The following is a 72,089-nucleotide window of genomic DNA, read 5'->3' as shown; positions in this document are numbered from 1 at the left end:
CCAGGCCCTGAGGACATCCCAGGGCTTGTGTGGAAAGAACACACAGAGTCCAGGGGCTGGAAGGCAGTGGGCGAGTCTGCGGAGGACAGCTGCTGTCCTGTGGGCCAGCTCTCCCAGGTGACGGTCCCTCTCCTTCCTTCTTTTGGGTCCTGCTGATTCTCACTCTGAGACATGGTGTTTGTATCAAGACTGGCAGACAAGCGGAAGGCCCTATCCCCACGGGCCAAGAATGAACCCATGACCCAGGCTGGGGTGGTCGCAGTCACTTGGATCCATGGCTATGGTCACTGGACACACTTTGGGGCTTGACACCAACGCTGGACCAATCTTCATCCTTGCCTGGGACTTAAATACATATCACACTGCTCTCCTTCCTCTGGGTTTTCTGTCTGTCTGGGGCGGACGTGACAAGGATGTGGTCTCTTTCTTCCCTGTGTAGAGGGAAGCCATCTGTCCTGGACGAGGAGGAGGGAAAAGCATCGCAGGACCCACGCACTGCACAGCAGCCCGGCTGTCCTGACAGAGGCTCTCCCTCCTGTCCTCTGTGTCAATGGGCCGATATGTGTCCTTTGTTGTCCTTTTGTATTCACTTGAGCTAACTGGAGTTGGGATTTTCTTACTAGCCAGAGCCTTCTCTACCTTAGTTTTACAGAAGCCATGCTAGGGGCAGGAGTAGACATGAAAGCATTGGGAACATAGACACTAAAATCCAAAAGTCTGCAGGCATGGAAGACAAACAGGGAGCAATGCAGGCAGGTGTGTTGGGGACCGCACCGTCCCTAAACCTGAGGCCCCCCAGACCCGAGACTTCTCAGCCCCAGACTAACGTGGATGGTTCGTCTACCCGGCAAAAGAGTGAACACAAGGCTGTCAGGCTGATAAAGGCTCTTCCCCACAGACTGAATTCTTTAAGGCGTCCCTAGAATTGCCTTCCTGGGGTGTGGTCCTCAGAGACTCAGAGGACACAGAGCACTGTGGGTTTTTCATCTTGCTTGTGTAAAACATTCGTTACAGAAGGCAGTAGAATGTTCAGCGTTCTACTTGCATTTCTGTGGCTCACCCACCAAATGTAAAGTGGGTGCAGGCCGGGCTGTCCGGAACCCCTTGGGCTCGTGCCCACAGTGCCCGGGGCACGGAGGGCCCTCCCACATCGGGGGCTGTGGTTTCTGCAGTGACAGCCCAGGGAGCACGGCAGGTATGTCAGGGTCTGGGGACCTGGCAGCCCTCACATGCTGCGCACATGTGCGTCCCTGGGCGGTTGGCAGCTTCCCTGGGCTCTTTCCCCAGCTGTGTGTTTGGGGAGCCAGAGGAAGGGGGCCAAATTCCCTGGAGTTTTGATGATATTGAGGTTGTCATTTGAGTAGGTTTTTAAAAAAATATATCTAACATAATAACTGCATTAATGCCAGTCCAATGAAAGATAAACTAATAACCAAATATATCCGTTAATTTTTCAAGTGTCTGTAGCACAAACATAATTGTAATTGAAAACAACCTGACTGAAGGGGAAAAAATTATTTTTATGCCCTGAGCAAAACACACGCGTACACACACACAAATAAAAGGCTGCAGCTTTTTTTTCCCCCCAAGAACATCTGGTTTACAGTTGCCTGAAAGCAAATGTGGATTAACCTAGAAATTAAGTGTGCATCATACACAAACCATTGATTAAAACATGAAAATCTATAGACCTCATGGAAACGTATAATCGTCTCCTCTGGATACACATTTTTATAAGGATACGAGGAAAGTTGGGGGGGGGAATGTTTCTGGGAATTATTTGTCATCAGACTTTAAAATATGCCTGATGACTTAAATGTAATTGATCTGACAGCCCCCGACCCCCGTCAACCTTCGGTTGTATTCATCCCATGAAGAGCAAGAGCTGGAGGTCGACCAGCAAACCTTTAGACCAAAGAAGATGATTTCTTCCAGTTCTGTTCTCCGATTTTAATCCTTTGTCCAAGATTCCAACTATATTCAGCCTGAGAATATTCATTCTGCGCAGGAATCTGGATCCTGAATATGAGTCTAAACCACAAAGCCTAAGATGAGAGCTTGGCCCCAGACCTCGAGTCGTGTCCTTCTGCTTGAGTAGGGAACCACCCCCCCCAAGCCCCACCTGCACAGTCTACCTGGGGAGGCCGAGGAGAGCATCTGCCTTGCCTCGTGCATCACCCACACCTGTAAAGAAGGACCTGAAGGATGCAGGACACAGTGTGGAACCTCTGAGCAGGGAGGAGTTGCTCTGGAAAACGTTTCTCTTCCTGTTGACCTTGTCATCCATAACCAGCCAGGACTAAGAGACACCAAGGCCCCTTGAGATCAGCCAGGAGGGCAGGAGAAATGAGATTGCCCACCTTCAGGACGCCAGGTAGGAGAAAGTTCTAGCTCGATCACATTCACACAAAACCCAGCTCAAGACACACAGCCTGGCTCTCCCACACTGCACGTCCCTTCCCACTTAGAATAAAGACCAAAACCAATATTCGGTGATGTTGTCTCCCCACCTGCTCCCTACAGCGTCACAAGAGAAGGTGTTAACTACAAACCTTGTTTCTTATAATACCTTTGGTATGTGTGTCTTTGACAGTGGAATTTCAGAGACTGAAAAGTTCCAAATAAGCAAATTATTTAATAGGAAATAAGCATTGGAACCCACTGCACCAGGACCTAACTATGAAAAGGGTATTACGTCTAGAACACAGCCAGTGTTTTGTCACTCAGGTTATATAGCGTTCTGTATTTTGCTGACAAGGGCAGTGTGCCATAGAATGGATGGGATATAATTTTTTTTTTTAATTCCAGAAAATTTGCTTGATGTTCATAAATAATCTATTCAATCACTTTAGCAAAAGGGAAATGTTAAAATGATGGAAAATACCATTCTCCCAGACTTGTCTGTAGTCTTTAAATCATTCTCTAGTCCATTCCTCTTGCTGACATTCAGAGATGATTTTAATTAAGGACCCTTGACAAGGTACCATAGTCATTTAAAATTACTGGCTCAGGAAAATCTTTATAAAGATGGCTTTTAAAGAGTTCAGAAATCCCAATAGTTCTCTGTATCAAGAGGGTGCACCATAAAATTGTAAATGAGGGCATGCTCTAGCTGAGGTTATAAAGTGCTGTTGTTTTTCTGGTTTGACATTTCATAGATTCCAACTGGGCCTAGCTTAGTGGCCTAACATAAATCACGGCACAGATCTGAATATTGTAAAACTTGAATGTAGGAGCCTTTTTAGAGGCTACAAAGTTAAGAGTAATCAGTAAGTATTCTGATAGAATGAGTTATTGCTAACATCATAATTACAGTGGAAAATAGTAATTTTTATAGCAGAGGAGCCCCAAAACCTAATTGCCAGAATGATTATAATAGCTATGAATTAATAGATCAATTGAAATTGGGATGACAGTTTTAACAGTGAGACAGAAGCGTCTTTGAATAGTCTAAAAGCATAATCAACACTCTTTTATCAGGATAAAAAAAAAAAAACTCCTTTTAACTTTAAACTAACCAAAATGATTCCAGATTTGGGTTCTCATTATTCTTTCTTCTGATCAGAAATCAAGTCCTTGTCTCCTGTGCTCCTTATCATACTTAGGACCTCTACCTATAGTATGGATTTTGGGATAAATGTTTCTCCCATACCAGAATATAAACACCTCCAAAGTGAAAGCTTTGTTGTATTAAGCTATAAGTATCCTAAATTTCACCAATATACTAGAAGTGAGCAACTGTGACTTAACTCGAATTCAATTCAATGAATTGAATGATTTAACCCGTGTGTGACCATTGCTGGATACAGAAAAGGACTAAAATTGGCATGATGTGGCCACAGCCCGTACCGATTTTCATCTGGGACTCCATACAAGGGATAAGACAGAAACTAAGAAATTGGAGTTTATGGAATGGAAAGGCGTGTGTCGTTGACTCCTTGCGGTTGGCTCAAATTCATCTTAAAAACTTATTAAATTCAATTTTATATAATTCACAGGTTTAGAAATTAATCGTATATCAATTGATTAAAATGTTATCCTTGCAGAATTTTCTCTGAAAAGCAGTTGACTATTCCAGAGGACTGTGCAGTAGCCTTCTCCTTACGGGGTCATTCTCAAACACATTAACCAGTTCATGTGTTCATTCACTTCAACATTCAAAGACCACTGACTGAGTGGGTGTGACCACCCACAATCTTACACACAGGGGCGCTTTCAGAAAACACAACTTATCTGCACTCTTCCAAAATCACCATCTATTAGTCATTTTTATTGCAGTTCTTTTGAATTTATCATTTAGGAACTTACGGATTTACTATTTTTTTGAGGAAAAGCGCTCCATAATTGTTCCTCCAAGGATACATTTGAAAACTCACTTTCAGGAAAAAGGCAATGATGTAACTTTAGTACGCAAGTCCCTTCAGCGTGGAAACAGACCTTGCAAGATGTTTTGGGATGCTGCTCCGGGACTCAGCCCGGGAGAAAGGTCTTTCAGCAGGTGCGGTGCGGCTGGAGCTCATTTGAAACCTGAACCTCACATCCACCTCTGTGTGAACATGTGGACCAGGGGAGCCCGGCAGCCAGAGAGGGACGTGGGGTGTGCAGGAGAGAGAGCAGTACCCCCAGCCCCTCTCTGCTCGCGTTGCTTTCCACGGACCAAAAACAATTAGGTCACAGTGGAGAGGAGCACTTTGCCAAGTTTCATCTTCAGATCAAAACTGTTTACATCGTGCAAGTGTAAACACACAGGCAAACCTCAGTCCCTCTGAGGTGATATGTGAGGGTTTATTATTACTCCTATTATTAACATGAGCGCCCTTGGAAACTCAAACCACAAAAGGAGTGTGCAGTAAACGGTATATTTAGGAAGAGAGACGAATGAAAAAATGAGATGCATCCCTTGGACCTACCTCACAGCCATTACCTTCATAACTGTTATGATGACTGCAAAATTGCCTTCCTGTTCTAAATTATTCCTTCACTGGTTTCTTTTTTTTTAAACTTGGATTTTTAATGGCTTTATTAATTTATATTTTCATAAAAATATACTGCACTTATTTAAAGTAAACTTGTAATCCTTCACAGCTTTCTATCAATTAGACAGACTTCTTAAAAATTATCCACTCTGCACTGGTTTTCCCTTGGTTAATGTCATTCTCTCCTGTCTTTTTTCATCATGATCCTGAAACAGCAGACAACATATCCTGAAAGGCATTGAAATATGTATCTGATACCAAAAATTATGGCTTCCATTCTGTTTCGGAGTGTGCTGCTTTGTTCCACTGGGGGTCTGGGAGCCATTCCATTGCTCAAAGAATCATAAAGTTTTAGCACTCACAGGAAACCGGTGACATGCCATCCAAATCCCTCATTTCGAAGAAACCTCGAGCTATGCGACTTGCCCAGAGCCACCTAGCTGGTTAGGAGACCGTGAGTACCCGGCCAAGGGGCGCTTGCCCTTCCTGGGCTGCTGTCCCCGCAGGCTGCAGAAACCACCCTGTATCCAGGAAGGCATAGACCAAACTCACCACCAGGAAACACGAGCGAGCACCAGAGGCTTCCTGTCTTCACCTTATTAAAAGGTAGTAGACAATAACAGTCTCCAGGACTCAGAAGCACCATTAACGACACACAAATAGAAGCAAATGCAAAACTATTAGATTCATCCCGAAAGCCCTGCCTGTCTCTGATGTGATTCCCTGGCTTGCCTTTGGGCAAACAAGCTGCTAATACCCTCCTAATCTCTAACAGGCGTCCTCCATGGTTCTATAGGGAGCAATACCCTGATTTTCCGCTCGGCAGTGAATTTCTCCAAATATGGTTTACTGTCAAAGAATATTCTTTCTTTTTTTTTTTGAGAGAGAGAGAGAGAGATGGATATGGTATGAACTTCTCAGAGACAAAAGAATCTGTGCTCACTGACTTATGTTTGTCTGTACTGCAGCATCTCTGGCACATAATTTTTTCCTAGCTTTTCACTGGTATTAGAAATAAACATGAAACGTGATTTAGGAATCCCTAACGAACAAGAGAAAGGTATATTATGCTTTCACACACCGTGTTCAATATTCCCAGGATCCCTGCATTGTTCTGATCTTGAATTAATATATCACGTTGGAAAGAGGCATCAGTTAGCAATATAAGCATGATTCTGCCACAAGATCTCACGGTAGGTGCACTTTCAAAATATACACTTTTATTAAAATGTATTTTTAATATATATATATTCTTTTGTTATGGTTTTGATATATTTGGGGTAAAAGTATGAAGTCTTGTTTGGACAACCCAAAGTGGAAATAATCAGTTCACACAGTGGAAAAAAACCCTGTGAGCCCAAGGTGATTGTAAAATCCCCTTAGGGGTGGTTAGCTGAAGGGAAATGCTAATATAAAGATTCAAAACCATTTAGTGACTGTATGGTTGCAGAGTGCCTTTCAGGACCTTTTAATCCCCAAAATATTGCTTTAAATATGAAACCTCATATTTTTGCCCTTGCATGACATTTTTTCGTATTTAACTGAAGCATCATCTAGAAACAAATTACACGTTGTGAATGACATAAACCTTATAAAATCATTTCAGGTTAGCATGGAACATAGGGTTAGCCTAGTAAATTTTCCTCATTCTCTTATTTAAAAAGGATGAAGAGACTACTTGAACAGTTGAAATAATTTGTCTGCGGTAGCTAGTGAAGTTAAAATGTGTATGTAACAATGCCTATTGTAACTTATATTAAATAAGATGAATGTGTCTGAAAAACTAAGGTGTGACACAGATAGGAAGTGATCGGAGGCCGATCGGCTGAGTGAGGTGTTAGTTTAGCTATAAACGTGGAGAACTTTAAAATAAATTCAGAAGGTCTTATTTTCCTCCTCGTCAGAGTGGGCCCAAGTCAGGGTCCAATTGCACAAATTCCTTTCCTTTCATTGATAAAAGTAAGAAGCGGGGTGCTTTGGGTACCACAAAAGCATCCTAAGCCCCCATGACATTGCCTCTTTGAAGTGTTCCTCTATTTATCTAGTCCCGACGCACAGGAAGTGCCTCCTCAAAGGCCTCCTTTCATGGCCAAGAAACATAAATGTGGGAGTGAAATCTGACCACGGTGAGACTGCTTAGTGGCAAGATCGGATACATCCAAGGGGGTCTGATTTTTAGGTTGTGTCTGTTCCAAGCTGACCCAATTTTATCCCAGGAAGGGAAAAGGGAAAGTTTCTCTTCCAGTGATTTTTTTTTTTTTTTTTAGAAAAATCAAAGAGTTATAGATCATCAAGCAAGATGGGATGGAATGAACTTTTGAAAAATGTGCAGCAGGATCAAAGGACTGTTTGAACAGAATGCCAACTTTATCTATCAAATGGTTTGTTGGGCAACAATTGGTCCAAATATTTCAGGTGCTGTAAATACCATCATAAAATTAGTTAATTCAACTATTCCGGACACCAACTTCTCAGCACCATTTACGAGGTGGCTTTTCTGATGGGGCTTCTGCAGACTATGATGATTTGCTGCTACACTGTGATGTTTATGGGCCCAATAAAGAGAAGGGTCTAAAAAGATTATAGGCACTGAAAAAGGAAATATAACCTTTTCTTGGGGAGAATGGAGCAAAACAGACTAAACATTTTTGGAATTTCTTGCCTGCCATGAAGAGGTGATGATTCCCCATAGACATTCTTAGTTGTTTTATGTCCTCTACAAAAATCTTCAAGGGATGGAATAAAAATTCCAGATATAAAGCAAACATCTTCTCTATTCACCAGGACCCGCATGCATCTTGTCAGGACCAGCTGTGTGAAGAAGAGCCCTTCTCCAGCCAGACACGGTGTCGAACTGGCACACCTTGATTTGGTATCGCTGCAAAACCCCCAATATCTTCCTTATTTTTAAAATATTTTCTGGAATCGTGAACGTTTTCATTGGAATGAAACAAAAGTGTTATTTACACTTGGATTTTGTCCTAACTATCCAGACTATAGAATCTGACTAGGGATTTGAGGATATTTCTACTCGGATGGGAACACAATAACGTACAGCATAAGCCAGGCTAATGCAAAGTGAACGGCCTTTGCTTTGGAAGAGTATTTTGGAAAGGCCCTTCTTGGACTTCATTAGGAAAAAATAAATAAAATTTAAGAAGTTAATTATGTCAATATTTGGCATTGGATAAGTTGGTTTTGGTTTGTTTTACAAGAGTTCTGTGGTTGAACTATGTCCTGATTTCCCGTGTTAGAGGATCTCCCAATAAGTGGATGGAAGAAAAGATCCCCGGGGATGGATTTTGCCCACACCCTGCAAAAAGAGCCTCTAAATTTACGTAACTCTTTCCCAAATAACATCTATCTGCTCTGCTCCAGGACCGACATTCCATTAATTCCATTTTTGTGTATTCCAATTCTCCTGATTTAAGCAAAGCTTAGTACCTAGTAGATGCTGAGTACGCGTGTGGTTAGGCGTTGTTTACCATCTGCTGTCCGAGCCCACCTACTTTACTGTTTCACTGTCGCTTAACTTCCCTTTTTACGTAGGTGTGCTAAGGCAATAAGAAAATATCTGTGTTTAAATAAGAATAAAACAGCTCTTTCAATAAGTCAAGATAAAATAGTAACTTCAAGTAATAAGTTATTGTGACACAGATTAATTATAATGGTTATTTTTATTAATGGTGCATAAAATAATGTTAGATCTTACACGTCATAGTGAAGTATATCTGGAGAAATACAATTTGTCTTCTGGATTAAAATATTTAATAACAAATATAGATGTGATATTAGCCTATAAATAATTCCACCATCTAGTCAGAATTTTTCTTTTTAACATTTTAACTTTGTTCCCTTTATGTGTCACGGAAGGACATGCCAAAAATTGTTTCGGTTCGTATTTGCTCTCATAAAGGTATTCATAAACATTCCTCCTATGAGATTAGACAGGAAAGGCAGAGAGGGAATAAGCCACGATGAATAACACCGATGTGGAGAAATATTAAGGTTACAGGCAATTGAACACATGAGGGGAAATGCCTGTGTCATTTTTGTGTTGATGGCCTGTCCGTCCCCTTCAATCCATGCTCCTTGCTACTCTTTGACGGGTTAAGGGGTTGGCCCTCTACTGTGTCAGGCTGTCGCTTACCTGGAGGGATTCCCTGGAGGTCAGCTGGGACCCTCTGGGGCAACAAGAGCTGCAGGAGTATCTTCAGGAAGAGGAGACAGGTGCCTCTGAGCTTGGAAGGCACAGCCCCAGACAGCGCGGGAGCAGAGGGGACCGAGACGTTTAATGAGGAGATGAGTCCTGCTCAGAAGAAGGAAGATGGCTGGAGAGGCGCCGTAGTTCAGGAAAATCTCTGCTTTTAACAGTCAATTAGTAAGATGCCAAGTCCCAACCCCCTCCCCCTTCCTCTCTCCCCTCCCCCTCCCTCTGTCCCTTTTCTTCCTTTTTTCTTTTCACTGATTCATTAACAGTTTAAATGGAAATGGAATATAATAATGGCCCTAAACACTACATTTTTGTACAAGGGGTAAGTACGAAAAGTCCATGCTCTTTTTGTATCCTTCCTGGGGAGACTTCCCCAAATCCTTGTCTGCTTGCATCTTCCCAGTGTAGGGCGTGATGACGTCTGCCCTGTTTTTCCTTTTCAGAACGGTTGAGGCCTTGACTGGTGACTTTTGGAGAATGAGCCCCGGTCTCTCTCTCCCCCTAGTCTTCCTGGGCCTGCGCAGTGAGACGGGGCAGCCCTGGCCCCATACTCTGCAGGGCCCCTCCCAGCCCGGCCACCCAATCCAGGGGTCTAGGAAGCATTTGGACCCTAGGCCTGCACCGAGCTTGGGAAAAACTGTGTCTCTCCTGTAACTCACGTGCACCTTGCCTGGGATGCCGTGCCTCCCCCTCAAGGTTGTTCAAACCCCTCTGAGGATGGGATGCTGCCGAGAGAGCACAGCCCAGAGACCTGGGCCAGCGGTCCTCTGCTGGCCCCTCCACGCCCACCCCCAGGCCACCACTCAGAGAGCACAGTCCTGCCCACTGCTGTCAATCAAACGACTCACTCCCCTGGACCCCTGGAGGGCCCCTCCTCGGCCCGTCCGCCGGGCCTCCTCTTTGCTCTTTCTTCTTCCTGCTTTAATTCTAAGCCTTTTCAGTCTCGCCATCCCGAACTAAGGCTGCCCTCCATCTCCCAGCCTCTGACGCTCCCACCTGGGTTCCCCAGCCACCTGGTGATGCAGGGTCTGAAGGATGAGAGCGAGGTGTGTCTGGGGGGTGGGGACCATTCGTCGCCCTGATGGACACGGATGTTATCCTGGAACCCGGGCCGATGGAGGTGTACGATGCCCTTTACCCCTCTGGAGCGGGTACCTCATTAGGGGGGACTTTGCATCAACCCCATCCTCTGATTCCTGCTCACTCTGGAGGAGCCACGTTGCCTTTCTGGGTCACAGTTCACGCCTCCAGGAAAGGACCACCTTTCCACCGGGAGCCACAGAGGTAGGCGCGGGTGCAGGGGAATAATTCATGGCGGGGAGGAGGGCTGCAGAGAAGATTCCCTTCAGGGAGGATGGAGGGCAGGGCTGCAGGGGTCCCCAGTGCTGCCCCAGCGTCCGCAGGCCTCTGAGAGGAGACCCCCTTGCTCGGCTCTGCCCACCCTGAGCCCCCTGAACAAGGCCGCCTGCTTGGAAGCCCTGTCTGCCCCTCGTGCCACTCCTGTGACCCTGCCCTGCCCTTCACATGTGAGTGTGTGAGGGTCTCGAGCCCCGAGGATGCAGGCAAAGCTCAGGAAGTTTGGTGGGAAGGTTTGTTTGCAAGGAGCAGAGGCCAAGGAAGCAATTCCACGTTATTTGATGTTCATTTCATTAAACTTAAGATAAACTAGCACTGAAGAAGTTTTCCTGTTTCCAGGCAAGTCGGACCATGAATCCGCCAGCATATGTGTGTGAAGCTGTGTTCCAGGCTGGCTCTAGGCCAGCTGCAGCATCAAACCCATCCTGGCAGCCCTTTGACTTGGTATTTGGCTAATGGTCTAGCTCTATCTCCCTACCTAAGACCCACATGTCCCAATCCCAGGCATTAACTCATTTCGTCTTTCTTCCCTCAGACCATGTTTGCTGCTAAAACAAAGCCCCCATCCTGTTCCCGCTAGAAGGAGGCAGAGTTTCTTTCCCTAAAACTGTCATATAAAGAGTTTCCTAAACAAGTGGGATTACGTTGCACTGGTGGTCCCTCGTGGAAATCTCTATTTACAGCCTTTCCCCGAAGCAGGCTGTGAGCCTGGGAGCTGCCCCAGCCTCATCCCCTGCCCGTCCTGGTCTCAGGGCTGGTCCCACCCCGTGTCGGTGTCTGGGCCACGTGTGATGATGCGCCTCTCCTGCATCTTCCCCCCCAACCCCAGTCATATTTCCACAAGGAACCACCTGTAGACCCTTCTCTATTCAGAGCCCTTATCTGTTGTTACAGTTTATAATCTCTAAGAATGCCCTAATTTCTATCATTCTCTAAGCCTGTCATCACGGCTGAGACAGGCTTATCCCTCTGAACAGATGAGATTAGTCAATCATGGCAAAGTCAAAAGGGGGATTATAATGCTTGTAATACACTGAGTCAAATTAAATGTGTTTTGTTTGTACATCAGAGATGTGTTGCTGAGGCCAGGGCATCTTCCACTGGGTATAATAAATTGCCAATAAAACACAAGTGTGTAGGGAAAAGCCCTCCAACAGAGAGGAAGAACAAAGTAGAGGTGGTCTTTTTTTTTCTTATCTGTTCAAAGTAGTAAATGGGATCTGAATTCCATGGATGCCTCTCATTTTTAATATCCAGTGGGGACTGAAGCACAGGAAAGCTCTGTTCTGAATGGTTAGTTCCAACGATCTGTCTGACGGTACTTCTGACTCAGCACCCCGTGTATATGCAGCCCTCACCTGGAAAGCCTGGTCCTTAGGAGACCTCCAATGAGTGTCAGGAGACCCCTGGACCCACAAAAACAGAATCTCTTCCCCAGACATTTCTCAGTCCCCCTCTGCTCCCTCAGCCTCTCTACTTCGCAACGCTGCCTCCCAAATGATTTGGATAAAAGAAAATAAGTGCCTGTCTTTGAAAATCCTATTAAGAATTCCCCAGGAAATCAGACAGCCTGGGAGGTGTCAACAGACAGACGGGGTGGCACTGGGAGAGTCTTCAGGGCCCAGCGCTGGACTGTTATTCTAGGCACTTAGTAGCACTGGCCAAAGTAGACAGAACCTTTGAAAGGGCACTCATTAGTGAATCCCACGGCTGTGCTCTTTCCCTTGGGAGTTGGTGGGGAGTCTGCCGGTGAGCACGGCCCCCTGGACGCCGTCCCCTTGTCCCACCACGGCAGGCTCATGGGGGGTGGGGGGGAGGGGCGTGGGGAGGGGGAGGGGCGTGGGGCGGGGGGCGGGGCGCTTCTCCAGCACGGCTGCTGCCCCGGCCCCGACGGGCTGCTGTGTCTGCTGCTAATTGTTCCCTGTGTCCCTTCCATCCTGGCAAGCCAAGACCCTGCTAAAAGCAACGTGGCATTTACAGGACAGTACAGTGAAGCTAAAATGTTAGCTCCTCTTGAGACAGAGAAGGCGGCCTTTCCCCTGAGGAGAAGGTGTTCTCTGTGCAATGGTGCCAGAATTTTCCTTTTTACTTGGAAACTCTGCTGTGGTCTGAAACGGGTGGTGCTCTCAGGGGGAGCTCTAGGAAATGCAAAGCGCGTCCCCCTCACCCACACGAGAGCACAGCTGGAAGATGGGCAGACTTACAGCTGTTACTCTGAATCCGGAAGAGCGAATGCCATAGCGCAGTCAACCGACTCGAGATCCAGGCAAGGAAAGACGGACACACTCGCCCACGGGCCTGGGCAGATGGAACCAGACGCGGGCTGGAAGAATCCAGGAACATTTTTGATGGAGCAGCTGAGGCTGAGCGTCGGTGGCACCCACATCTGTCCGCAGATTCCCCTCCACGCACACCCTGGGGGCTCCAGAGAAGACGGGGCAGCCTCCTCGGGACACACGTCTGGGAGAGGGAACCCTTGTCCCCTTTGGGAAGGGGACACAGGGCCACCTGGACACTGTTGGCCCATCTGTCCTTCAGATCAGAGCTTTAAACCGCTGGGGAAGGGCAGGAGACACAGTCACTCTTGGGAGACTGGTAACACCCATGCAGATGGGACCGGGGAAACGTGAAAACACCTACCCCTGTTTAAGGCAAAAACAGTAGCAATAAAAAGTATGTCTCTGTACCACAGGCAGAAGTAAAATAAATTTTAAAAAGCACAAATGATTGATGGCCGGAGAGTCAAGTGTATGGTGTGGTAACGTCCACACGCTACATCCCAGGCACTAGTATGTTACTGGGGGTAGATTCTGATTAATTAAAGATGTTTAGTGTAAACACTAGAGCAAATAATAAAAACATTATAAGATGAGGTACACCTAATATCAATGCTGAAACCACAGTGAAGATAAAATGGAATGATAAAAATATTTCATTAATCCAAATGAAAACAGAATAAAGGGAAAAAAGGAAACAAAAATCAGATGAACCAAATAGAAATAGCTAGCAAGAAGGTAGATTTTATCCCACTATATCAATAATTATGTTAAATTAAAACAGTCTAAATATATCAATTAATAGAGTATATCACATTGGATATAAAGCAAGACCCAATTATATGCTATCTACAAGAAATCTACTTTAAAGACACAGATAGGTTAAAAGTAAAAGGATAGGAAATTGTACACCATACACCACTAATAAAAAAAAGCTGAAATAGCTAAATTAATGTCAGACAAATTAGGTGTCAGGACAAGAGTATTACCGGTGATAAAGAAGGATATTACATAACGGTGAAGGGGTTAATTCTCCAAGAAGACATACATAAAAATCCTAATGGATTATGGAAATAAAAATAGAGCTTCAAAATACTTGAAGCAAAGCTGATAGAACTCCAACAAGAAATAGGTAAATTCACAGTTGTGATGGAGGGCTTCCACACTCCTCTCTTAACTAAATAGAAACCGATCCATCAACAAAATGAACATTATCAGCCAATGAGATTTAATGGATATTCATGGAACATGCCACCCAAAACAGCAGAATACGTATTCTTCTCATGAGCATACATTTACCCCGATAGACCATTTTCTGGCCTATCAAACAAATCTTAATAATTTTAGAATTTAGAATTTTAGAATTTAAATCATACAAAGTATGTTCTTTGACCACAATGTAGTTAAATTATAAATCAGTAATATAATGATCTCTGGAAAATGCTGAAATGTTTGGAAATTAAATAACACACTTCTAAATAACCCACAGGTCAAAGAATAAATCAAAAGAAAAATTACAAAATATTTTGATCTGAATGAAAATTAAAACACAACACATCAAATTTCTAAGGGATGTTGCTAAGGCATATCTTTGGGAAAAATTGATAACAACATACACTTATATTAGAAAAGAATAAATGTCTCAAACCAATAACCTGAGCTTCTACTTTAAGAAATTAGAAAAAGAGGAGAAAACAAAATATGAAGTCAACAGAATAATAGAATTAATAAAGAGCAATGTGAAAAGAAAAATAAAGTAGAACAGAAAAACAAAAAGAAAATCAAAGGAACCAAAAACTGTTTCTTTGAGAAGATCATTAAAATTGCTAAACCTCCACACAGATTAACTGGGAAACAAAGGGAAAGGCACAAATGACCAGAATCATAAATAATAACAGTGACATCACTGCAGTTTCTAGTCATCAAATAAAGAAGGGAGCAATATGAATAACTCAAGACCAATCAATTTGACAGCTGAGATGAAATGGACACACTTCATGCAAGAAAAAAATGGAATGGATAATCTGAATAGTTCTATATGTATTAAAACTTAAATTATAGTTTATAGCCTTCTCCCCAGAAAAATTCCAGGCTCAGATGAATTCACTAATGAATGCTGCCAAACATTTAAGGAATAAATAATACCAAGTTTAGCAAACTCTTCCAGAAAATTGAAGAGGAGGGAATATTTTTGTACCCATTCTATGAAACCAGGATTACCAGATACCAAAACCAGACACGTGTATGACAGGAAAACTATAGACCAATATTCGTCATGAATACAATTGTAAAAATTCTAAATAAAATCTCAGAAAATTGAGTCCAGCAGTATCAAAAAATGGATAATAATACAGCATGACCAATTAGCGTTTATCCCAAGAATGCAAGTTTGGTTTAACAGTCAAAGAGCAATCAATGTAATTTACCATATTAACAAATTAAAAAGAAAAACGAGATGGTCATCTCTAGAGAAGCAGAGATACTATTTGACAGAATCCAATATTAGTTCAGTTGGAAGGGAGCTTCCCCAACCTGACCAAGGACGTCTATGAAAACCCAACAGCTGCCCTCACCCCTGGTGAGGCAAAGATGTTTCCTTCGTGTGTGCCGCCCAGGAAGACTCACAAAGGAACCCTTCCAGCAAGAGGCCTCCCAGTGCCTGTGGATTTGTGGTATTTCCTGCTACATCTGCATTTATGTCGAGCAGGATGTAACAACCAAGCAGGCTCTGCTGGTAAATGATTAGCACATTAGTATACTAGGCCTAGCATACGAGGTCTTACTAGTTTATTTTTTTAAACTATATCCATCAGGACCATTTGCACATCAAAACTATGTTTAAAGAAAATGTAATTTACCTTCAGAACAGGAGAGTAAACATAAGCATTATATATCACTGCCAAGTTGAATAAAAAACATCTTGATATGCTAAGAATTCCTAATAAGCAGAGAGGCTATCGGCTAAATAAACAACTTAAAAGACACTTTACAATACTGGGAAGAGCGTGGGCTTTTGTGTGAGACAGACAGTCGTACTCTCTCTGAGACAGGGCTCTCATTTTTAAAGTGAGATTTAAAAAAAAAAAAAAAAAAGCCCATCAGTGTTCACAGGGATGTATGTGGAATTCTCAGCAAATAAGGCCCAATAGATATCCTGATATTGTTGATAAACGTTATCTGGTTTGTCCCATGCCTGGCTGTGTCATCCAGTTAAGCCCCACTTCAGGACACACAAATATGTAAGTTTAAATTTTAAAAATAGATAAATTGGAAATAATTGTTTACCTTACAAAATTGATGTTTATGAGCAGTTTTGATTATTGAGCATTAAGTCACAGTTTAATTCCAAAGAGTTCATGTACTTAACACTGCTTTGAAAACGATATGCTTCATCATCAATTAGCAAATCTGTTTTATAGGCCGAGTTATGTTAAAATTTGCATAAACTGAGTTCATGGCGGGAGTGACAGAGTGTTGTTCTCGATATAAAACCAGCAGAAATCAGCAGAATCAGGTGGCGAGCATCCTTCCCAGAGAGTCTGCCCAGATGAAGGTCCCGCCCTCCTTTGACGTCCTTGGACATCGGGCCTCAAGCAGACGATGTGGAGGGACTGAGGACCATTGCTGTTCATCCCTCTGGGACGTGCTTGGTATTTTGGCAATTCCAGATGGCGTGGAAGGTAATGATTTAGATACAACTTTCCATTCAGGCTCCATTTAATCCATTCAAAATGCGGTTTAAGCATGTGTGTTCTCCGTCGAAATTAACCATTTCTAGTGTACCTTTTGTTAAATTGTAAGAGCTTTCTAATTTAAAAGTTTAAAATCTAATCTTTTTTATATAATATAATCCGCCTGCTTGATTACAACAGATTTATCTGAGAAAGGAAGGGATTATAATTTCCATCAAGTGTCTGTGAGATACAAACAGCCCTTCAAGACACCCAGGCCTAGTAAGGCAGCATCCTTTCTCCATCAGCAGAGCCTGGCGGGGTTGTTCAGCAGCGTTGGGCCCTGCCCGGGATGGAGTCTCTCCTGTGCTCACATGCTCACATGCTAAGTAATTGTCCAGTGAGTTGCAGAGGAATAACGGCAAAGTCTCAGTAAACCCCATCCCTGGAGTTTTCGTCGGTAGCTTAGTGAACTGAGCCAGAACACTCCCCTACAGGAGTTTCCGGATTAAGAATTGATGATGGGTGAAAGCGTTAAGATAAAATAATGTGACACTGGAATGCATTTTCTAAACGCTGCTTCTTTAAGCTTCAAAATGAAAGCCAAAATAGAAAGTATTTCTTCAAAATACTGTTTACTTGTAAAATTTTTTTTTTTTGGGTTTGGATTTATTTCTGATTTGCAACCAAGGAATTAAATTGTCCTTCAGAAAATGGGATTCCCATCACCAATGAGCACAGCCCCATTCCTTGGGTAGCTGTACAGAGAGAAAAAGCCGAAAGTAATTCTGGCGTTTCTACTCAAGATGTTAGCTCAGAAGTCACTAAATCAGTGCAGCTGAGATACAATCGAGGAACAGTCTACCCAAGATCTAAATACGCATGTCCTGTTGAAGGATCACGTGCATTCAAAACAAAAGGGTGTCTCGTGCTGCTACTGATGTCAGAGGGACACAGGCAGCTGTGACAACCTGGCTTTGAATTTATTAATCGGTGCATTTTCGGATCCCTTTTTTCTCCCACTCATGAGATCGTCTGAGCATCTCCTACACACCAGATTAGAACAGGCATCGGGTATACAGATGGCCCCAAACTCACCACCAGAACCTCTGCTTCTACATCTTGAACAAACAAACCAGACAGCAAGGCTCAGAACTCACGAGTTCTGGGCTGCGGGGCTGGGATGGCCGTCTGTCCTGGAGCTCAGAACCAAGCTGTCCGTTTCCAGCACAAGAAGACACCGCAGCTCAGAAAGACCTTCCTCCCGGCCCCTCCTCCGTCCTGTTGTGTCATTTTGAAAAACGCTTTACATCATTTTGATGCCCTTCTCTTCAAGTTCCGACTATCAGAAAAAGTACTGTATACCAGGAACCAGGGTAAGTTCACCAGGGAGGTTAAGTGCTGATGAGGAATAAGAAATTATCTTCAAGGAACAAGAAAACCAGTGCTAAACACAGTGAAGGGAACGGTCATTGTCCAAACATTCTTTTAAAAATAGTTTCCCTTCTAACAGACATGTCTTAGTATATGTACTTATTCTGCGTAAGAAAAAGCATTAAAAAAATTAGTGCAGTTGTATGGCTATGTTAAAGTTAATTTTTAATATTTCTCCTATATATTCCATGGGGAATATATTCTTTTATATATTCCGGATCTGGATATGTCGAATACATTTTGTAATGAAAGAAATGCAAAAAACTACAGATCACCACGAATAAAACCAAGTTCATTTCACAGGAAGCAGATTCTTTATTGCTGCATCTCCAGCACGGGATCTGTCTTTCTACAGAGCTTTTCTCTCTGCCGGGAGAACAGGGCCAGAACCAGGCCCGTCTGGACTCGCCAGGCCGCTGGAGGGACACTGCCTGTCTGGACGGCTCTCCTGAGCCCATAAACCGCCTCGGAACCTTCTTCCTTTTCTTTTTTCTCTTTTGCAGACTGCAGGGACCTCTAATAAAGGCAGAAGAAGCCAAACGCGCTTTTGTTGTTTGCTAAGTAAACCGCACAAGGGTGAGCAAACAGGAGAGGGAGCCAGGGACCCACGGCCCTCCGTCAGCATCCAGAGGGGGTCCCAGGCTGTCCCAGCCCCGCAGTCGAGCTCAGGTGCGCTGAGGCCTTTCTCCTCCACGGTGGATGCTCGGAATGTGCGCCGTCGGCCACAAGGAGGCTGGAGCTGAGTGTGGCCCTTGGAGGCAACTCCACCGCTGTTCCTGCTCTGCCTTTAGAAAGGACCCTGCGTGCTGCGGAATTATATTACCAATCAACGGCCTGAGATGCTTCTCCGAGACGGCTAAGGGCATGCGTTTAAAACATTCCCTACTTTCAACGGTGCTATCTGCGATTTGGGGGCTACACAATGGTCTATTTATTTGCTGTTGGCCCACTGATCTTCTGAAAATGTGCACCTGCTTTAAGATACACTAGCAACAGCGGACTCCCTGGTACTTTTAAGCACCAAGGTTTCAGAACGCCAGCGGCTGGGAAGGTTTCAACTGATTATTGTATTGACAAATGATCTTTAGAAATTTTTCAGCAAATGATCCTCCCCAAACTGCTTAATTCACATGGAACATCACTAAAGGAATTTGGTTTGGGGATTTATTTCAGATTAAATATCGAAAATTTGTTCTTCAATGCATCTTCTCCAGACCCACAAAACTGACGAAATCACAGAATGATTTCTGAGAATAAGGTATTTTCCAAATCTGATCATTTAAACACAAATTTCTTTTGGGGGCAATCCAGGGTTGTAATAAGATGCTTTCTTTAATAATCCTTTTCTCCTCTCTAGTTAATATGTTTTCTAATGCTTAATTTGGCTGATCTTAGCTTTAATATTTTTTTACTCTTACTCTAAGGACCGTCTGTGCTTTCTCTCTAAAGGGAAAAAAAAACCTGCATGCTGTCTTTCTAGATGCTGTTAGTCTGGAGAATTCGAGGGTGCAGGCCCTGCAAAGCGGACTCTTGTGTTTCTGCTTGATTCCAAGACTGCCTCCTTTTCAGATACATTTGTCAAGGTGATTAATTTCAGGAATTCATGCTGCTCAAAGTAACTGAAACAGTGAATGTTTTGAGCGTTTTGATGCAGAAATCTAGGAAAACAGTCATCAGAATCAGGGACAGAGATCTGAAATCCCCGGCAGGCTTTGCAAGGGGTAATAAAGATGCAGAAAGCTATGAAAGCAGGTGATTTAGAGGAAGACAAGTGTTTGAGCACTGCTGGTATTTTAAAATCTGACATTATTTTCAGTATTTATTTTAAATCTCAATGCTTGAATTGATTTAAGAAGGTCAGAGAATGTGCTCTTTTTTTCCCCCTCATGCAGGGAGAATTGGGATGACCCTAAAATATAAAGGAAGGAAGAATTGTCTTTGGTTGACTTTAAAAGGAGAAGGCGGCCACCTGCACCGTCCACAGAGCAACTACTGATGCCGATTCTGAACATCAAGAACAAGCAAAAAAAAAAAAAAAAAGAAAAAGAAAACAGAAATGAAAATATGTTCTGTGTGCATGTGTCTTCTTCCCTTGCTGTGTTGTATCCCCAGCTTCCAGAACTGTCCCCCCAAGTCCCGCTGGCTGTGCAGGCCCTGTCACTAGGGCTGCAGAGACCCTCAGATTCATAGCCATCCTGTGTGTAAACCGAGAGGTGCGCTCTTACCGCTTGTCAAAACAATCCTGAAATCCCATTTTCCTTTAATAAAGTATAGTTTTATCCTCCAGATGCATGCGTGAATAAGATGTCATCCCCTGTTTTGTTTCCGGATTGCACCCCGCTGATGTTCTCAGGCAGCAGGAAAATTACCTTATTGAAACATATTGCTGGCAGCGACTACAGGCCAAATTTTGCATCGGTATTACACACATGACATATTCAGAGAACTTTGAGTAAGACCATGAATATCAAGTGATTGAAAAGATTATACAGGCTCGGGGATTTTTCTTGGGGTAGAAAAGGTTGTGGTTCTGGATGAGTGTCTTTCAGATCAATATCGTTATTTCATAAAAACATGTCACAAAATAGTTTACTTCACGGCATGTCCACGCGCCTGCTTTTCCATGGCTCCACGGTCCGGGTGGAATTGCCCGCCGTGCCTGGCTGTAGCTGTGTGGCCAGTTGTGCCTCTGTATTTCCCGATTTCCCACAAATACGTGCATGTTCTTGCTCAGTACAGCCAGGCGTCCGAGGAAACCCCACATAGGTGTGTCGGGAGAATGGGTGAGTTACACTCGCCAGCATCCTGCACCAGCTGAGACGTACACATGCCCGAGCACACATGCACACACACACCCACGCACACAGGAACACGCAGAAGTGTGCTGACTCCCTGTGAATTATCCAGGTGCTGAAACTGTAGGCGGAGGCTGAAGCTGGCAGTCAGAGGTGCTGAGCATCCCCCGGTGAGCTTAGCTCCCCGAGGCTCAGGTGTAGCTGCAGGTAACCCCCTGCACCCCACCACACAGACCTCAGAGGCCTGGCCCGTGTCCCCACTGAGAGAGCAGAGCTATGCTGTCACCCCTGCTGGTCCTGGAGCCCAGGCAGCCAGGGATGGAGCGAGCATCCTCCAAGGAAGCGGGAATGTTGGGAAACAGCTCCTAAGAGGCCTTGGCCGAGACTCACGGCCGCTGCCCGTGGTCAGCACCGCGGCTGCACTTCAGCTACAGTCTCGTGTCAGGATGAGATCATTTTGTGTCCAAAGTCAATCTTTAGTCCACCTCTCAGTGGATGTAGCCACATCAGTGTACAAATACCAGTTCTGGGTAAATATCTATTCTTTTACCAGAAAGAAGCAAGCAGTGGTTATCTTCATCTCAACACACAACTTTTTTTTTTTAATTAAAAAAACACAAATACTATCCTACAAAAGTCCACCATTATTCCGTCTGTCTGAGTAGCATTGTTCATACCAATTATTCAAAGGAGAAAATGAAAGGGTTCAAAACAGAAATTGTTCAATGGAAACAGGGATCCTGTTCTAAGCCCTGCTGCCCCGCATCTGGCAGGCAGTCCATATCCAGAACTCACGCCATCCTTTCCCCAGCGACCCCCTGCTGGCGGTGGAGGGGACCCGACAGGAAACCTTCCAGAATGGGGGCTCTTGTCTCCTTGGATGATAGTCTCAGATTTTGCCTCTTTTTGAAGGCGATTGCCACTTTCTATTTTTCATAGATAGATTTCACTTTCTACAGATTTCTATAGATTTCTCATAGATTTTTCACTTCCTATCTCTTTTTCCATTTTGTCTCTCTTTCATTCATCTATCTCCAGCTCATTTCTTTCTTTTTTCATTACTTTTGGCCACCAGGACAAGAGCTGTCCTCTGCTCCCTCCATGGCCACTGCAAAGAGCCTTGGGCAGTAGGCCTGGCCATCGCGCTGTGAAAGAGGCCAGCGGAGACCCGGATTCAAAATAACTGAAATGGACGGCCCATCCTCAGCTCACCACAGGGCGTGCCGTTACAACGATGAGCAGAGAATTTTCCTTTTAGGAAAATAACCAGATTGCAAATTTCACTGAAACATTACATACTTGCTTTTGTGCTGTGCTCCTTTAGTCCATTATACTAACTGGCTCTGAAAGAAAGCTACTGCTACCAGGAGTGTTTCACAAAACCCTGTCACCACCAAGCATCTCTGTCCTAGGGAACCTTCCAGACCACGCTCTTAGCACTTCCTGTACATCCTCGACACCATCTGCTGCTCAGACACGTCTTTATCCCATGTGGGAATGATCCTTCTGGAACTCTTGCATAAAGATCCGTGCAAGTAGCTGGGAACTGCATGAGAACAAACAGCCTAGACCTGGTGACACGTGACTCCCTAGAAATGGGAACATCTTATGTACAGGAAGTCCAGCCGCCCTGAAGACTGAGTCCTTTTCTCGGGTGAAATTCTAGGGCGAAGAAAGCTGACCAGGGACCACATGGCTCATTCACTGCAGGATCAGTCGAGGTGCCTACAACCACAGACGTGGAAACCCCTCCCCTTATAAAAGTGGGTTCTTCTCTGTGTTTGCTCTCTTTTAAGTGTGTACATCACTGGGCATTGTCTGCTTGCTGTGTGTTTGTTATTCTGTTCTGTTCACTTTATATAAGGGAAAGTGCCCTCCCCTACTTCCCCTGATTCTGAGAGATCAATGCGTTTCATGGCAATTTTATTACATCAGTGTTTATAAAGGCAAATCATTCAAGCCTGTCCCTTCCCCCAGAGGATGTGTCTGTGGATCCTTGGATTGTATTAAGTCCCAGCATAAATAGAGATGGTATCATCTTGCTTGTTCTTCCTGTAGTAAACGTTGGAGCTGGTCCAGGGCCCACATCAACATGGCAGGCTTGGCCCCAGCGAGAGCGCAGGGCTCCTGGGCTCTCCTCCACACCTCTGTGGACCCGGCACTCTCGTCCTCTTCTCTACTTTGTTCTGACTATTTTTGGTCCAAATCCTGTGTTTAAGGGAGGGGTGGTGATTCAACACTCAAGCGCAGTATTATCCTTCCCCTCCCCAGTATCCCTGTTCGTGTGAACTGGTCACCAGGCATGGTCACGGCAACAACGCCCGCTGTGTCTCTGCTTTTCCACGTGGTCCCTCCCTCCCGCCCCGACACTGCACACAATTGGGCCGTGAAGCGCTGTCTGACACCACACTCTGTCCTGCTTCGACCTCCTTCATGGCGCCATCCTGAGGACACTCAAAGCCGGTGCTGCCCCGAGGAACGCAGCTTGGAGGCCAACGCACACGCCTCTGGTCCATGAACACTGTACAAACTTTGAGAGATGTTTGTGAAGCTCCCCTCGCCAGTGGGCATTACAGCCCGGGCACCCAGAGCTACTGTTGGGCCCTAAAGGCACAGAGAGCCTGTGCTGTTCTGGACGAGGTGGGATCTGATGTGTGTCACTGGGGGTGAGGGCGAGGAAGGACCCCCCACGGGGGACATGGAGGCGCACAGGGGGCTGATGATAGGGCGATAGCGCCTTACAAGTCCAAGGTTGGCTACACAGAAATCCTCCGACCTCAGGGGGGCAAGTGCAATGTACGGAGGAGAGGGGAGGTGGCTCACAGGATGGAGGGGGCAGAGCTCGCCCTGCAGACGCCCCTCCCCAAGGCCACCAGCAGCCCTTCTTTAGGGAACCGAAGGATGGTTCAAGCACCGGGACCCTCGCAGTAGGAGCCGGTCACATGGGCGACGTCAGGAAATTTTACGGCAAAATATCCTTTTTTTTTCTTATTTGAAAAGACAAATTATTAGCATTTTTAAACAATTTCAATATGTTTAATGGCTGAGAGTTAAACTCAAACTGTTCCACTCCCTGAATAAAACGCGAGGTCTGTAAACAGGAATCTTAAGTTACCCCAAGAGTACACTCATTTTAAATTTTACTTGAAAGCGGGATGTACGTTTATTACAATTTCAAACAAAATGCTAATGCCATTAAACAAATGAGGTTTAGGCAAATTAACTGCATTTTAATATTCTGAAAGCCTATGATATAGGACATTGTGTTACGAAACATTGGCCAGAAGTATCAGTTGCAAGTGGGGTTTTCATTGCTGTGAATCTCAGGAGAATATTTGTAATTAGTATCATTTGCCTAATACTTCAGGTTAATTAGAATATTTAATTGAATAGCTGTAATCTTCAGAGATGACTATATTATGATCAAATTAGCACCATCCCGACGCATGCTGATGGCAGGACGGCAGCCTGTCTCACTTCTGCTAGCTATTCGGCCCTCTGGAGCGTTCAACAACATAAGAAAAAATCTGTTTCTTACACTTTTGAATTTTAATGATCCATTTGAACTCTGCCATCAACATTTAATTATTCCAGAAAAAAAAAAGTCCCAACCCTGACTCCCATATGGCATGTTGGCAAATACACTTGCCCAACAGAGGCGCCTGCACCTCTTCTGGCAGCTCTGTGGAGAGATTTAACACAGACTTTTCCCCTGAATACGAGCCCTTTTTTTAAATCGTGTTTGCAAATACAGACCAGATGAAGCTTCACAGAAGAGGTTACTAGGATACCATTGAGACACTGTTAGGAACAGCTGAATCGAGTTTGAGGATGTGACAATGGATTTGATCCCGCAGTGTCTCTGCCGGACTTTCTGTATTGTGCGCAGAGGGTCTGGGGAATCAGGTGCCTGGTTGGCTAAACCTTGTTCGCCAAAAACGCCTTTTCGGGGGAAGACTTGGGGGCAGGATGGGGGAGGTGTTTATACAAAAGTCTTCATCCTGGCTTGAGAGAGAGGGTCTCTGACTGACAAAGTTGTTGGATGTAATATACGTATACCTGTACGTGTCTACACAAATAGTACGTACGGTGCATATGCTTCAAACATCTTGAGGATTCAGTCATCATTATGGAGGGATTCAGGAGGTGCAGAAACACATTTAGGGAGACAACTAGAGTTTGTCAAAATAGCATTCCAACCCCAGTGACACCTTCTGCAGGCTGGAGATATCCTATGAGCACATTATGAAATGACGTGGAGGGAAAGCTACCAGCCAGGACATGGCTGATCCACAGACACATCAGAATCCGAGCGTGGGTTTCCCCAAGGGCCAGAGCTCACAAGGTTAGTTCCACGCAATAATCCAAAAAAAAGTTCAGAAAGGAAAGTGATTTAAATGTTGGAACAGCTTCTCATGACATAAATCATCATTAGGTTTCCGCTCCTTGCAAATTGCTTATGTCATAAACACTAACCCTCTTCATTGGGGAGACGGTCTGGAGGAAGTGGTTGGAATAAACTGCTATGGAACAAAACAATTACTTAGGTTGCACGACCACCATCAGGTTTTTTTTTTTCCTAGATAATATCTGTTATCCTTTTCACAAAGACTGCACATCTTTAGAGAATTCCAGAGAAACACCCCCAAAACACATGAAGGTGAGCTTTTAAAATAGATGTTGTCTTTTGTTTTGAAACGAAGAGAGGAGCTGAAAATAGGGAACTGATTTTAGCAGTGCCGGTAAATAAAGTAAAGACAAGAGTTAATGAGGAGCACATGTCATAATACAAATTTTTGTTTTGATTTGCTGACAAGAGTTAAAATTGCATGCCCGTAATTCACAGTACTGGCAAAAGCAGAGCGCATTGGCACGTGAACAGTCAGCAATATGATGGATCTGAGTGGTGTTCACATACAAATACTGAGTGACGTCTTTAGCAAAATTCTTGAAGATGTACTTGGCTGATAATTGACCCTATGAAAAAAGTAAGAGTCATAAAACCTGGAAAGTCTTTAACGAAAGGGGAAGAACAGTACAACATGAGTCAGAGGAAATCATCGAGGAGTGTAAATAGTCTTAATACGAGCTGAGGTCAATGAGCTTTCTGGCGGTGAGATGAGATAGCCAGGGACTGGTCCAGGGCTCACTCTGGTGGGTTTCAGACCACGGCTAACGCAGGCTGCTCTCCACCCAGAGTTAAAGCAGTGGCACTTCCACTGCCACTTGATTATCACCGATTTTGTTTTCAAATCTCTTTCAAATAATAATGTAAAGTGCAGTCTTAAGCAGCCGTTTAAAAGCACCTTGAGAGTGCATCTTCCTTCTGAGGGTACAGCATCATGGGTGATTTCTTGTATGAAATCTTGAAAATTGGCTGCAGAAACAGCCTGTGTCATCAGCGGACCGAGCCTGGCATTACTCATCTCTAAATCTGGGCTTAACGTTGCTTTGTGCCAAACCAGTTCTACTTTCTGTGAGCTGCTGTTATATTTATACAGATACATCGCGGTATTCACAGGTATCTTTTAAAACATTTCCCCCACTCCTTAAATTTGGAGAGCATCTGCTGGAACAGCCGCTAATCCCAAGTAGCAGAGCTGTGATGTACTCTGTCTCCTTAGCGGAGGTGTTCCCTGCACGTGCAAAACTCTTCCAGAATTAAAAAATCTGCTCAGCTAATTGTGGAACAAATTTTCACCAACCCTCTTTGAGAATCCGGCTCTAAGTATTCTCCCATCTATTAAACAGATGGCAGATAAGATTGTAAACATATTTGCTTCATATTGAATAGATAGTTTCTGGCATGATACTAATTAACAAATTAAATGACTGACTGCATCACATTAAAGTTAAAAGCACTTTGTAAGTTTGTCTTGGGTAGTTATTTACTCTGACAATAGCAAGCAGTGAAAAACTGTTCCATATTTCCCCAGCAACATTATGCAGTGAGCCGTTTTCTTTTTTAAAACTCCATATTTTATTATAATTCATTTGACTTTCATTACAGTCACTCATTACAAAATGTATGTGCATTTAATCCATTTCTGAGGGCTGCATATTTTCACATCCTATTCGCTAGCTTTGTGATTATGTCTTTGGTCTGCGCCAGGATGCACAGAACAGGCATTTTTGCTCCCCATCTCTCAGACTTGAAGGGAGTTCTTCAGGAAAGAGGCCTCGGCTAGCACTCTCTGCCACGGCAGCGATGCACTTGGGGACTGTTTCTGTGCAACTTGCTTAAAGGGACACAGTTCCTTGCTGTTCTGCATCTTCATGGATGCAAGTGAAATCAGTGCACGGCGACTAAGAATGCTGGTGCGTGACATGTGGGAGAAACTGGCAAGGTTTAGCACATTGGCCGTTCATGCTGGGCCCCAGTGAGCTCATTGACGAAATGGGAGCAAAACGACCCCCTCTTCCTGTCATGGGGGTGTCGGAGATTCTTAAATAAATCCCATGGGTGAGTAACTTCAGGCTAGGTACCCCCTGGAAGCGTTCACTCCAGAATAAAAGGGGAAAACATTTTGTTTGGGTGGAGAAATGGGTAAATTATCTAGAATGATCTGTATGCCTCAGAGCTTATATGTTTTGTCAGAAAAAGAATTTTAGCCTGAATTGCTGAGGCATTCAAGTTCTTGACCTCAGTTTATATGCTTGGGCATATAAATTGTTTCTCTTTCTTATGGTGATTCTTCTTCTTGGTACACTTTATAAAGAAAAAGGAAAATGTTCCTTTACAAAAAATAATCTGAAAAGGCCACATTCTAAGATCCTTGCTAGCTGGGTGTAAATACAGGACAGTAACACTTAGGCAAAATGAACTTATGTAAAGGGGCCATACCAAACTTTACCCAAATCTTTTCATTTCTAGTGGATTTAGTAAAAACTGGTGAACCAGTTACATCACTAGGTAATTCATCAGCGGTAGACTATCCTAGGAAACAAAATATATGCATTATTCGGCAAAAATAATTTGCTATATGATAGCTGAAATGTGACTACAGATTATATTCAGAGAGGCATAGACTTATAACTGCAGCATTTCCAAGGGAGACTAAAAATATCTCTTGTTGGAGGTCAGCAGTGTAAATTAAGGCAGTAATCGCTAGCCATCAGTAACCAAGCAGGAATCGCTCACGAATGGTTAAATGGCTCAAGGAGAAAAGCAAACTCCAAATCATCTCAGTGTCCTGACTCGCTCAAATTTCTTAAATCAAGCAAAAAGATTCCACCTTCAAGCACTATCTCATATGCCTAGAACTCAAAGTCAATATGCGTTCACATTTTTATTTTTCATCCCAGGTACAGTTTTAAGTGTGAAGCATTTTAGACTTGGGAATGAATATTCTCCATGGAAGGTTATTTTCTTCCTGCTCTGTGTGTCCCTAACTAGTGACATGGCCGAGCTGGCTGACCAAGGGCTTACTGCCGGGAGTCCTTCTGTGGACCAGGGGGATGTGTGAGTGACAGGCCCCAGTGCATCCCCTGGACTTCAAGACCATGCATATGAAACAACATAAAACACTTTTCAGTGGATATTTTAACTGAATTCTTTGCATATCATTCTCCGTCCCCTTTTTTTAATGCCACATATTTTTAGGAAACATTCTATGTATGGGATAACTACTTTAAACAACAGTCTTTGTCACATAGTGGGACGAAGATGACTTCTAGTTTAGGGAAAATCTTTGGGAAGCAGGACACACTGAGCTGATCAGACAACAGAGGAAGGGAGAGGCAAGCTTGTGTAGCAGGAATGGGACCGTCATGAATGCATCTGACCTCACAGGTGGAAACGGCGTCTCCGAGACCGTCCAGTGATTTATATTTCACTGCTTCTTCCTTAGCTCCCTGTAACCTGGTCCCTCCTCCTGGAGCCCAGCGTGGTGTGCTGGGAAGAAAGATTTTCAGCCTGACACTTGGGTTTGATTCTCAGCTTTACTGAATGAACTTTGATGATTCACACAGTAAACCTGACCCCGATATTCATAAACAAGATGGAGAAGAGAGTAAACACTCCCTGGGGGCAGTCACAGTCTTGAAGGAAACAATACGCTGAAAGGCCTCTGTGTCCGTCCATGTATGTCAATTAAGAGAGGTTTTTCTAATAAAACGGAGCCTGAGATTTGCTTTTCAAAGGATGCATTTGGTAAAGGAAATGCATTTGTACAAGTGTGCAAGCCAAGCTCAGATTCCTCTCATTCCCCAATGATGATGTTATCTTGAGACCCCCTCAGAGTTAGTCAAAACAACTTAGGTCAGATCTCTGCAAGGCGGTCTCAGTTCTTAATTTCCAGTTAGTGAATATGCTCACCATCTGAATTGTTTGCTGTTACTGTTGATTTTTAATAAAACTGTGACCAGGTAACGTGTGGTTTTCCTCGTGTGGGGTGAAACTACATAGCGAAGACAGAACCAGCCTTGGAAAAGCGGGTTTTAGCTGCCGCTCTGCCCCGGTTAGCTGTGTGATCTCAAGTGAGTGATTACACCTCCCTGGAAAGCCCACATCATTTATTAAATGAGGACCTGAGTCAGCTGATAGCCAAGGTCCGTTCTACACAATTTCCTCATTTAAGAATTTGGAAAAGGGTTATTTTCGCAGGAAGGTGTTCACAGTAATGAATGGCAGGCCCACGCGTCTCCCGACAGCCCAGCATATTTGACTTCTTCTCTTGAACAAGTCAAGTAGGTTTGTTGTAAGAAGGATGTAACGTCCTAAGGGTACGAAGCACGTTTTTATTTGAATATGATACAAGAAAAAATACGATTTCCACGAGTGAGTGCAGTTTTTCTCACTTCATTCATTCTTCTCCCTTTGATATAATCCACAGGAAAGGACCCGCACTCCACCGTGACACAATCATAGCAAGTTAATGCTCATCGCAACGGAAATCGTGAACACAAATTTTTTGGGCAAATAAGACACCTTGATTAAGTCAAATATCTATCATCTATCTATGCATCCATCCGTACTGCAGTCCAAACAATCACAATGACTGGATTTATATTATGTCGAATAATTGTTTCAGTTTTAATTTAAATGTAGCATGAAATACTACAAAAGGTCTGATAATTTGGGAAATGGGGGGAAAAAAGAAGAGAAAAACACAAAGTTAAAAAGATCAATTTTGAATCCACGAAAATATCTCTACGTGTGGACAATCAGGAATGTCTGATATATTGTTTCTGAAGAAGTCCTGAAAGCAGCAGAGATGTTCAGGAATAGGGTTCCCAGTACTAATAATATGTTCATGATCCCCTAATGATTTTTAAAGAAAGCGATAAAACAAAGATTCATCAATTAGTAGAGAATTCAGAATTTTTCTTCAAATAATATCGCTACTTGCAAGGAAAACGTTTTCTTGTTTTGTTTTGTTTTGTTTTTTAAAATAAAACAATTTCCTCCGGATATGGCAGTGTGCCCATAAGACTATTAACTTTTCAAAAATGATGAAGAGGCAGATAACATATTACCTTTGGGGAAATAATTGACAACTAATCAAAACTTCAAGGGAAAAATCCAAGTAAAATATGTCTATCAACGTCATAAGTTATCTGTCTATTCACAAGATACACTACATTTCCTAAGTGGTATCAGATGTCAGGTTTGAGTATATTATTAAAGATCATACTTATGAAGACTAGGGTTGTAAAATGATCCGTGATGCCTTGAATTAAAGATTTCTTTCCAAGCAATCAGGGAAGATCTCAAATCTAAGTAAAATAAGAATGTGAGTGAACAATTTACTCCTTATTTATAGAGAAGAGTGGGAAGATGCCTAATACTCCACCAATATGCACCCTTTTAAAGGTGAAATGACTGAATCTGGACAAACAGGAGAACAAGGAAACAATTATTTTATTAATTCCGGCGGAAAACTTTAAATGAGTTCAACTAAAATAATAAATTAAATGATAAAAATTTAACTAAAAAATATAGAGATCAATAAAAATGAGATAATTTGGTTGTTTGGTTTGGTTTGAGGATGTTTGTTCAGGCTTGAAATAACTCCTACTTTCCTGAGTAGATCTGCTCAGTAAAGCAGACTGAGTTCACTTTACCCAAAACTGACTTAACCAAGAAGTTTCAACCTGGACTAAATAACGTTTTGCCCTTAATAATCTATTCACTGTAATTCCATAAGCTTTGCATTAAAGAAAGTGTACCTACATCTTAAAAGAATGAAAAGAGCTGATTGTCTTTTTCGTGCACAAAATCAGTTCAGCCCTTCAAACTTTCAGATTCAGGACGCAATGTATGATTACAGGGTTGTACAGGGAACAACCCTAGGCCAGGGAAGGTGACTCCAGGGCAGTCCATGAAGAGGGGACCCTAGGGTGGTCTAGTGCGGAGTCTGCACAACCAGTGGCAGTGGTGCGTTAAGGCTGATCACAAGGGAAACCTGGAAAATCAAGACTTTCATGACGGCAGACCCAGCAGAAAGCAGTGAGGTGCCACTCTGCAGCCAAGGGCACCCACAGAGCATCCCCCGGACCTCTGCTGTACATTTCAGGTCCTCCACCGCCAGAGCTGGCAGCACCCATTCTGGCCCATCCTGGCTTCCTCTCCCCTCTTTTTCATCCTCATCACCCCCCCTTCTCCCCCAGTTCCACCACTGGCAGGGAGGGGCGGGGGAAAGAGACCTGAACTGGGGATGGAGACACCTCAGTTCAAGCTCAGACCTCAGGCAGGTCCCTGACGTCTCCCCCTCCCCTTCCTTGTCCGTGGGATAAGAAAGGACAAGGTGACTTTTGAGGATCCTCTCCGTGTAATAGATGTGTTGAAATATTTACTTTACATGCTTCCGCCTAACAATCCTGTGAATAGGTTATATAATAGTCAAGAGCAATTGAGAGTCGATTATGTGTCAGTCACATTCATTTACACGAGTGTGTTTCATTCCTTCCCCAAGAATTTGGTGTTGTCTCTGTAGTGTGTGGAGCTTGACAGTGTGTGACCGACTGAGGTAGTTTTGAAATCCAGATCGTCTTGGCACCGAAGCCTGAACGCCCGACCAATCAGTCTACATACCACCCTTGTGGGAGTATTTGAGTGGATCGCGATAGCAGGAGCTTCATTTTATTTGGGATTGCTACAGAAAATATGTCACGATTGCACTTCAGTGATGTCATGGTGCAATTCAAGGTCAAGAACTGGGGTCGGGGGGAGACACAGGTAAGAGGTGAGGGGCAGGTGCCGGGGGCAAGCAGGTGCTTGAATGTTTTCTGAGACCCAGGGGCTAAAGGGTCCTGGGATGACTCTTTCCTTTCAGACCCCAGCAGCCCATTATTTCCTCCCAATTCCAAGTTCTCTGAACAGGTTTACCTTGTAGTGAAGTCCCATGTTAGAGGGCGAAGCGATTTTTCCACCACAGACTTTCATGAAAGTCCACTGTCATCAAGTGGGAAACTCAATATCGATTCTCCTTTTCCTGATGAAGACAACAAAGAAAAGAAAGATCAGAATTTGTTCCAAATCACCAAAAAAAAAATCTCTTACAGCCACCTCTGGAAGATGAACATTTTGAAATTTTCCTAGGAAAAATGCCAAAACACAGCAGTAAGAGTGGCCGAGGGTGCAGTGCAGATGGCAATGTTACATTCCTGTAGGTTGCAGGATTCTCTTTCTCATGTCTCTAAGAGATAGAAAATGATGATGCTGTGGGAGGGAAACTTTTGTTTGAAAACGGTTGGTAATTGGAAACTGCAATTTTTATCAATGCTCTGAGATTTATTTCCCCCAAAAGACCTTGATTTAAAATGACTAATTACGGGGACTTCCCTGGCGGTCCAGCGGTTAAGACTCTGCACTTCCACTGCAGGGGGCGCAGGTTCAATCCCTGGTCAGGGAGCTAAGATCCTGCATGCCAAAAAAAAATTAAAAAATAAAATAATCTATTACTACTTTCAGAAACAGCAGTATCAGTATAATCTTCAGCATCGCCCCATTATCATGACCAAAACAGTGATAAACAAGAGAGTCACCTAGCATTTTCTTTTTATAAAATATTGCTGTGTTAATTCTGGAAGAGACCATAAGCACACCTAGTGCAAACATCTTGTGATTAAAACTTTGAAGACTACTTAGACACTTCTTTCTGAGTATAGCTAAATATAAAAAAGGAAGATTTATTTATTTAATGACAACTATGTTCCAATGTCTTGCTGTGACTTTCGGTTGTTTCAGATTTATTGAACTAGAACTAATCTTGTTACAATAACTCATCTATCTATCTATCTATCTACCTATCTATCTGTCTATCATCTATCTACTCATTTAGCTGGCTAGATGTAAATTCATATATTTAATTCTGTATGTACGTCTGAGTATTTCTTTAAGAGAGATTACAATTAGTTAATATGAAAACATGTAAGAATTCTGTTAAGCTGGGGCTAGGTTTGGTACATATCCGCCTGCTACTGCCAGATTTTGCTAAAGTCTTACTTAGTATTAAACACATCGACAATAAATAGAATTCTTAATTCAATAAGTGATTAAATCTAAAAAAAAGATCAGAAAGGTTAAAAATGACCCCCATATCTTTTCCCAAACCTTCCCAGACTCCACACGGTTAAATCCTCCTTGAAATCCAGCACTCAGGGGCTCCATAATAAAGTGAGACAGTCAGACATGGTCTTTGCTCAGGGACCCAGGCTTGCAGCTCCTGCTTGGTTTTCTCCTTCCAGCTGTGATGTGCCCTGTGAGATACAAACACTGCTGAGCCCCCAGCTGCCAGAGACGGAGCAAAGTTTGAGAAGGCACAGGTCAGGCGTGTGTAAAAGGCCGAGCATTCCCCTCTACACAGCGTAGAGCGAGAAGCCTGAACTTTCCAGCTGCATTGATTGTATGTTATAAACCTGCAACTCTTTCTTTCTATTATTAGTTGCTTTATTTATTTTGCAATAAATCTTTTGGAAGCATGTGTTTTAAAAAGCACATATTTAGTTAAAAAATTAAGTACCGACTTTCCATTTTTCAAGAAAGTTTATGACGTATGTAATTTGTACACAACATCCCACATCATTTATCATCTCCCATGGAAGCCATAGTAATGTCATTAACTTCATACAAACCTGAAGATACTGAAAGGGTCTTAACCCGCCTTCAGGAAAGTTAACAGAGTCATGAGAAGGCGGGGCCCAAATATAATGGGTTATCAGACGCAGCTGCCTTAGGAATCTTTCTTATTTTATTTTATTTTATTTTAGGCCATACCACCTGGGCCCTTGGCAGTGAATGTGCCGAGTCCTAACCACTGGACTGCCAGGGAACTCAGGAATCTTTAAATATCATTCTAAGAAGTATGACTTTTCATTTAGATAAAATGAGAGTTCTTCTAAATTAATATTGAATATTTTTAATTCCAAGTTTTCTGAATATAGAAAAGTGAAGCAAAAATTTTTGACTCATTAGCAAAAGAAATTTGCAAAAGTAAATAATGACAGTTTTATATCAGTGTCATTAGTTGGTTTAAATAGAAAAGGTTATTATTTTCAATAATGGATCAATATTTTTATTCACTTCTCAGAATCCAAATTTAAGTTCATCCTATTAAAAGTGAAATTTCTGAGCTTAGTATGAATACTATAAAGTTGGATAAAATGTTAACATTTAATATAAAATTCTTTGCTTTGGTGGTGATCATAAAAATGCAAATTTGGGGGTAATAGCATTACGGTAAAAATAGTACTCTTACTAAATTCTGAAACCTTTGAAGCATCAATGTGTCTAAAATTGGTTGTCATGCATGCATAATTCATAATTGCATCCAGGGAAGGTGTGGTATTCTACCAATGGAAATAGCAGTTGTGCTTGCAAAAATTTAATATTTCACATTGCACAGAATAATGAACTATAAAATTTTGTGAAGAAACTAATGTTGGCTGTTAAAGATTATTTTGGCATATGATAGTAGGCATGTCCCATCATCAAGCAGACATAACAATTCTTTGAGCATTAAAGAGTTCTTTTAGGCATCAACCTAAGTGTCCTGTGATGAAATCAAGTATTTTCTACGTAACTCCTCTACATTTTATTTTATTTTGTAAAAAATTATTTAGAAGTATTTAATCAAACCCTTTAATCAAAGCTTTGCTGAAAAACTTCAGGTTTTTTTTTTTAACATCTTTATTGGAGTATAATTGCTTTATAATGGTGTGTTAGTTTCTGCTTTATGACAGAGTGAATCAGCTATACATATACATATATCCCCATATCTCTTCCCTCTTGCATCTCCTTCCCTCCCACCCTCCCTATCCCACCCCTCTAGGTGGTCATAAAGCACCGAGCTGATCTCCCTGTGCTATGCAGCTGCTTCCCACTAGCTATCGATTTTACATTTGGTAGTGTATATATGTCCATGCCACTCTCTCACTTTGTCCCAGCTTACCCGTCCCCCTCCCCGTGTCCTCAAGTCCATTCTCTACATCTGCATCTTTATTCCCGTCCTGCTCCTAGGTTCTTCATAACAATTTATTTATTTATTTTTTAGATTCCATATATATGTGTTAGCATATGGTATTTGTTTTTCTCTTTCTGACTTACTTCACTCTGTATGACAGACTCTAGGTCTATCCACCTCACTACAAATAACTCAATTTCGTTTCTTTTTATGGCTGAGTAATATTCCATTGTATATATGTACCACATCTTCTTTATCCATTCATCTGTCGATGGACACTTAGGTTGCTTCCATGTCCTGGCTATTGTAAATAGAGCTGCAATGAACACTGTGGTACATGACTCTATTGAATTATGGTTTTCTCAGGGTATATGCCCAGTAGTGGGATGGCTGGGTCCTATGGTAATTCTATTTTTAGTTTTTTTTAAAAAAATATTTATTTATTTATTTTTAAGGCTGTGTTGGGTCTTCGCCTCCGTGCGAGGGCTTTCTCCAGTTGCGGCAAGTGGGGTCCACTCTTCATTGCGGTGCGCGGGCCTCTCACTATCGCGGCCTCTCCCGTTGCGGAGCACAGGCTCTAGACGCGCAGGCTCAGCAATTGTGGCTCACGGGCCCAGTCGCTCCGCGGCATGTGGGATCTTCCCAGACCAGGGCTCGAACCCATGTCGCCTGCATTGGCAGGCAGACTCCCAACCACTGCGCCACCAGGGAAGCCCTATTTTTACTTTTTTAAGGAACCCCCATACTGTTCTCCATAGTAGCTATTATCAATTTACATTCCCCCAACAGTGCAAAAGGGTTCCCTTTTCTCCACACCCTCTCCAGCATTTATTGTTTATAGATTGGTGTGAGGTGATACCTCATTGTAGTTTTGATTTGCATTTCTTTAATGATTAATTATGTTGAGCATTCTTTCATGTAAAACTTCAGGTTTTTTGGTTTTGTTTTGTTTTTAAATTTATTTATTTATTTATTTATTTTTGGGTGTGTTGGGTCTTCGTTTCTGTGCCAGGGCTTTCTCTAGTTGCGGCGAGCGGGGGCCACTCTTCATTGCGATGCACGGGCCTCTCACTGTCGCGGCCTCTCTTGTTGTGGAGCACAGGCTCCAGACTCGCAGGCTCAGTAGCTGTGGCTCACGGGCCCAGTTGCTCCGTGGCATGTGGGATCTTCCCGGACCAGGGCTCGAACCCGGGTCCCCTGCATTGGCAGGCGGATTCTCAACCACTGCGCCACCAGGGAAGCCCAAAACTTCAGTTTTTGAAGCTTTGGTGAATTGCGTCATTGACCAGCCCCCAAATCACTCCTTAAAAAAAGTAACTTGCAAAGAGGAAGACAGAAATAGCCCCATAAAGCAAGGAAGGAACTGAACAAGGTAAATGCCATACACTCAAAGAGTTTATAAGATTTAGTTTTAGAATTTAATAATTATATTTGGAATATCTTAACTTATGATAAATAACTTCTGATTACTAATTCTGTTACTTCTGTTACTAATTATAGTCACTAACATTCTGAACGCAGGAGAAATGAAATTGAGAATGCCTATGAGTTGACATCATCTGAATTTGGAAAAATTTACTCAGGAATCATTAACAGAGTACCTTAATTTCAGAGCTTTTCTTATGTGTTGTTATATTTATGAGGTTTTTTTCTTTTTTGCCCCTGAATAAAGGGAAAAAGGTAGCAATAGAGGAAACATAGAGGCTGAAATATATACATATCTCAATATAAAAAATAGAATTAAGAATATCTTCCATTTAGGAGAATTTTTTGAGCTTACCAAGTATCTCCATATTAATAAAGAGACTCTTCTAAAAAAAAAAAGTATGGTTTATGAGTCAATTGAAAATGTCAGTAATTTCAAACTTATTAATCATAAATTCAACTTTTGAAGAATAACTAAAAGAAATAATATGAAAAATTCAAAGTAATATGAGGTTTTTAAAAAATCTTCGGAAGAATATGAAGACTTTGGTACAGAGAAAGATATGCCTTAGAAACTGATTACATCATGGACATGTCCCAAGAATATGTAATTATAGTGCTGTTGCTTATTTAATGTATTAATGAATTAATAAATTTATTATGTATAAATAATTAATACATAACCATTAATACATAATTAACAATGTTAATAAAAATTGTTAACAGTTTGCTTTAGTGTATACAGATACGTTATTTCTGTTTCAGAAATAATTTTAATTTTACAATAGTTTTGAATAGAACTATTGTATGGATTTATCAGTAAATTTAAATTGTCAGTCAATAAATAAACACTTTAGTTAGATAATTTTAGTTGTTTTTTTATCCTTTCTTTTTCCTCTGAAAAATGTTTTTGTTTGGATGATAAATTACATGGTCACGTACCTATACACTAGACCTTGTTCCAATGTTATATTTAAAAGAAAGCACCTGGACTTCTGTTTTTAATTAGGATCTAGAGAGAAACAAGAGACTATTGCTTCCACTCTAACCATGAGGATAATTTAGATAAAGCTACAAAACTGTAGTTTTAACACCCATCAGAGAGCTAAAGATGCAGAGAAGACTACATAGGCTTAAATCTAGAAATTAATTTGTCCTTTCTAAGCAAGAAAATACTCACATCTTCTTTCACTTCTTGTGGAGCAAGGTGAGAAAGAAAATGCCAGTACATTTAGAGAGTAAGGAGAAACTAGAAGAAATTTTAAAGGACATTTATTGACCGTGTGTAGTCTGGCATGGAGGTTTAAAATCCTGATAACCCTGAATTAACTGTTTTCCAAAGCCTAGGGGAACATAGCAGAGAGAAATTGCCAAAGATGCAGAAAGCCTTCCCAGCAAGTCAAAAATCTGACAGCTAACCTATGTAACAGAAAAAGATCTCATGTGTTTCAGAAAGATGGCAATTCGACAAAGAACAAAGAAATCTTTAGAACTTTGCAGTGCTCAGATTTCAAGGCCAGCAGAAGGTAAGTTCTTGATCCTCCCTCCAAAACCTTCTGAAACCAGTGTTGATCAAAATCTAACTAAATCTCCAAAAAAGAAATCTACCTAATTCAACAGTAGTTTAGGTGGACAAATTACCCATGCTTTGAGCTTGACAGAAAAAGGGCATGCCATTTTCTGGGTAAGTATTATTTATTTTAGTCTCTATTGTTGCTTTATACACAATGTCTGGAACACACTAAAAAATTAAAAGACACATGAAATAAATGGAAATATTACCCATGGTCAGGAGAAGACAGAGAAGTGCCGATACAGTGTCATAAGATATGGACTTTAAATTACTACGAGATACTGGAAAAATTGAACAATATGTGCAAAAAGATGAGGAAGTTTACCAGAGATTTAAAACTATTTTAAAAAGTAAGTAAATTTGAAGACAGAACAATACAAATTACCCAGACCAAAAACACAAGGAAACATCATAATCAAGATAATTATGGAAAAACAATGATAACAATAACAGGATTGAGAGTTTGAGATTTGAGAAACAATATCACTTTACTACAGATATAATTGGAGACCCATAATGAGAAGAGAGTGAATAGGGCAGAATGAGTATTTAAAGAGATAATGGTGATAATTTTTTAACATTGATGAAGGAAACCAACCCACTGATCCAGAAAATCAATGAAACCCAATACAATATCAAAACAAAACCCAAACCTACATCTAGGCATATAATATCCAAACTTCTGAAAAACAAAGAATCTGAAAAACAGTGTAAAAGATAATACAAAAGGAAACTGTTTCCCATCAGGGAAACAAACAAACAAAAAAACCCCCCCAAAAAAACCAGAGGCCAGAAGAAAATAGCTTGACAAATTTAAGTTCTGAAAGACTTAAAGAAAAAAAAAAAGGAGACTCTCAAACCAGAATTCTACATTTAGCAAAAATATTCTTCAAAAGTGAATATTTTCAGGTGAAACAAAATTAAAAGAGTTCATGACCAGCAGATCTGCCTTAAAAATACAAGCCTAAGTCCTTCGGGCCAAAGGGAAATCACACCAGATCTTTAGGAAAGAACAAGAGGATAAGAATGGTAAATAAAAGCCCATTTTTCTTCAATTCTCTTATTTTCTTTAAAAGTCACATGACTCTTTAAAACAAAACTTTACATTTTATATAAAGTGGTACAATTATAACTGATAGACAATGAGAAATGATGCATATTGAATCTCTAGAGAAATAGTTATAAAAGTAACATAAAGAAATATAGTTAAAAACACAAAATAAGAATGAAAATAGACTACTAAAAATATTCAATTATGTCAAAGAAGCTGGGAAAGAATGAAACAAACACGAAAAGAGATGGCACTATAGAAAAACCAACATCAACATAATAAACCTGAATCAAACTGTACTACATTAACTTTATTTACCCTAAACAATCCAGTTAAAAGACAGAGAATGGTGCCCCAGGTGAACTGAATTGATTTTGAATTTGCTGTTGAAATGAACACAGATACCTGACCCTGAGAGTGTTAAAAGCTCATTACACAACTAGGATCTCTTCAAATTAAGTTCTGTTTTGATCACAATGCTTATTAAAATATGAGTAATAAAAATGTCCTCATTTGAAGATATATATATATATTCTATTATATATTATGTATTTTAATTATGATTATTACTAAAACTCAACAATTCTGAAGCAATTGTTTAGAATTTAGACCCATAAGCATTTTTAAGCCTTTTTTTAGAACAGTTTAAAGTTAGAGCAAAATTGAGAGGAAGGTACAGAAATGTCCTATACATTCCCTGCCCCCAGACACGCAAAACCTCCCCCAGCATCAATGTCCCCCACCAGAGTGGTGAACTTGCTGCGACGGATGAAACTGTTGTGTATGTATGTATGCAACTGACATACTGTGTATGTCAATAGGCTCTACCTATCCATCCTGTACATCACTGGATGTGCACGTTTATTCATTCCCCGACTGAAGGCCATCTTGGTTGCTTCCAAATTTTGGCAGTTAAGAATAAAGCTGCTATAAACATCCCTGTGCAGGTTCTTATGTGGACCTATGTTTTCAACTCCTTTGAGTAAATACCAAGGAGCATGATTGCTGGATTATACGGTAACACTGTGCTTAGCTTTGTAAGAAACTGCAAAACTGTCTTTCAAAGTGGCTGCACCAGTTTGCATTCCCTTCAACGAATGAGCGTTCCTGTTGCTCCACATCCTCATCAGCATTTGGTGCTGTCAGTGTTCTGGATTTTGGCCATGCTAATAGGTGTAAAGTGGTGTCTCATTGTTTAAAGTTATAATTCTCAGATGACATATGTTGTGGAGCATCTTTTCATACGCTTATCTGTCATCTGCATATCTTCTTTGATGAGGTGTCTGTTAAGATCTTTGGCCCATTTTTTAATTAGGTTGTTTGTTTTCTTACTGTTGAGTTTTAAGTGTTGTTTGTATATTTTGGATAATGGTTCTTTATCCCATAGGTATTTTGCAAATCTTTTCTGCCAGTCTGTGGCTTGTCTTCTCATTTTCTTGACATTGATTTTCTCAAAGCCGAAGTTTTTAATATTAGTGAAGTCCAGCTTATCAATTCTTTCTTTCATGGATTGTGCCTTTGGTGTTGTGTGTAAAAAGTCATTGCCATACCCAAGATTATCTAGGTTTTCTCCTATGTTATCTCTAGGAGTTTTATAGTTTTGTATTTTACAGCAGTTTTTTGCAAGAAGTGAGTTGTACAGAATTGCAGGCACATGGTGATAATAAAAAGCAGACAAAGTAAAAGGCATCTTTATTATTAGTTCCAAATTCTCCACAGATAATGCACCCTCTTATAGCCTGCAACCTCAGTCCTGCCTTCCTGATTAGAACACCTATAAGCTATACAGGTCCACAACCTCCAAGTCTCACTTTAGAAGTCCTTTTATGTGGGGAGTTTTTTTTTTTTTTAATTCCAAGATTTAAGTTGGTGCAATTTCTATGTCTATCACAACACTCTTTGTCTTTCCCCTATCACCACTCATAACAGTTGAGTTTTCACTTGTCTATTTAATGTCCTACCATTTATTGGGTTTCAACAGAATTCACTAGAAATTCACATCTTTAAGGATGGGATATATCTATAGTTCTCTGTCTCTATCTCTATCTATCATCTATATATGTATGTATGTACCTCTCACCTATCTACTTTATCATTTAGTTTAGCATATAATATAGTACCTAGAAAATAAGAAGTGCTTATGAAATGTTGGCTGAGTGATTATAAATCCACAGTGTAGAAAATATTTCCAATATACTTCACTGGAATAATTGATTAATATTTGGAAGAAAATATGAAAGAGCTCTTACAGAGTTCAAAATAAAGATAAATTAGAGTTAAATAATGTTAAAAGGGCCTAAATGAATAGAAGACAATTTGGGTGAAGCATTATTTAATACTTGCATGAGGTAGGTTTTTTTTGCCCTTTGTACTTTAGTTCTTATATTTAGGTGTAGTTTACGTTATTAAAATTTTCCCAGCTTTCACAGTTAGGTCTATTCTTCATCTCCAATTATTTTTGGTATATGTGTCAGGAAGGGGTCAGGGTTAATTGTTTTCCGTGGTGAATATCCAGTTGCCTAAGCACCAATTATTGAAAAAAATCCTTTCAACACTGAATTGCGGTGAGGCCTTTGTTGTAAATAAGTTAGCTGCACATGTGTGGGTCTCCTGTAGACACTATTTTCAGTTCATTGGTCTTTTTTTTTTTCATGCAGGACAACACCATACTGCTCCAGCCACCATAAATTTTATTAATTTATACTATCTGGTACACTGACTTCTCATATTTTTTTCTTTTTCAATATTACCTAAATAATTCTATGTTACCTCATTTGACTATACATTTAGGATTAGTTTTTCAATTTTTCACAAAACAAAAGTACAGGAATATTGACTGGAATTACATGTAACTTATAATTCAATTTGTAAAATATTGACATCTTCAAAATACTGCATATTAAAATCCATAAACATGAAACATCCTCTATTTATTTAGTTTTCTTTAATTTTTCTCAGTAATGTTTTGACGTTTCCAGTGCAGATGTTTTTCATAACTTTTGTTAGACTCATTCTAAGTATTTTATTTTTAAGCAATTATACTATTCATAATATTACTTTTAAATTTTTTTTCTGCTTCAGTATTGCTAGTATATGGAAATATAATTGAATTTTGTATATTGACCTTGTATTCAGTATTAAATTTTACTTACCATTTTTAAGTGTTTTTATAGGTGTCTTTGTATTCTCCAAGTACACAAGTATGAAACTTGAGGAAAAATGATGGTTTTATTTCTTCTTTTCCAATTTTAATATCTTTCATTTTCTTTCTCTTTCCTTGTTACATTTGCTAGGACACCTAATATATGTTGAAAATAAAGGGTAATGGTGAATGTTATGGTCACCTTCCTGACCTCAGGATGAAGGCACTCTGTATTTCACCACTAACTATGATTATAGCTATAGGGTTTTTATAGATATGTTTTATCATTTTAAGAAAATATTTTTCTATTCCTGGATTTCTCATGGTTTATCATGAACAGGTGTAGAATTTTATCAAATGATTTTGGGCATCTAATGAGATGACCATATGTGTTTTCTTCTTCATTCTTTTAATGTAGTGATTTATGCTGGTTGAGTTTAAAAGTAAACCTTGCCTTCTTGTAATTGTCTACTTTTGGTCATGGCAAAAGAATGTATTTTAATATATTTTTGCATTATATTTGCTACTATTTGATTTAAGATTTTGGCTTCTATGTTTATAAGAGATATTGGTCTGTAATTTTTCTTTATTTCAGTGTCTTTGTCAGGTTTTCCCCTAAAGATCAAGAAAGGAAGGCTATCTGCTTTTATCACTTCTGTATGACATTACACTTCATGTCTTACACAGAGAAATAAGCAAGAAAAAAAGTTACAAGAATTGTGAAGGAAAAAGTAAAACCATTGTTATTTGCAGATGACATGAAATCTCAAAAAAAATAAAATAAAATACTCCATTTGAATTAGTATGTGAATTTAGGTAGGTCTCAGGATATAAGGTCCATATATAACGTGACAGTGCAACAATTTCTACCAACTACAATGAACAAAAGGAAATTGAACTTTTAAAATTATAGTTCACAGTATAATTTTAAAAATCAAATACCTAGGAATAAATCCACACTGAAAACTACAAAACACTGCTAAAAGAAGTTCAAGACTTAATAAACGGTGAGATGTACCATTTTCATGATAGAAAGACTCAACATTAAGACGTTTGTTCTCTCAAAATTAATCTATAGATTTCATCAATCTTATCAAAATCACAGAAGACTTTTCTAAGAAATTGATAAACTGATTTTAAAATTACATGCAAATACAAATTACCTAAAATATGCAAGACAAATGAAGGACAAAGATAAAGGGCTCACTCTAGTTGATTTCAAGAGTTAGTAGAAAGCTACATTAATTGAAATAGTGTAATTATGCAATAATCAAAGATAAAAGGTCAACAGAGCAGATAATCACAAACCAGAACCACAGATACACAGTCAATCACATTTCAATCAATGTGCCAAGATAATGCAAAGGGAGAAGGAAATCTTTTGGGACAAATAAACAGACACACATAAAAATAACCTTAAGCCATCACCTCACTTCATACACAGTAATTAATTTGTGATGGGCCTAAACATGAAAGGTAGACCCCACAAACTTGAGGTAGACAAATATTTCTTGGAAGAAAACAAGCATGATTCATAAAAGAAAAATTAGGTTTTAATCAAAAGACACCATTAAGAAAATGAATAAGCAAACCACAGATTAAGAAAAATATGCAAAACATATTTCATTGAACATACTTTTATTGATTATATATAAAACTATTTAATGAAAAGCAGGAAAAAATACTCCAATTTTTAAAAATAGGCAATAAAAGACATGTCACCAAAGGCGATATGAGAATGTCCACTGTGTTTATGGAAGATGCTCAATATTATAGTCATCAGGAAAATGCAAATTAGATACCACTTCACACCTACTAGGATAGGGGAAAAAAAGCCTGTTATAACAGATTTTGGTGAACGTTTGTATTATGAGCTGAATTGTGTCCCATAAAATTCACATGTTGAAGCCGTAACTCCAGTACTTCAGAATGTGGCTCTATTCGGATGTAAGGCCTTTAAAGAAATGACTGAGTTAAAATGAGGCTGGTAGAGTGGGCCCTAATCCAACTTGACTTCTTTCCTTACAAAAAGGGAAATTTGTGCACAGAGAGAGACCCGAGGGATGCATGCACACACAGAGGATAACCAGGGAGGACACAGCAAGACAGCAGGTGTCCAGAGCCAAGGAGAGAGGTCTCAGGAGAAACCAGACATGCCAACACCTTGATCACAGACTTCCAGCCTCCAGAGAAAATAAATTTTGGTTGTTTAAGCCCCCCAGCCTGTGGTCCTTTGTTCTGGCAGCCCTAGCAAATTAAGGCAAAGTGGAGCACCTGGAACTAGTGGGCACTCCTGGTGGGAGTGTAGCCAGTACAGCCACCACAAGAACTGTCTGGTAGCTATTTTTCAAGTTAAACATCCACCCTATGTCCCAGCAATTCCACTCTTAGGAAAGGTGCTTATACAAGGTGGGTGTGCATACATGTCCGGAGGATTGGGGTGTGGGAAGCAGTGAGCCAATGCAAGTGCTTGAGCCAGGGAGTGATAGAGGGAAGGTGTGCTGTCAGCACTCACACAGGAGCCTGCACAGTTGCGGGATGGGAGGGTGGGGCGTGGAGGGGAGGAGGCAGACCCGGGCCCTAGGCAAGCACTGCTCTGACCAGAGGGAACTCAGGGCAGTCAACTTACACACAGGCTGACACCTTCTGACTAATTGGATGAAGACATTTTTTAACCCCTCAAAATTCCCTCTCTAAGTACATTCATACTTGTCAGAAATACAGATTGCAGAAACGCTTGGGCTGGTGAAAATCATGATATACCGATTTGTTTTTCGAAGACGCACCAGTTGGCATTTGGAAGTGGGCAGAATTTTCCTTCATTTGTTGTTGAATCCTGCTGCCTTGTACACCACTGTGCTCAGTACACGTGACTAATTCATGCACTGGATTTCCTCGGAGCCTCTCTACTGTTTACAGATGAAAGAAACACGAGGAAGAACATTTCCCTGGAAACCACACCAAGAAACTGGGCTTCCTAGTTTGCGGCTCTGCTCTATGACCGTGGGCAAATCATTTCACCTCTCAGGCCCTGAAATCTTCAAAATACTGAGATTACCTGAGGGAGCGTCAAGGTTCTTTTCAGTCAAGCCTCGTGATGCTCAGAGAATCCCTCCTCTTAAGGAGAAAGAAATGATCTCAAACTAAAGTGAACAAGAGGTTTGAATGGATATGGACACCCCACCTTGGCAATAATCCCTGTAGGGTTTCAGGTAAAACCACACCTCCAGTACGATGCCAGGAATGCCAACACGCCTTAAAAATTGCACCTGACATCTGGATATAGCACATGGCTCATGTGGAGAGCTCAGAGGCCATGTGACCTTGATCTATTTACTTTAAAATCTCAAATCTCTGATCTTTTCACGAGAAGTCCAATGAAAAGTATGACAGATGCTTTCTTTCCTAAGACCCTCTCAGCCTCCTCTTCCTTCTAACCTCCAAAGAGGCAATGCTGCCTACAAACTCTTGTGTCTTGAAGAGTTTAGAGAAATCCACATCTTCCTGCAACGGACCCTGGATTGGAGCGGCTGTCTTGTTTTGCCTCTATTCGGTCCTGAGGTTTCAGAGGAGCCCCCCACGGCCCCCCGCACTGCTCTTGCCGCCATATTGATCCTCAGCCAGGTTCCCTGGACACCAGGTGGCCCAGGGCTGCATCCCTGGCCCAGACTGTTCTCAGGGCAGCGCAGCGGGAGCCCAGGGTCGTGCTAGTTAGCGTGCGTGCCGTCTGAGCGCTGTCTGAGCGTCTCAGGCCCCAGACTGTGGCGAAGATCAATGCAACAGCAGGAGCCTTCATTTTATCTGTGATGTTTTTGAACATTAGTAACAGTAAGGGCGGATTGAGGAGGAAAAACAAATTCTGGAGCTGCACAGAGAGAAGAGTTGAACTTCAGAAGCGAAGGGCTAAATGATTTTTTGTGGGTTCTGGGGTGGTTTTCTTCCCTCTCCATCCCTTACCTGCTTCCAGCCCTGATCACCTTGCCCCTGATACTTATCGAGCCAAGAAGAAGATTGCTGAAAGCAGATCCATAATTTTTCATATCAGAAGTGCAACAGACCAAGAGATGTTGGGTGGCTTTGCGGCATCCCCAGTGAGCAATGAGCAATTCCATGGCACCTCATCCGCGGTGCTCTGGTTTGCTAAAGCAACACAGCGTGCTCTGAAATCAGAACAACACTGCCTTCATGTGAAAGGAGCATGCACCAGCCTTGGGAGGGGGTGTGTGTGTGTCTTTAATCAGTTTCTGCACATCTGTCTTTACACAGTTGGACTCCTTCACAAAAGTCACCCTAACTACCTTAACATATGTAGAGCCAAATTAAAATTACTTTATCAATCTTGCATTTTCAGCTTTCCCATCTTCGGGGTTATTTTCCATCCATGTGTTTCATTATTTCAGTAAAGTCGTCTTGTCTCCCTAACTGAGAGAAATCAGGCAGTAGAAGCCAAGTTAAATCTGGGTTGGGGGCAGGGATGGAGGAGAGGAAAGGGAAAATTTAACGTGCAAGCATTTCAATCTCTTATCCACATTCTCATCTAAAGGTTTTGCAAGGTTTTCAGAGTCACCATTCTTCTTTCTATTTTATTGAACAGTATATTTTTCCTGAACTGAGCCCTTGCAACAAATATCTTTTTGAGTCAAAGTGGGATTTTGGATATAGTGTAAAAAAGAGCATTCTCTTTTACGTACATAACAGTCATCTTTTCCAGGCAGTCAGAACCATGACAAGGTGGAAGGAACAAAGACTGTTGGATGAATGTGAAAGTATAAAATACAAATAACACAGAAATTAAAACAAATGTCCAGCTAGAACAAGGATAAGGATACAAACTTGCCTTGCAAGTTTCTGTATGAGTTGTTTTACTATATCTTAAGCATCTTACCGTATGTGAGATAGGAATTCACCATCATCTTTTCTTATCATCCTTTCAAATTTTACATGCAAGGATGAGGTATGTTTTATTCCTGTTGCCCCCTCCATCATATCAACAGTATCTGGACAGCAATTAAAACATAGAGAAACCAGACACAAAGGCCCTTCAATATATGGACAAATGGTGTAGTGACCACACCCCACATGGGTGGGTTTTCTTTAATTGACATTTGAGTTTCCTTACCTTTCAGCGCATGTGTTAAGATGCTCAAAAAATATGCTAGCTAGCTGGGAATGATTAACCCCTTCTAGGGACTGAATATTGACTTTAAACATCAAACTAAAGGGATCAACAGGAAATGAAAAGTAAGAAGAAATAATACTTTTGTTGGAGAAATGTAGTTTAATTTGGTACTAAATGATTTCCAAAATGCACTCGGCAAAGTTGCCCCAGCAGTGTCTGAGGAAGGTGACCTTGCTTCATGTTTCCTTTATTGCAAGATGATCCCTCGTCTCAATTCAGCTACAAGTATCCAGATCCAGGGATGCAGGTTGGGCCATGCGGTGGAGATGTATCGTCACCACTGGGCGATGTTCCTTGTATGAAAATCCCCCAGTTTCTGTATCTCTGCTTCTGTGGGTCAATGTCCACATTTCTCCTGGTTTGTTACAAGTGAGCAGTGATTCTGCATCTTCCTGTTCTCATTGGCTGGACACCTGTGCAAGTATTCTAGGATAAATGGCCAGGGTCATGGAATCGGCTGGATAATATCAAAATTGCTTTCAAAGTGGTCGTGCCAAAGCCACATCCTCACTAGCAGAGCCAGTGTCCCCAAGAGCCACCCTCCCCAACAAGTAGTATTGTCAGACTTCTTAACTTTCGCCAATCTGGTGGGTGCAAATGGCATCTCATTATTGTTTTAATTTGCATTTCTCAGATTACTAATGAGGTTAAACATCTGTTCGTGTGTTTATTCACCATATTTTTTTTTCTCTGCTGTGAACCTATTAGGCTGTTTGTCTTTTTATTACTGATTTGGAGAAGTTTTTTATAAACATATTTTGATGATTAATCCTTTGTTAGTTAAATGTGTTGCAAATCTGTACTCCCAATTTATGGCTTGTCTTTTCACTGTTTTGGTATGTATTTTGAGACACAGGAGTTCTAATTTAATATAGTTGAATTTCTTGTTTGGTTTTCCCTTATTTTTCTTTTGAGGTTTGTCTGCTGCGACTAGTTTAATAAATTTTCCACCACCTTAAGGTTGTACACTAGGATTTGTCAGGGTTTGTGGATGGTGTGGGCTGGGATAAAATTTCATCTCCCCCCATGAATAACCAATTTTCCAACACCAATTATTAAATAGTTTATTCTACTCACTGCTTTGTGATGCTACCTGTCTCCTGTGGCAAAGTGCACTTTTCAAAAAGTTAAAAGCATTTTTTATAGATATTGATATATACAGCGAGCATCTGTCAAAGATGTAGTAAATCTTTCATGAGGGAACCACCACGATGTGGAGCTTGTTCAAAGGAAGATACAAGAACCGATATAGTCAGTTGGGTATAAAGTCAGACCCATGTCAGAGGGTCAAGTTCGATACAAAACTGGTCCTCACCTTATAGGGAGGCACAGACCTCACCTTCGGAATCACCTTCTGTCCTGGACAGAAATCACTGCCACTTCTAGACAAAATCGACACGGTATCCGTTTCTGACAAGTGCCCGTCTCGCTTGATGGGGTCCGAGTCCTTGTCAGTGAGAATCAGGAAGTCAAAGGAAACGATAATCCCCAGGAGATTCCTGAGACAGACTCGTTAGATGACTCTGCGAGCTAGTGGTTCTCAGACTTGAACTAATATGCCATTCAATTCATTCATGGAGTTTTTAACTCCAAATATTACATAATTTCGAATGTAAATTTATATTTTTTTTCCAATCTATCTGTTGTTTTGGTTATTCTCTTATTTCTTTGTCATACCTTTTGACATTACCCACGGTAATTTTTTAAAATTAGTAGACTTTATTTTGTAAAGCAGTTTTAGATATACAGGAACATTCGAGCAGGAACTACAGAGAGTTAGCGTGTACCCTCTTCCTTGGCCCCAGATACACACATGGTTTCCCCATTATTTGCATCTCTTGGTAGTGTGGTTCTGTCATTTGATAAGTCAATTTATAATGATATGTATCCACTATTATAATATCATAAAAAATCGTTTCACTCCCCTAAAAATTCCCTGCATTCCACTTACTTATTCCTCCCTCCCCCAGCCCCTGGCAACCCCTGATCATTTACTGTCTGCATAGTTTTGCCTTTTCCAGAGCCTCGTATAGTTGAAATCGCATTTTAAGACTCGCTTCTTTTTACTTAGTAATATACATCTAAGGTTCCTCCCTGTCTTTTCATGACTTGCTAGCTCATTTCTTTTTAGCTCTGAATAATATTCCATTGCCTGGATGGACTACAGTTTATTTATTTATTTTTACATTTACCTACTGAAGGGCATCTTGGTACTTTCCACATTTTGGTAATTAGGAATAAAACTGCTATAAACGCCTGTGTGCAGGTTTTTGTGTGGACATAAGTTTTCAGCTCCTTTAAGTAAATACTAAGTGTACTTGCTAGATCTTATGGAAAGAGTATGTTTCGTTTTGTAAGAAACCCCTAAACTGCCTTCCGAAGTGGCTGCACCATCTTGTGTTCCCACCAGCAATGATGGGAGTTTCTGTTGCTCCGCATCCTCGTCAGCATTTGGTGTGGTCAGTGCTCTGGATTTTGGCCATTCTCATAGGTGTGCAGTGTTATTTCATTGTTGTTTTTAGTTGCATTTCGCTGATGACATGTGACGTGGAGCATCTTTTCATATGCTTACTTGTCATCTCTGTATCTTCCTTGGTGACATGTCTTTTAAATCAGATTGTTTTCTTATTGTTGTATTTTAAGAGTTCTTTGTATACTTTGGATACCAGTCCTTTATCATAAATGTGTTCTGCAAAGATTTTTTCCCAGCATGTGGCTTGTCCTTTCATTCTTTAATAACGTCTCTCACAGAGCATACGTTTTTAATTTTAATTATGTGAACTTATTATCATTTTATTTTATTAGGAATCATGCCTTTGGTATTGTGTCTAAAATGTCATTGGCAAACCCAAGGTCATCTGTATTTTCTATGTTATCTTCTAGGAGTTTTATAGTTTCATTTTATATTTAGGTCTACGATCCGCTTGGAAATAGTTTTTATGCAGGGTGTAAGATCTGTGTCTAACTCAGTTGTTTTACATGTGGATGTCCAGTTGTTCCAGCACCACTGGTTGAAAAGACGGTATTTTTTACTTTGTGTTACCTTTGCTCCTTTGTCAAAGATCAGTTGATTACATGTATGTGGCTCTATTTCTGGGCTCTCCACTGTTCCATTGATCTATTGCTCTGTTCTTTTAATTGTACTGTCATGTTTACTGTCACTTTAGAATACCTTGAAGTTGGGTAGTGTCAGTCTTCCAATTTTGTACTTCCATTAATATTTAAAAATATATTAATCATGTATATATTTTTAAATGTTTACACAAAAATTTCAAAGTCTGTAGAAAATCCTAGTCTCATTCTCTAGTTGTTGTTGCTGATGATTTTTGTTTAATTCTGTGATTTTTGAAAATGGTGAGCTCATGTTTCTTACATGTTTTCTGTTGAAATTTTTTGAAGCCTAACATTAAGGTTTTTTTCCTTCAGAAAAGACTTGTGTTTGATTCTACAAGTTGAAGTACAAGACCACTTGTAAGGAATTTTTTTCTTGGTGCTTTCGGGACCCCTCCTGCCTGAAGGACAGCTTGAGGTGGTGAATTTTCAGGAATATTTTTGGTTGTCTTTATGTAAAGCTAAGACAGACAATTTTCTTTATTATCATGTGCTATGTGTCAGCTATAAAGTTGCCAGATAAAGTTCAGAATGCCCTTTTAAATTCTGATTTCAGCTAAACAATGAATAAATTTTAATACATATTTCATAGGACATTCTTACACTAAAAATTAATTCATTTATCTGAAATTCACATTCTACTGGGTATCCTGTACTTTACTACTAAGTCTGGTAGCTCTGGTCAATGTACTTTTTAAAACAGTTCACCCTTTCCTTTGGGTTCTCCCGTTCCAAACCTGCACCAGCCTTAGGGCTGTCCACATCCCCTAGGACAGCCCTCGGGCAGCCTCTGACTTCAGAGCGGGGCTCTCTCTTCATTTGAACTTTGTTAACAGTTTGTCCCATGAAGAGTTGCCTTTACCACTTTACTAGCTCAATGTTGCACTAAGATATTAAGAAATATTTATCCAACGTTCACAAGACTTTCACACCTGGAGGATTTTCGTGATACCCAGAGACCAAAGCACCAGCTGTTCTGTTTGTTTCTGTCCAGAGTCTCAAGTGCTGCACTAGAAAAGGCACTGAGATCACAGGGGGATTCTTGACAGTACAGACCCTTAGTCCTGCCCAGCAATGCTGGCACCGGGGGTACAGATGGGGCCAGGAATCTTCATAGTCAATTAGCATCTTCTGGAGATTCCCCTGCAGAGGACACTGTGGGGCAGAAATCCAGTGTGGTAGGCAAGGGTGGGAGCATGTCATGGTTCCTCAGCTGGGTCCTTGGTATGAGGAAGCACCACACATGTACAAGTCAGTGTAGCTGTTCCCACGAAACTTCTTACACAACAGGTCTGGCCCGGAAGTGGCCTGCAGGCCAAGGAGGAGGGAACATCCATTTGGGGTGCTCAAAACTGAGGGAGAGAGACAGATATTTCCATATACCCCTCAACCCACAGGTGCACAGATGCCTCCATTTTCAGCACCCCTCACTTCCGTGGTCCATTTGTTACAACTGATGAATCTACATTGCCACATCATAATCACCCAAGTCCATAGTTGACATTAGGGTTCGCTCTTGGTGGTGTACATTCTGTGAGTTTGAACAAATTCATAATGACATGTACCACCGTTATGACGTCATACAGAGTATCTTCACTGCCCTAAAAATGCCCTGCGCTCCACCTGTTTATCCCTCCTCTTCCCACCAACCCCTGGCAACCACTGATCTTTTTACTTTCTCCATAGTTTTGCCTTTTCCAGACTGTCGCATTGTTGGAATCAGACAATATACACCATTTTTAGATTTGTTTTTTTCACTTAGTAAAATATACATTCGAGGTTCCTCCATGTCATTCCATGGCTTCAAAACTCCTCTCTATTCAACACTAAATAATATTCCATTATCTGGATGGACCACAGTTTAGTTATCCATTCACCCACTGAAGGGCATCTTGGTTGCTGCCACGTTTTGGCAGTTACGAATAAAGCTGCTATAAACATTCGTGCAGAGGTTTTTGTGTGGACATAAGCTTTCAGATTTTTGGGTGAAAATGAAGGAGCACCATGGCTGAATCATATGGTAATAGTATGTTTAGTTCTGTAGGAAACTGCCAGGCTGCCGTCCAAAGTGTCTGCACTATTTTTCATCCCACCAGCAATGAAGGAGGGTCCTATTGCTTCACATCCTTGCCAGGATTTGGTGGTGTTGGAATTCTGGATTTGGGGCATCTTAATATGTGTGTAGTGTTGTCTCATTGTTGTTTTTATTTGTATTTCTCTGATAGCATGTGATGCAGAGCATCTTTTCACATACTTGACTGTCATTTGTGTATCTTCTTTGGTGACATGTCTGTTCAGGTCTTTGGCCCATTTTTTAAAACAGATTGTTTCCTTATTGTTGAGTTTTAAGAGTAGTTTGTATATTTCAGAAAACAGTCCTTTACCAGATATATATTTTGCATTGTTTCCTTATTGTTGAGTTTTAAGAGTAGTTTGTATATTTCAGAAAACAATCCTTTACCAGATATATATTTTGCAAAGCTTTTCTCCCACTCTTTGGCTTGTCTTCTCATTCTCTTGACAGTGTCTTTCTCAGAGCAGACATGTTTAATTTTAATGAACTCCAGCTTACCAATTATTTCTGTCATGGATCAAGTCTTTGGTGTTTTATCTAAAAAGTCATTGCTGTATCCAACGTCATCTAAAGTTGCTCTTGGAGTTTCATAGTTTTGCATTTTACATTTAAGTCTATGATCCATTTTCAGCTAATTTTTGTGGAGGGTGTAAGGTCTGTGTCTAATTTCCTCATTTTGCAGGTGGATGTCCAGTTGTCCCAGCTCCAAATCATCCCACCCTTGGACCCTAATGAGGGTGTGTGCCCCAGGTCCTGCTGCACAATCTCCCTGAACCCTGCCTTGCCTTCCCTATGTGGCCCCTCGAGGTGTGCCATGAACCTCCTCTAGGACCTGTGAGTGATAAACCTCTCTATTTCATTCCCCTTGTGGTCTTTTGTTGAACCAGGCTCACCCTCTGACACCCTATTTAACAAATGTTAATTTAACAAAGTCACAAGACAGACATAGGCATGCATAAATTGTATTCATTGTTGGTATTATTATTTTGAATAGACTGTTATGTGTTAGATCAATTAAGAATAAGAAAAACAAAAGTTTTTATTTTACCTTCATTTATTCCTTTTTCAGTGCTCTTCCCTTCTCTATGTAGATCCGAGTTTCTGACCCATATTATTTTCTTCCTCTTCAAAAAACTTCTTTTAACATTTTTTGCAAGGAAGGGCTATTGGCAACAAATTCCCTCAATTCTTGCTTGTCTGAGAAAGACTTATTTCTCCTTTACTTTTGAAAGATAATTTCTCAGGGTACAGAATTCTAGGTTGGTTTTTTTTTTTTTTTTTCCCTAAATACTTTAAATATTTCACTCCACTCTTTTCTTGCTTGCATGATTTCTGAGAAGAAGCCGGATGTAATTCTTACATTTGTTTATCTATAGGTGACTTTTTTTTCCTTAATCTTTGATTTTCTGTAGTTTGAGAATGAGATTCCTCAGTGTGGTGTTTGGACATGGACACTGCTTGGACTTCTGCAGCTCCTGGGTCTGGGGTCTGGGGTCCGACTTCCTTTGGGACGATTCTCAGTCATTATCATTTGCGACGTTCTATCTGCTCCTTCCTCTCTGTCTTCTCCTTCCGAGAGAAGCAGTCATCCCTCAGTCCCTGGATGTTCTGCTCTGTTTTTTTCAGTCCTTGTTCTTTTTTGCTTTTTGGTTTTCAAGGATTCTGTTGACATATCCTCAAGCTCAGGCATTCTTTCCTCAGGTGTGTCCAGTCTGCTAAGAATCCCGTGAAAGGCATTCTTCTTTTTCATTACCAGCATTTCTTTTTTGGTTCTTTCTTAGGATTTCCGTCTCTGTGCTGACCTTGCCTGTCTTGTTTCTGCTTGCTGTCTACTTTATCTGTTAGAGCCCTGACCACATTAATCTTAGCTGTTTTAAATTCCCAGTGTGAAAAACCCCAGTATCCCTGCTATGTCTGATCCTGATGCTTTCTCTGACTCTCTGAATTTTGGTTTTGCCATTTAGTATGACTTGTAATTTATCCTCGAGTGCAGGACATGATGAACTTGGTAAGAGGAGTTGCTGTAAATAGGCCCTGTGTCATGTGTTGCTGAGGTGAGGGGGAGGGGCGTGTTCTATGGTCCTGGGATCAGATCTCAGTCTTTCAGTGCCTGGGCTTCTGGACTGTGAACTTCAGAAGAGTTTCTCAATTGTTGTCCCCCTCTGGTGGGACCAGATGTCTGGAGTGGGGTATTTCCCACCCCCCAGGCCTGTTAGGCTCTGATAAAACCTCAGCAGGCGAAGCTCTGCTTCACTGTTTTCCCCTGTGGTAAGGCCTTGAACAGAGTGCTCTGGGGTATTATTACAAAAATGGTTCCTATTTTCCTCCCCCTACAGGAAGCCTGCTGGTTTTTCTCTGATATTTACTGTGGGAACTTGGTCTAGCTCCTGGAAGTAAAACCTCACAAAAGCATAGGAGCCGCCCTGTGACTGGGGCCTCTTAGAGTCCCAAACTCTCAGATGTGTCCACTCAGAGCCTTGCAGCAATTCATCAAGTACTGTTCAAGGTTTTCTATCCCGGCAACGGTTCCCATGGTGGCTTCGACTGTGCATCTCTGCTCCAGTAAATTGAGATATCTTTCCACAGAAAAATTAGAATAATTTTGTTGGTATCTACAAAACAGGTTGTTAGGATTTTAATAAGAATTATATTAAATCTACAGATCAAATTGGAAACAATTGACATCTTAGCAATATTGAGTCTTCCAATCTCAAACAAAATGTTTCTCCATTTATTTAGATCTTTGATTTCTTTCATCAGTTTTGAATTTGTCCACATATAAATACTGTACATATTTTGTTAGATTTCTACCTAAGAGTGTCATTTTTGATGCTGTTTTAAATGATATTTTTATTTAAAACTCCAATTGCTCATTGTTGGTTTAAGGGAAAGCTATTAACTTTTGTATATTAACCTTTACCCTGCATTTCAGACATTGTTCACTTGAGTTCTCTCTGAATGTCTGTCTCCCCCCCACCTTTGGTCGGCCCACATAGATGTTATCAATTTTATTGCTCTTCTTAAGAACTTTATTTTTAACTGATTTTTATATATTATTGACCTTTTTTCAATATTTTTAAATTTCTCCTTCAATTTGTATTTGTTTTCTTATTTTTGCTTTTGGGTTTAAATTATTCTTTCTCTAGTTTCCTAAGGCTTAGATCATGACTTGGGGTCTTTCTTATTTTCTCCTATATGCATTCATTGCTATACATTTTCCTTTAAGCACTGCTTTTGCTGCATCTCACAATGTTAAGCTTCATTTTTATTTTAATTTAATTGTATTTTTAAAATTTTCTTTTGAGACCTCTTTCGTTGACGCATGTTATATAGACATGTTTTGTTTTTTCCCCAAATATTTGCACATTTTCCAGCCATCTTTCTGCTGTGGATTTCTAGTTTCTGTTGTGGTCTACGAACGTACTTTGTCTCATTCTGTTCTTTTTAAAATGTTAAGGTCTGTTTTATGGCCCAGAAGTTGGTCTAACTTGGTGAATGTTCCATGTTAGCTTGAAAAGAATGTGTATTCTGCTGTTGTTGGATGGAGCGTTCTATAAATTCCAATTAGATCAAATTGATTCATAGTGCTGCTCAAGAAAACTGTATGCTTATTGATTTTCTGCCTGCTTGAAATATCAATTACTGAACAAGGGGTTTTGAAGTGTCCACCTGTAACAGTGGATGTCTCCATTTCTCCTTGCAGTTCTGCAGGTTTTTGCCTCCTGTATTTTGATGCTCTGTTGTTAGGTGCGTACACATTTAGGATAGGTAAGTCTTTTGGAGAATTTACCCCATCATCATTATGTAATGTCCCACTTTATCCCTGATAATTTTGCTTTCTCCAGACTGTTTTGTCTGACATTAATATACGTTCTCCAGCTTTTCTTTGTTGAGGTTTCAAACTCCTCTGGTGTCCTTGTCTATCCCCCTACTGACTTTGGGCTTCCCAAAACACTCCTCCTCACGGAGTCTGCAACTTGCTGCCCTTTCAGCTGGAATCCACTGTTATTACACTGGACCCCTTTTGGTGTGATGTGAGGTGTGAGGGAGAAAGACCACTCAATTATGCTATGACCCTCATAAATGTTCCCCCATCTGACCCTGTCCCTGTTAAGTGGGACAGGAAGCCTTCATTCCTGTGCAGTCAGCCTTTGGAGGAGAGCACTCTGGCCTGTTTCATTATGACTCCTCTGCCCCTGCCCTGCCAGAGGCTCTAGGGCGTCTTCCTCAGGAGGGTTCCTGGAGGCAAAGCCCACTAAAGTATGGGGTCACCTGAGGCTGTGGTCCCAGGAGACTCTCACTCTCCTGCTAGCCCACACGCAGCCTCCAGCAGTGCGTCTACATTATATTTAAATGCCCTGCAGTTTATGCCCACAGCAGCTTCGGCTTCAGGTGGGCAGGTCTCCACTGGGACTCTGGCTTTGCCTCTTTCAAGATTTCAGCGTGGCAGTTTTCCCTGTGACCTCAGTTCTCTGGTATATTTGTAAAACATATTGATTATCTGTGTTTTTCTCCAGCTTTTTCTTATTATAAGGGAGCAGTGACGATCTCCATGATCTTCAAATGTCAGAGCTGAAAGTGGAAGTCTCACGTATTTTTACACAAAGAGTAAAAGGGAAGTATTCAGTTTGAAAATTTAAAAAATTACAAAGGAGATAAATGCGTCTATCTAAGGTAGTAGATCAAGGTCTTAGAAATGGCTGGAAAGATGGAATCAGTGGGTTGAGGGATTAATTTTGGAAAAGAGGAGGTAATATTTCCTCATCAAGAAAGAATGATATGACACATGCACCCCCATGTTCATCGCAGCACTGTTTACAATACCCAAGACATGGAAGCAACCTAAATGTCCATCAACAGATGAATGGATAAAGAAGATGTGGTACATACATACAATGGAATATTACTCACCCATAAAAAACAATGAAATGATGCCATTTGCAGGTACATGGATGGACCAAGAGAATATCATACTAAGCGAAGTAAGTCAGACAGAGAAAGACAGATATCATATGATATCACTTATGTGGAATATAAAAATTATACCAATGAACTTATTTACAAAACAGAACTAGGCTCACAGACATAGAAAACAAACTTATGGTTACCAAAGAGGAGGGAGGGAGAGATAAATGAGGAGTTTGGGATGAACAGATACACTGTACTATGTATAAAATAGGTAAACAACAAGGACCTACTGTACAGCACAGGGATCTCTACTCAGTATCTTTTAATAAACTATGATGGAAAAGAGTCTGAAAAAGAATAGATAGCACATATACATATATTCTCACCAGTTTTCTAGGATTAGGGCCCCACCCTTATTACCTCGTTGAAACTTAATGACCTTTTTAATGTTTCCATCTCCAACAGAGACACATTGCAGGTTAGGGTTTCACCATAGGAATTCTGAGGGAACACAATTTAGTCCATGGCCCTGAGCCAGGCAAGGGTCCTAGGGTCAATGTTGGGGAGTCCTAAGGGGCCAGAGTGGTGTCCATAAGGGATGAAGAAGCAACACCTGCACAGGCTGACGGACTGTCCATGGTGAGGAGACAGCGACCGGGAGTCCCTCTGGAAGCCCGAGGGGTGATGTTTCTAAAACACTCTGCTGTGAAATGCGTGTCAGCATGGATTCCTGAGCTGGGAGAGCCAGATGACTCCATGCTCAGATGCCTCGACCACATAAGGCCCTTTTGTTCAGGGAGCAGACAAATGCCTTCACCTGGGCCAGCGACAGTTTTGTTACAGAAATAAAGAATGTTACTCCTGGTGTGGCTGCTTCTGTTGAGAAAGTTTCACCTTTTCTAAAAATGATCTTGGACTGGTTCCCAGATGATGCATCTGGTTCTCTAATTTACAGCTCTGAAGATCAGAACAGTGGGTAAACTTGGGTCCCTCTTCTGGCTCCTCTGAAGCACTGGTAGGAGATGCCAGCTCTGCCAGGCTGCTGGCTGACTATCCAACCCCGCTTTACAGCAGCTGCCCAGTATGGGACCCGGCTCTACATCACTAGTCCAGCCCTAAAGTCACTTCTGATGGAACTGCCTTGGGTTCATCCCATTAATACGATCCAAGGTAAAATGCCTTCAGTTCTAATGTCCTAACTCACTAGGCAGGGTCGATTACTATTCTACTTATTCTACCTGTTTCTGAAAATAAATTTCACCCATTGTTGGAAATAATAATTACTTAGTCACATTCTCCAAAATGTAATTTCTCTGGTTCAACTTCTTAGGAAAATGTAGTCAAAATTCTTAAAAACAAATCCTAAATTGAGGGGGCAGACCTTCAAATTCTCGAGTGAACCAAGAGTACTCATCACATTTTCTATGTGATAGGAGAAAAACAAACCAACCAACCTGTGGGTTAACAGCTGGAAGTCTTGATTATGAGGAATATTCGACCCTCGAGAGTCCCTTAGGTGTCATTCTCAGCCACACATTAGACTCACCTTTGGAGCTTTGAAAACAAGAGTTCTCGGGCCTCACGGCAGAGCAATTGAATTAAAATCGCTGGGAGTGAGAACCCTGCGTCCGTGTTTTATCAGAGTGCTCCGGGGATTCTGAGATGCAGCAAGAACTGAGGACCACTGTGAAAGCAGCGAAACAGTGAGAAACACACAGTGCAAACTGAGGCGGTGCTGAATCTGGGGTCTCTGGAACCGTGGGTCTTTTAGAAATGACATTTTTGTACAATCTAGGAAGAAGACTTTTCTGTGTTGATTATTAGGGTACTTTCAAAGCAAACATTTCACCTATTTAAGAGTACGAACTATTTTTAGTCATTTAGTGATTACACTTCCATGCAAACAATTCATATGCTAATTAAACCTTTACCTATTCCTTCCAGCAGGGTTTCCAATAGATAATGACACCTCACCTCATTTTGGGTTACTGTTTGAACTTAACGCGAAAACGACATTACTTTTAAAAATATTTAGACTCTCTACTAATGACAATTGAGAAAATGTTGCTTATACAACTCACCTTGTTTGCATATATGAATTCTTTATTTGTGTCATCACAAATTCCTTTGCCGAACTCACATTTCAATTTCTGCATTTTCAATGTAACTAGGGCACTGCATCACCACTGACTCTGATATATTTAATTTAGCTAAATAATTTCTCGCCAATACTTGATAGCAAAGATCATGGCATTTTCAAAGTTACCCCAGGTGACTAAGTTGGGAGAGGTATTTACAGACCCACTAGACAAACTCCCTCATTTAACACTCCGAAAAGGGTCTTAGAGGCTAAAGTATCCCCTTAGTACCCAGACACCTCGTTTCCCCAGAGTAACAAGCCATTCGGAGCTCGATGACCTGCGTTTTCATCCTCCGGCTGTTATTGGAATGACTATAGGTAGCTTACTTAGTCTATTTTAATCCTCAGTGGAGTGTCCCATGGAGGAACCCAGTACAGGTAACTCTCAGTGTGTATACATAAATAGGAGGAAACACACCATGTGCTCCTTAAGTTGCCCATATTTTTGCCTCTCACGAGGATGGTCCATCAAGGCCCCCAAACTTAGTGCCTCCAAATGCCTTTGAGCTTCGTAGATGTTATCTGTCGCTCAGAGTTGGGACTTTCCATGTTTGGGAGGACTTTCCTCCTTTTTACAAAGGTTCACGATTCATCCCTAACATCTATGGTGGTGACGTAATTTTAAGTAATTAATTGACAAACTGCTGAAGATCAGTATGCTAAGAAATGTTAGGAGACAAAGAAAGAAAAGTAAGATTTCTCCTCTGAAGTTCTTTTTAATGCGGAGGAGCCCATATAGGACTTTGAGAAGGAAAAGATCCAACTGGAATTTAAATTCCGAGTGAATCCCACCAACAGCAAACACCGGAAGTTCAGAGATGGAGGGTCCGCTGTGAGATGAGGAGGAGCCGGAAAGACTTCTAAGGAGGACGGGTGTCCACGGCGGTGTAGGGAGCCGCCCCGAAGCTTTGGGGCGCACAGCTTGCTGCGCTGAGTAGGCTCGTTGGGGACTCGAGCTTCCGTCTCTAATGCATTTGGTCTTGTAGTGGCAGGGTCTGGATTCATCCGAATGCTGGGCTGGGCCGGTGGTCCCAGGCGGCCCACTCCCGTGGCCGGCAGTGATGCTGCCTCTTGGCTGGGGGCTCAGGTGGGGCTGTCAACGTAGCACCTGCACCGCCTCTCCCTCTGGGTTTCTCACAGCCAGGCTGCAGTTCTAAGAGCACATGGGCCGGGAAGCAGGAAGTCGAAAGTTCCCTATTCTGTTGCCACTGAAGCTGGGGAATACCCAGGTTTGAGAGGACACCGTCCAGTGGGAAGAGTGTTACAGAGCATGTGGCCCTCTTTATTTCCTTTTCTTTTCCTTTTCTTAAAGTTTTTAACTTAATTTTTATTTTATATTGGAGTATAGCTGATTTCCAATGTTGTGTTAGTTTCAGGTGTACAGCAAAGTGACTCAGTTATACATATACGTGTACCTATTCTTTTTCAGATTCTTTTCCCATATAGGTTATTACAGAGTATTGAATAGAGTTCCCTGTGCTATACAGTAAGTCCTTGTTGTTTGTCTATTTTATATATAGTAGTATGTATACATTAATCCCAAACCCCTAATTTATCCCCCCCCCTTTCCCCTTTGGTAACCATCAGTTTGTTTTCGAAGTCTGTGAGTCTGTTTTGTAAATAAGTTCATATATACAATGGAATGCTACTCAGCCATAAAAAAGAACGAAACGATGCCATTTGCGGCAACATGGAGGGGCCTAGAGGTGATCATACAAAGTGCAATAAGTCCTACAGAGAAAGGCAAATATCATGTGATATCACGTATATGTGGAAACTTAAAAATGATACAAATTAGCGTGTGGCCCTTATAACCGGCCGCAGCGCGCCCTGATGCAGAAGCGGAAATCTCGCTGTGAGGATGGAGTAAATGGCGGGCAAGTCTTTCTGTGCAGCAGGAACAAGGAAGAGGGGAGGGGGGTGGAGTGTGCAAACTGCATTAGGGCAGCAGGTGGTTTGGGTGGAAATTTCACTTTGCTGAAGCCATTAACACCCTGTGGAAAGGGGGTGAGTGAAGAGCTTCTCACACTCTCTGGAGGACAATTTTCCCCCGTCACTGACCAGTATCTCCATAAAACAGAGTAAAATGAACTACTAGAGAAATCAAACTAAAAGCATATGAAATGTAAGCCAGATGTTTTTTCTTATTATTAGATTCAAGGGACATAAGAGTATTCTGCTCAATAACTCTGAAGGTTTATAATACATGCTCTTGGGGTCTGCAGTGGTTTGGTTTTGCTGCCGGCACAGTTGGAGCCAGACCCTAGAACTCGAACGTGAGAAGGAATCAGGTTAATTTAATGTTATCATGGAGGTACGGGCATGCTTATTTTTATTTCTTTACTGTTTTGCTTCTCACATTTGGTTGTAAGCTTCTAGAGGGAAGAAATACATTCTAATTTTCAAAACTTCCTGTATGCAGAGCTGTTGAAAAGACGGGGTCTAGGGTGAGAAGAAAATGCAAATGACAGAGAGTGTGTATATTTTTTTTCCTTGCAAAACAAAGAACATGTGTACCATATGTCACATATTTTATATACAGATATATATGTTTCTCTTTGAAAGATAGACCGTCATCCCTGTGAGAGCAAAAGGCAAGATAGGAAAGTAGGCACACTTACCTTCGGCATTGTTTCATTTTTTCTATGTGTATCATCACACCTAGGGAAAACCCTCACTTCCACCTACTTTGCTCAGAATGTCCTAAATAGTCCTGGTTTATATGAACAAGTATGTCAGCTTCACGGCTCACTTTGACTTTAGAAATTTAAAGTTTGCAGGGCAGAAATAGAGACACAGATGTAGAGAACAAACATATGGACACCAAGCGGGGAAGCGGGGGGCGGGGTGGGTGGTGGGATGAACTGGGAGATTGGGATGGACATATATACACTAATATGTTTAAAATAGATAACTAATAAGAACGTGCTGTGTAAAAAATAAAATTAAATAAAATTCAAAAAAAAAGAAAAGAAAGTATATGTACAGTTTTAACCTGGCTCTCGTCCAGTGAATGTTACCTATTTACCGACTTTATGTGTGATAAATGCCTGCTCTGCCGGACTGATACAGATCAACGGCATAGCCATTGCCTTCGGAGCTGACACATTTGTTCAGTGAGGATAATCTTTCTTGATTTTTGCAACTGGCATGAACAAAAATATCTGGGTGTTCTGTTCCATCCTTCCCTGACCTTCTTATCACCTTCCCTTCACCCCAAAGGCATTTGAGTGACGGTGTGTGCTTACTTGCTCACCTCTTCACTTACTGCAGAGACGATGGCATGGCCACGGGGCCAGGAGCCCTCACCTGACACGGACACTCGCCAACATCAAAGGGGTGGAAGCAATGGCCATCACCGTGGTGACCCTGATGTGTAACAAAGTAGCACATATTACACCATGTTTTTAATAGATATTACATAGTACCTATGTTTAAATAGATATCTAAGCATGCAATTCCTATGCCTATTTCATAAGACATTGTGGGCACTGTGATTACATGTTTAAAATATCTATTTCCCCTGCTGTCTGGAAGCTCCGTAAGAAGAGTCCTCTTGTTTAGACCCAGGATAGTACCTGGGATGTAGTGAGTACTCCAGCGTTTGTTGAATGAACGCATGCATGAATTTATACGCACTGGTTCAATGGTAGAGGTCTTTGCTCTGTGATCCAGGGTACTTTTGGAGCACCATGTTGTATTTCTTTGCTGATATGACTGGTCTTCCAACTAACGTGGAACTTTTTGAGGGCAAGGGTTGTGTCTGTGTCTATTTCATGAGTCCATCAGAGAGTGTCTGACCCATTGCAGGAGATCAAGGAACATGAGTTGATTGGATAAATATGTATAAATATTTATCCACATTGTAGCATGTAGCAGTGCTTCATTTCTTTTTATGGCAGAGTAATATTCCATTGAATGGATACTTCACATTTTGTTTATCCATTCGTCAGTTGCTGGACATTTGGATTGTTTCCACTTTTGGACATTATGAATAATGCTGCTGTGAACATAGGTGTGCAAATATTTGTTGGGGGTCCCTGCTTCAATTCTTTTAAGTATATACTCAGAAGTGGAATTGCTGGGTCATCAAAAGTGGTAACACTCTATTTCATTTTTTGAGGAACCACCATACTGTCTTCCACAGAAGCTGCACTGTTTTACATTCCCACCATCAATGCAGGGATTCTAATTTCTCCACATCCTCTGCAACACTTGTTTTTTGGTTTTGTTTTTTGATAATACCCATCCTAATTGGTGTGAAGTGGTACCTCGTGGTTTTGTTTGCATTTCTCTAATGATTAGTAATATTGAGCATCTTTTCATGTGGTGATTGGCCATTTACACATCTTTTTGGAGAAATATCTATTCATGTATTTTGCTCATTTTTTATTATGATTGTTTGTTGTTGAGTTGCAGGAGTACTATATATATTCTAGACATTCATCCTTTATCAGATATATGGTTTGCAAATATTTCCCCCCCACTCTGTGGGTTACCTTTTTCCTCTCTTGGATTATGCACAAAAGTTTATAATTTTGATGAAGTCCAATTTGTCTGTTTTTCTTTTACTGCCTGTGATTTTGGTGTCACATGCAAGAAATCATTGCCAAATCCAATGTTGTGGAGCTTTCCCATTTTCTTCAAGGCATTTTATGGTTTAACTCTTACGTTCAGAGATTTGATCTGGATTCTTCTTGAGAGTGAGGCTGCATTTATTCTCATATCTTCTCTGCAGTGATCCTGTATTTTCTATAATCTGCCCAAGTGCTAGATAAATAGCTAGTAATCTCAGACTATCTAACTATTTTAGCAGAGGATGCTTTCCTCTGTTTATGTGCAGAACAAGGAGAACAATGCTTGTCGTTTGACACTTTTTTTTCTGAGCTAACGTTGAAATGCAAAACTAGTTACTCTTCTGAACCTCTTCAAAAAAGCTGGTGAAGTCAGCAGTCAGTGGCGGAAGATAAAACTCCCAGCCAGGGTGAGTGCGGTGCCTCACTGCTGCATCCCCAGCTTGATGCTCCCTGAGACACACGGTGCATTTCAAAGGTCTTCCTGGTGTCTCAGGAAGAAGAGCTATGGGGACAGAGGGTGTTATTTACTAGTGACTTGGGATTTTTGCCATACGTTTTCCCTGCTGGTGCTGTTTGTCTTAAATATCATTGTTCAAATCCCATGCACAGAAGGCTTCAGCTGACTGTTCTTTAGGAAAGAAAATAGAAAAAGAAAAAGAAAAAACAACCACCTACATTGCAACAATGCTTAATTTGGGGAAAATTACAGATTTTCAGCCATTTTTAGCAGTACATGGGCTGTTTGGTTGTTGTTGCTTTTTTTTTTTTACTTGAATATAAACTTTATTTTTAAATGAAGTGTAGTTGATTTACAGTGTTGTATTAATTTCTGCTGTACAGCAAAGTGATTCAGTTATATATATATATATATATATATATATATATATATATATATATAAATACACACACACACACACACACATTCTTTTTTATGTTCTTTCCCATTATGGTTTATCACAGGATATTGAATATAGATCCTTGTGCTATAGAGTAGGACCTTGTTGTTTATCCATTCTTTATATACACTAGTTTGCATGAGCTATATGGTTTTGAGTTATGAACTTTCCTTTACAATCCAACATGATGCTGAGATATTAGCAAGAATTTACCAGTTTGACTAAAGTTAAAATTTCACTGTTTACATCGGAAGGTATTGTGTTCATGCTATCAGTTTCAGTTCTCTCAAACGGGGATCAAAATTGAGCTCCTAAAAGATATGGCCACCCGTGCTCCTTTATTATTATAATTATTATTCACTGTAATAGTAGTGTTGCTATTCTCTGACTGAATGTCTAATATTTTAAATATACTGTAGTCTCCACTTCACAGAATTCCAAAGAGCAAAGTGCTCCATCAGCTAAGTGTCATTTAGAGGAAAAAGCCGAAACTGTAAAATTCAGCTTCGTGGTGGGACTGAAAAGACCCCTGTTTCTGGTCAGATTGTCGCTTGTCAGGCTGAATAACATGTGTAGAACCAAGAACGCTGTCCAGACAATAGGAGTCTTGAATATCTTTGTCCAAAAGTATGAAGATAATTAATGAACAATGAACAGAGATGAGAAAGGTGGCCCCAAGCTTTGGCATAATTGTCTCATGTTTCTAATTCTTTTTGTCCAGAACCGACCAAAGTTATACTCAAAACATGGTCTTCCTTCCAGCAGATCAGCCTCAGCTGGGAGCTTGTTATAAATACTGACTCTCGGGCTGGAACCCAGACCTACAGAATCATGATTTTCCTCTTCACACATCCCCAGATGGCCCCTGTGCCCAGGACACTTTGAGAAGCGCTGCCCTGCATTACTAGTGAGGCTGGAACCACTTGTCTATAAAGTGGACCTGTCATCCATCACACCTTACAGATAAGCAAAAGCTTGTACTCAAAAATATGACAGTCTTGTGAAATTCTGTAAAAGAAGAAAATGGGAGGTTGGGGGCAGAGCAGAAGATAAATGCTTTGGAGGAAGCAGGAAATTTGACCTGACTTTCATTTTCAGAATCCTGACCAGCAAGCAGGGTGCTTCTCCATCCCACAGAGCCAGGAGTATGAATTGGGAAGCAGGGCACAAAAAAACACCAACGTTTTGATGACCCTCCAAGTTTGCTGCTGGGTTTAGAGCAGTTGTTTGCTGCGACACCCCTGATTAGCATGCATCAGACAAGTTAAGGGACCTGAGTGAAACCTGGCTTTCCAAAGCTGTCAACTTCCTGCCCTTCGATAAATGATCCAGAGCCGCCGCTCTACATGGGAAGGAAATGCGTTTCGGCACTAAAACCACTGCTTGCATGACATCATTCCATATCAGATTACACTGTAATGTCAGGAATGTAACCGTTAGCATTTAAACATGCATAAAATTTAATTAACCTACTTACCAGTTTGCTTAGAACTTTTGAAGGGCTACCTAGAGTCCTCTCTAAGCATTTTATTGCAGAGTTTTGGAAAGCTCACAAAAGAGAGAAGTTCACTGGGATTTTTCTCCCTAAAGCTGATGGGCCGTGACAGATGAGCAGATGACCCGAGTTAATTATTATTGAATTCGTTATTACTGCTTTGTTGTCACCCAGCTCAGCCGGGGTAAAATGATGACAGTAGGTACCTCATTAAAACAGCTGTTTCAATTATGTAGCGGCAAATATTTAAAAAGGGAGGCTTCCAAGTTTAAAGCTGTTAACAAAGTTTGTTTGTGCCAAGATGATCTGCCCAAAAAAGGAAGGGGTAGGAAGAAGGGGAGGCGCTGATCATCACAACTGTTCAAGAGGAGATTCGCCCCCAAAACCCACCCCGGTCTTCTATTCATCGTGGACCTCAGCGGAGAGAGGGAGGTGCTGCATGAATGCCCTCCTCACTCCATCCTGAGCTCAGCTTATATCTGCTTACATTCAAATGGTGAAAGGTCAGCTGTGGACCTTGACTTCTTTCCAGCTACACAAGGCATCCCAGCCAGTGTGTTCTATTATTTTGAATTGATCCAGGTGAGACCCTGGTTTACGTATTTGTAGAAATCAAGAAAAGCTCCCCCCACTTCCCCATTCAGGAGGAATTTCTCCTCACCCTAGACTATCTGGAACAACTTCGTGGAGATGTCAGCCGTGTTTTTTAACGTTTGTCCACCATTAGAACATCCGCCTGAAGAATAAGGCATGATAATTTAATAGCTAATCTGATTTTTTTTCTAACATCAATATGTGGCTGACTTAGCATCAATAAAATTCAGCAAAACTGTCATAGTGGGACTTTCCTGGCCCCTAAGTAGAATTCACCTCTCTGCTTTATCCTAAGTTGATCATCTTTCAATGCAGTGTTCAGGGTTTTGCAGAGAGAGAATTCAGCTCTGATGTCCTCCCTGCCTCCCCTTGTTCCAAACAATTTTTATTTTTGATGTGTCTGTCTCTTGATGGTCACGTGACTCAGGGGCTGGGCGTGCTAAACCATGTCTCATAATATGACCCATTGAGGTCATGGGTCATGGTCCCCACGCCTGTTAGTTCCAAGCTGGGAAAATTGGGGTCCACAAATCAGGAGTCGGGCTTCAACCCAAACTAGCCCCTAGGTAAAGGCACCTCCGTGTTCCTGAGCGAGATGAAGCAGGCTGTGTAGACAGCTCGGCATAAACTCACTACCAGTGGTGTCCCCTCCTCTGTGGAGGACAGCTCATTTTAGATGAAGAGATCTGGGTCACTGACAGTGGGTGGCGTAGGAAGAATGAAGAACTATTAAGACACAAAATCCTTGGGGGAGATTATAATGCAATTTGCATTTGGAATTTGCCTGAGAATAAACTGTCCAATCTATGTCCACCCATGAAAATTAGTTATAGCATTTGCTACAGATTTGCTCATGAGCCCAGCCGCTGTTTGTTTATGAACATTTCCTGAGAACACTGCTCGGTAACATCGTTGACCTGGGAGACACGAGCAGCTGGTTTAAAATATGAAAAATAAACAGATCAACTCACATTTTCTACAGCCTGTCAAACAACAGTATAACCAATTTAAAGACAAAGCCTGGCACCAATCGTGAAGACCTCTTGGCTGGAGGGATGGAAGTTCTTTCTGTGTTTATGAAAGGAGGCACTGCTTATTTTTTGATCTGTCTAATCAGATGGGAAAAAAGAAAGTCACTTGTTTAGTGCCCAAAACTAAAATTCTAACAGAAAAGTTTAAATTCAAACAGTGAACACTTTGGAATGCACAATTTTGTTGTCTTTCATATAGATAAAAAATACGTTTGCTCTGTAATATTTAAAGTTTTTTTTAGAAAAAGGCCGTTCCTACTTCGCCCCCTCTTCTCCACTGAAGCTTAATATCTTTGTGTATCTTATTGTCATCATTATGAATACTTTAATATGAAATGAGGATACACAGGGAAGTATTCTGCGTAGGACCTAATAAACACATAGAAGTGTCATAAAATTGAATTACTTTGAGAAACTGAAGGCACTTGATCCAAGTGGAAGGAGGTGGAGGAAACCCTGAGGCATCACCCTTAGGGACCCTATCCTTGCAGGAAGAGAAAGGGATTTTTAAAAAACTATCTTTACTCATGTGATCCTCACGACCACAGGGCACCGGGTGGATAACGGGTGTAAGGTTTTGTGTGTTTGCCCCACATCTCCTGTCCTACCCCCACCAGCCAGTGTCTAGCAATTTGCACCCCGCAATTGCAAATCTGTGATTTGAAGAAAAGATTCAGGTGCATAGACCATAAGCCTTCCGCGTGATTTTTGGAATCTAATCTTTCCTGAATATATTTTTATTTTAAGTAATATTCCTCTTACATCTACCATTTTAGGAATTAAGATGACACAAAAGGCGGGGGAAAACAGCCAAGTGTTCATCTAACTGATTGTTTTTGGAAGAGATTTGTATTATAAATATATATTAGAAATTTAGATGCATGTTCTTGGGATAAAAGTTCTAAGATTGTCTGACTCTTTAAACGTGTACTTTAGACTCTCAATTCCAGTTACTGTCAGTTATCAGAAGTTCTCCAATAGTCATATGTCTTGTTCTCCACCACTGTTTGTCTCGCAATACCTTAAATTATTGATTTCCTCTATATGATCACACGTGGGAGACCCACCACGCGCCTTGCTTTACCTCCAGTCCAAGTAATAGAGGCACCAATTTCCTCAACAGAGGGTGTAGTGGCACCTGGTTTCACCTCTACACAGCCCCAAGGACATCATTAGCATCTTAGGGCGGCCCTCCTGGACTCCAGGACAGCTCTTCTGACACCTTTTTGTCTGAGCGTGCACTTGAGGTCAGGAGGGGTAGGCAGGGACTTGTCCATCAACCGGACCCACTGGATACACCCTGACAGTGGGCCTGACCCCCTTCTGTCCACAGTTGCGGTCACCCAGCCATGGGGCCTTGGGGGTGCTTACCTTGTCAGGACGTGCTCCCTGCCCTGCGATGCCAGCTGTGAAAGTGTGTTTCGTGCACACTGACCTGGCCCTGGGGTCTGTGAGGGAACGTGGGGAAGTGGGGGTGGGCTCTGCTCTCATGCTCCCACCCTCCTGGGTGTCTACACCGCGCTTCCCATCCACACTCCCCAACACTGTGCACGATTCACACCACTGACTTCACCTCAGCCCTTTCCTGAGACGGAGTCTGTGATTCTCTTGATACCCTAGTTTTCTTTATCTTGCTTTGGCAAAAGAGAGAGAAAATCAGCACAGGAGATTTCTCTCTTCTCTTCAAGGAGGAGAGAAACCACAGCTCCTGTTTTCCTATGAAAACATGATCTTTAGTGACTCCCCGATCTTTCTCTTCAGATCCCTTGTTGGATGGGATGGATTGGCTGTGTAACACAGTCTGGCTGCATAAGGAGCCACTTTGGATGGAAGAGGCTCCAAGTCATTAAGTACAGTCGACCCTTGAACATCATGGGGGTTGGGGGCGTGGACCGTCTGTGCAGGTGAAAATCCACGTTTAACTTTACAGTCAGCCCTCCATACATGCCATTCCTCCCTTATCCCTGGCTCCTCCATATTGGAGTTTCTTATCCTCAGGTACAGTCAATCATCATGTAGTTCTTAGTATTTACTGAAAGAATCTCCATGTAAGTGGGCCTGTGCAGTTCAAACCAGTGTTGTTCAAGGGTCAACTGCATTTGGGAGTCCATCAGAGGCAAAGTGTAGGAGGGAAGATGGAGAGAGAAAAATGGAAAGAGTTGTGATAGAACACAAAAATGACCGTGGATGCCTTCAATAGATGGCTACACAACTGAACTATGATTTGTTGGAGGCATACCTTATCTTCTGAGATCCAGGAACTGTTGGCATGAGATTTAATTTTACTAAAAGATATGAGATTTCCGGGAGGACTCTGGGACTCTGTCGTCTTGCATGACATTCTGGCAGAGCCAGTTGTACTGTGAGAACCTGAGAAGTCATCCTCATGCCTTACGTCATGAAACAATAAAAATAACCATCCCGGGCTGGCAGAGAAAACAACACTGGTTTCCCTCTGAGTTTACCTACACTTGACATTCCAAGCAAATAAAACAGGAAGGAAGTTCAAGGGGTGTGGGACCATGTGAACAAAAATCTTCCGAAATGTCATCTAACCCATGTGAGGTAATTGACAAGTTCTCTTGTCAATTCTCTGTCAGTTCTCTTGTAATTACCTCTGTCCTTGGTGTCCTCAGCTCCCCTCTCATCATCTGCTTAATTAAGAACAGCATGTCTTCCTCCTCACGTCGTTCCCCTTATAGTTTTCCTCTTCATCAACGTGCTGTCGTGGCAGAGCCGAATATCATAAAATAGCATCGTGAGGACCACATATCTTTAAAGATGTCAAGGACTAAACAATCAGCAAAGAGAACTCTGTGCATTAAGGCATCAGACAGAAATGAGGGTTGAAACAGTGTCCTTTCCAAGTCTCGTGATGTTAACTGGAAAGCGGCCATGGGCTGGACCCTAAATGGACATTTGACAAAGGCCTTACATCTGGGGGTCACCCTCTGATCAGGCGGCATGAAGCATAGACGACACTCGATTCAAAAGCTTCACTCAGGTGGGAGCTTGAAGGTCTGGAAGGTCCAGGGGGCTGGCCCGAGATCACACAGCAATACACTACCGGAATTTGAGTTCTAATTCCGGATCAATATCTCCTTCATTTTGACGTTAAACATTTTTGTCTAAAGCAGACAACACAACACATCCTGATGTGCAAATGTGGCGCTTCTCGCATTTGGAGAGCCATGTCCTGGCCACTCCATCTGGAGAGGGGACTCATCTTCCCCATGGTCACGGTAACGCAAGTGATGCAGGACGCTTTCGTTCCCAGAAATCAGGCCCTTCATCATGAAAAGAAGCTAATAGTTCCACTGTTTAATGAAAACTGCAAAATCAGTAAAGTAGGATCAGATAATCATTTACGAGATCATTCCCTCTACATGGCTTAAGATTTCCCATTACCAGTGAATTGGAAACTGGAAATCAAATTTGGAAAACTAATATAACCTAATGATTTAATGTGTCACTTCAGTGTTTTCCACTGGAGAGTAAGGAGATCTTTAGAGAGAATGATCCTTCCGCATCTTGATTTCATCAAAACTGACCAAAGATTATCTGGGAAGCTCTTTATACCAATGGAAAGGCATACCTTAATTCTGGACATTTCAGAGCTAAAAGTATGTTCACACATTTTGTTTTCATAAACACGACACACTTAAAATGTGTTATTTCTTCCAGCAGAAATGTAGACTCTGAGGTCCAGTTGGAGGAAGTGTGATCACATCAGCTTGTGAGCATCAGAATTGGCACTTACCTCCCAA

This window comes from Eubalaena glacialis, chromosome 15 (assembly GCF_028564815.1).
Source record: "Eubalaena glacialis isolate mEubGla1 chromosome 15, mEubGla1.1.hap2.+ XY, whole genome shotgun sequence".
NCBI classification, from domain to species: domain Eukaryota; kingdom Metazoa; phylum Chordata; class Mammalia; order Artiodactyla; family Balaenidae; genus Eubalaena; species Eubalaena glacialis.
This window is presented reverse-complemented; position numbering follows the sequence as displayed.